A 72,089-nucleotide genomic window follows, 5' to 3' on the forward strand; every position below is an offset into this window, starting at 1 on the left:
GGACCCTGTAAGGGAGAATCCGTCCACCTGCTCCAGCTTCCGGAAGCTGTCCGCATCCCTCAGCTCATAATCCCACATCACTCTGGTCTCTGCTTCAGTCTCATCACCTTCTCGGACCCCAGACCTTCCTGCCTCACTCTGTTAAGGACCTCTGTGATTATACTGGGTCTATCGCATAATTTAGGAAAATCTCCCCATCTTGAGATCCTTCATTTAATCACACCTGCCAAGTCCTTTTAGCCCTGTAAGGTAACATATCCACAGTTCCAGGGATTCGGATATGGACATCATCGGGAAACTATTACTCATTCTGCCACAGTACTTTATTCTGAGGAATATTTCTCTCTATATATGGGGTTCCTGGTGACTTTTCTTCATATTCAGATTTTGTTATATTTACCCACCTGGAAATGCAGCTACAAAAGTGACATGTTCATATCCTCTTTTTGGAGAAATATCTGTTCATGTTTTCTGCCCATTTCTTGACTGGATTTTTTGTTTTTTGGGTGTTGAGTTGATAAGCTCTTTATAGATTTTGGATACTAGCCGACATGTTCATATTCTCTCTAACCCTGTCTCTATCTCTTTCCCCCACACCCTCCCCACTCCAAGCACAACTGAGAAAAAGCCATATATATGGCAGATTGCTGGACATTACTACCCCAAATATGCTGTATTACATGATTCTTTAGGCTATTTATATACAATTATACTAGCACATAATTTATAGCATCTAATGTAATCATAATGGCTAATTCTTGAAAATGCAGCATCAAGTTTATAAATCAGTCATGTGAAGAGATTTCTTATGCCCTATAGCATACTTTTGTTCCAGTGTATCATATCTGTGTCTTAAATTTTAAAAACAATTGATGACTTTATTGAGGTGGAGAAGTAGCCTCTTTGTTCTTTTAAACATAAAAGTATTACGAGGAAACTAGTATTTGGGAAACAATATAATTTTATGCTTTTTATGAAAAGCGTGACTAGGCATTGGATTCAGGCATGCCAAGTTTCAGTCAAAAGTAAATTTTATGGCTGTGTGTTCAGTCCCTTAAAATAGGGGTATGTAATGGAAATCGTGACAGGCACTTAATTATAATGATGCTACTCAGTGTGGATATAATAAATGTGCCGAGCCAGTTCATAAAACACCCTAACACAGCCTGGAAACCTTTGAGTAACAGGCACAGTCACCAAATGGCCATGTCTTTTGGATTCACTTTAAGAGCAAGTGGGAAGGGAGCCTGTCTCACACATTCCACTCCGTTCTGCTCCCTGACTCACAGCTCCCTGACACCGGCCTTACGTTCCAGCAGAAGGGCAGCAAGACATCACCTCTCAGCGGCACGAGTCCTAACTGTATCTTGCACTGTTTTGAAAGGAAAGCCAATCTCTTTAGAAGAGGATGAAGAGAGTGGGCGTTGGAGCAAGCGGTGCTATCTGACGGGCGGCAGCCATTTGAGCACAGTAAACCCCCCGATAGAAGTTTGCAGAGGGAACAGTTGGAAGGGAATCTCAGTAATTCTGTAAGCAGGCAATAAAGGTATGAGAAAGTGTCAAAATATCTGAAGGTAAGTGACAGAAGCCACCTCCATACATGTTGGTCAGGACCTCAAGGAATGGGATAGATAAGATAGCCTTTTGCCATTGGACACATGTGTGTCACATTATGGGTGAAAGATACAATATTTAGTCACGTTCAGAACGGGAGGGCTGCAAAAATCAATAGAGGTCACATTTATTTAATGGACATGACTTAACTTCCCCAGTTGATAATAGAGCATGAGATATTAGGTGGCAAATAAATAATCCTGGGTGAATCCTGCAGGATCAGCTGCTGGGCAGGTCAGCGTGCTGAGACAGGAGAGAAAACGGAGGGAATCAAGGAACACCAGAGCTGGAGGGGATTAGAGAGAGCATTAGATGCATGCTACTCAAATTTCAGCATGTATGTGAATCGCAGAGGATCTTGTAAAAATGCACAATTCTGAGTCAGTAGGTCTGCGGAGAGGCCTGAGCTCCTGATTTCTAAATCTCCCAGGGGATACCGATGCTGCCAGCGTGAAGGCCGCACACTGAGGAGCAAGGATTTAGAGAATTCCCAGTGTAGGATTCATGGCTCCTAGGTCTTTTTGAAGGTAAAAATGGAAGTAAGTCAAGTTGGTTTCAAAAACCTTAAGTGACGTTGGTATTTGGGTATGTATTTTGTTCAGAACAAGATGACGAGGAATGACAATGCAGGATGGCTTTGTATCTGGTTGACAACTGGAATCTGGCCTCAGACTGTTCATCTTTACTACATTCTGACTATATGCCTTCAGTATGTTTCAGAATTCTCTGCCTTAATCTCACCACCTGTAAAAAGGGACTGACGATATAGCCCACCTGGTGAGAAAGGAGAGCGAGAGGAGAAGCAGGCTCCCCACTGAGCTGATGCGGGACTCCATCCCAGGACCCTGGGATCATGACCTGAGCTGAAGGTAGCCGCTTAACTGACTGAGCCACCCAGGCACCCCACCTTCCAAAACTTAATCATAAAAGTAGGTGAACTATAATTTGCAGTCAAAATTTTCAAGGAAGTGATGCAATTTCCATTTTCTGACCATTAGCTCTCTTCCAAAATTCTTACAATCTGGCCCCACCATGGCCAGACCCAATGGTCTAATAACATCAGCCTTCCATCCTCTGGCCCAGTCAGCCACTAGACCCTGTAGCCTGCATCTCATTGACATGCTTATCTCATGACCTTAGGAAGCAATGCTACCTTGACCCTCTTCCCACATCTCTGATTGCCACATCTCTCTGCCTTCTTGTCTCTCTCTTCACTCTCTTTCCTAATTGTAGAGCTGCCTTACCTGTACCTTCTGATGATTATACTCTCTTCTTACCCTCTGTTGCTGGTTCTAGATCTTTCCTCAGACAGCCAGCACTAGAAATCATGTCTTCCAAGACAGGTGGCACAGGATAGTGCGGAAGGAGGACGGGCTCTGGAGTCCATCCATTGTGCCTGCTCTTTGGTCCTGCCGCTTATTATTTGCCCATGGAAGTGGGCAATCTAATGAATCTTCCCATGTCTCAGTTTCCATCTTTCTAAATGAGGTTATTACCATCTAATGCATAGGGTTGTGCTATGTTCTAGAAAGGTCCTTCCTAAGGACCTGGTGTGGTGGAGGGCATTCGATAATACTGTTTGCTCTCCTCTTCTCTCTCACGTATAGGCCATTTCCCACTCCTAGGAGATGACTCTTGGATATTTAGCTCAAGTCCTGATCTCTTGTTGAGCACTCACGGCCTGATGGGTATCTTCCTTTATGTAATTCACCATCTTCTCAAATTCAATGTCTTGAACTGAATTCATCAAACAAACGAACTGTTAATATTAACATTTATCATACTTTTAGTTTTTAGGTCTCTCAAGCACATTCTTTGAACTACCTCTAATTCCCACTTACTCTGTTCTACTCCCCCAGTCAGCTAGTATCAGCTCTTCACCAATCCCGTATAGCCTTTGCATGTCCTCTTCATCACCCTCCTTTAGGGCTTATAATGTCACTCTTCAAGTAATGAGATGTAGTCATATTGGGCTCCCACCTTCACCTTCAGGCTTCCCAAGCCAACCTACACAGCAATGCCAGTCCAAACTTCCAGAAGCCTAGTTTCGACAACATCTGTCCCCGGCTCCAAAAGCCTTTGGTGATTCTTCAACAAATCCTCAGTGTTCACTGAAGACTTTCTGTGACCCAGTCTGTGAACTTGTCTTTCTAAATTTGCCTTCAACCAATCTATTACATAACCTTACATTTCAGTCAAAATTATTATTCATCTTTCTCAAAATCACACTTTTCTAACACTGAACTTTAATTTAAAAAATTGTGCCAAAATACACACAACATAAAGCTTACCATCTTCACCATTTTTAAGTGTACAGTTCAGTGGCGTTAAGCATATTCACACTGTTGTGCAACCAACACCACCACTCATTTCCAGAACTCCTTCCGTCTTGCAAAACTGAAACTCTGTAGCGATTAAATAATAACCGCATCATTCCCTCCCGTCCTCAGCCCCTGGCAACCACCATTCTCCTTTCTGTCTCTATAAATTTGTCTCTAGGTACTTCATACAAGTGGAATCGTACAGTATTTTGTCCTTTTAGACTGGCTCATTAGCATGATGACATCAAGATTCATCCATATTGTAGCATGTGCCAGAATGGCCTTTCTTTTTAAGGCTGAATGATATTCCATTGTATGTATATGACATCTTTTGTTTATCAAGTCATCTGTCAATGGACACTTGGGTTATTTCCACATTTTGGCTGTTGCAGATAATGCTGCTATGGACATGGGAAGGACACATCCTACTTCTGAAGCTTTGCTCATGCCATCTCCTCCCCCGTGGAAATAGCCTTTCTCTTCCTCACCACTGATTAGAATTCTCTTAAAACCAAGGTCTGGGGCACCTGGTGGCTCAGTCAATTAGGCACCTGATTCTTGATTTCAGCTTTGGTCATGATCTCAGGGTGCTGTGATCAAGCCCTGCATCAGGCTCTGGGCTCAGTGGGGAGGTTGATTCTCTTCTTCTTCTTCTGTCCCTCCTTCCATTCTCTCTCACACTCTCTCTCAAATAAATAAATAAATCTTTAACAACAAAAACAAAAACAAAGTTCAAGGTGTAGGTTGAAGTAACATTGCCTGAAGCTGTCCCAGTCACTGTCACAGGAGTTATTTAGAGAATGCTCACTGGCACTTGTCGTGTACACCCTCATATTTCATTTTCTTATGTGAATGTTTTATAAGCTTTTTGAGGAAAAATATAATGGGAAGTCAGTTAATAAGTTACTACAGAACCTGATTTAGAGACGTAGAGTAGGTATATAATTAATAAATTTTATGAAGATAGTTATGGGGAGGAGGATATGAAGAAAGTGGCAAATCAGCAGAGACTATTTTCCCATTCAGAACCTGAGGAGTAGGGGCGCCTGGGCAACTCAGTGGGTTAAGACTCTGTCTTTGGGGGGCACCTGCATGGCTCAGTGGGTTAAAGCCTCTGCCTTTGGCTCAGGTCATGATCCCAGGGTCCTAGGATCGAGCCCCGCATCGGGGGGGGGGGTCTCTGCTCAGCGGGGAGCCTGCTTCTCCCTCTTTCTCTGCCTGCCTCTCTGCCTACTTGTGATCTCTGTCTGTCAAATAAATAAATAAAATCTTAAAAAAAAAAAAGAACCTGAGGAGTATCGATCAGTTTGGTGCTTAGACCTTCTGTTAATATATATATTGTTCTTGTCTTACCCTGTCATGGGCAGAGGTAATCTTCAAATCTAACCTGAAAATTTAAAATGTTTTGATAAGCTTGTAATATGGCTTAGAATAAGCAGAATGAAAGTTCAATGTGGGTGATCACAGCTGAGCAAATTGCAGAAATAAGCTCTAGACATGGTCGAATATTCTGTGCCACAGGAAGATCTTTCGAAGCTAGTTGACCGTAGGCTACACATGGGTCAGCAATGTAGGAACATGATGCCATGGTTAAAAGATGGATTTTTATAGGATATGATACAAAGAAATATAACATGAATTACCTATACAGTATTTTTTTCCCCCCAAGGGGGAAAAAAAGTGGGCCATTATCAAAGAATTGTTTTTCTATAATTGTGGTTTATGATTTGTGGATGTATCTTGAGAAAAATAAACAGAAGTATATATAACCATTTACTGAAATATTTATTAAATACCTATTATGTACCAGGCATTACGGCAGGGTTACAGGGTAAAGTACAGTCCCCATAGAAAAGATATAAATTGCAGGGGAGCCTGTGTGGCTCAGTCAGTTAAGCATCTGCCGTTGACTCAGGTCATGATCCTGGGGTCCTGGGATCAAGCCCCACGTCTGGCTCCCTGCTGGGGAGTCTGCTTCTCCTTCTCCCTCTGCCCTCCATTCATGCTCTCTCTCTTTCAAAATAAGTAGATAAAATTTAAAAAAAAAAAAGATATATGGGTGCCTGGGTGGCTCAGTGGGTTAAGCCTCTGTCTTCAGCTCAGGTCATGATCTCAGGGTCCTGGGATGGAGCCCTGCATTGGGCTCTCTGCTCAGCGGGGAACCTGCTTCCCACCCCTGCCCCACCTGTGTCTCTGCCTACTTGTGATCTCTCTCTCTGTCAAATAAATTTAAAAAAAAAAAGTTTTCTGCTTTAAAAAAAAAGATGTAAATTGCAGCTTTAGAGATAGGCAGATTAAAGACTATTAAAATTCAACAGAGAGATACATCACAAGATCCTCAAGTAATAGGGAGCGGAAATGTGTAAACGTGACTAGGTTGCAGGACTTGGCCAGGGAAGTCTTCCTGTCTTAGAAGTGAAGCAGGAAGAGATGATGGTGGGGTGATCATTTCCCACACCTAAAGTCACTTGAGCCATGACCCACAAGCGAGAGAAAATGTGGCTGGCTCTAGCTAGTCAGGACGGAGATATAACCAGCATCACAGATGTGAGCCTGGACGGTGGTGGGAAGCAGCTGGTGAGGAAAGTATGTCTCAGGCCATAAATGAAGGGTTTTAATTTTAATCTGTAATTTAGTACTTTATCCCTTGAACAGTACTTGACCCGTTGCAAACATTGTGTATTTACTGTTTGGACAAATAAAAAAAAAAAAAGCCCCTGGGGAAAATGGTAGAAAACAAGGTATTTAAACCTGAAGACAGCCAGCCTCTAAATGTTATTTTATGAGGAATGCTATGGCATGTTCTCGATCTTGTCTTGAGGATAGCACCAAACAGAAGAACAGAAACCAACAGAAGCGCATTAAGTTCTCTATAGGAAAGACCCCGCCGACTGTGGACAAGTCACTCAGCAACAGCTTCGGTGTTCGAACTCAGGGAGGCTGGGGACTCTTCCTCGGAGAGCACCCAAACACGGTCACGGCCCCCTCTGGGGATAGGTGTAGGTGTGCTGCCTAACTGAGCTGCTGAGAGCCTTTGCTGTGACCTGGGGAGCAACCTCATGCTTGGAGTACATGAGCAACAGCTCTGCATCCAAGCTCAGTGTTCACATAACTTCTTTCTCCCTGCTGCATCCTGACTGATGTGATTTTATTTTGACTGCTTTCAAGGTAACCTTTTCTGCCCTTTATGTGTATTCAGGAGAGTTGGCAGGTAGTGGTGCCCAAATTGCTTTATAGTCACCTGTGGGGGCGGAGGGAGGGGGACAGAGGACATTTAAAGAAAGAGCCGTTTGCTGTGGTCCCTCCAGAGACCCTCCTGCCGACACCCCTCATTACCTTTATCAACATTATCAACATTCTGCTTCTGCACTGTAGCTATAACCCGCAGCCTGGAAAACTGGCTGGTAGGCGCACTCAGGGTCCATGCCTGGAAGCCCCTCAGAGCACCCCACAGTGTTTCCTGCCCTTCAAGCCTCAGCCTGGCCGCCCAGCCCTCAGCTCTGGGCTGGGGTGGGGGGGCGGGGTCGGGGATGGGGGAGGATCAGGAAAAATCGGGAAATCACCCTTATTCCAAAAAGGCTTTGCCAGGTTAGAGCCAACACACAGGAACACACAGTCTGATTTTCATGATAAAAGACCATTTTGCATATGAGAAACATGCTTCCAATCCTTGCTCAGGCCCCTGGATCTCCAGTACCATTTTTGCTGGCCCCATCGGCAGCCTCCTGGACTGGGTGGCCGCGGCAGGAGTCGGGGAAAGGCTGCCTTAGGGCTCAGCAGCCAGGATTTGCTAATAGAGACAATACCTTGCCCTGAAGGCAGTTTCCAGCTGCAGCCCCGAAGCACACATGTTGAGAATGTATCACACAGAACTGTCAGTCAGTACTGGAGCCAGAAAATTGTTGTTTCAAATGTTACAGTACAGGAAAATCGCCTCTCTGCACTTGCTGCCAAAAAAATGACAGCTTAATTTATGCCACACTGAAGCTACATTACAGAGCCATTCAGCCTGGCAGCGAAGTACGCTCCCTGCTCACGTCTTCCCCCTGTGCAAGTGCGCTGGGGAGAAATACACAGGGGCTATAATGAGGACAATTGGCTGCAGGGCTTGCCATGTCAGTGGAACTAAATACAGGTGAAACAGTATCAGCCGTAAGATACATCACCCCTACCTCATTGGCAAAACCCACTTCTGCCTGTGGGACAGCAAATATTCAAGAAGGCTTGGTGGCAACATTGTTATGTTCGGGGTAGATGAAGGAGAGAGTGCTGGTGTCAGCCCCCTGGGTTTTATGTTGAGGGGAGGTGCTGCAGTATTACCCTGTGACTTTGAAAATTATGTCAGTATCCTTGATGCAGACCTTCAAAACGTGGCAGTGTTTACCTTTTCTGGAATTAAAAATCTGACAGTATTATACTGTAGCCAAGTATCTGTATTTTTTGTCTCCAGGTACATTAGAGTATTAGAGATATGCTTAATAGTCAAATTTAAAAACACACACACAATCCAAATAATTATCACCGAGGTTGACTTTGACGCCCATTTCTGTAATTTTCACACACAATAACCACCATGTACTTGAATGGCAAACAATATGACTTCTTTGGGCCGCAATGACAGAAAAGTTAGAGCTCAGCTAGAGGGTTTCCTTTTCTTCACATTCTCAGCCATGAAACTTCTGTAATGTCATCCCGATCCTAATAAATAAATGTCTATTTTCGACCGGCATTTCATATGAGGAATCAAAGTCCCCTCAATAGAATCACATCTGAGGACACCACGGCCACTTAATAAAGGAAGCCAGACTTCGGAGTCACTTTCCTGAATGCCCTCTCTCCCAGAATGGCCCTATGGAATTGGAATTTAATTGGGCTTCCGAATGTTTTGCCAAGAAATGCTTTGTAAATAATTTGCAAAACATTTATAAGGCAACTGTTGTAAACCATCCCAGCTCAGAGAAGGCAGGTTGTCTGCAATTGGCTTCTCCCTGCTCAGTAAGCCATTCATAATAAAATGAGCGGCCCTCAAAAGAGAGCAAATGCATTTGCAACGGCTGTTGATGTGCTATAAATCATTCTCAATAAAACGACTTGCAGAGATAAATGATACATATCTATTTAATAATCCATTATCCAAAATAAATATTCTACCTTAAAATAAAGCAAATGCACTTGCACTGGTTGTTGATGGGTTAGAGCTGCTCAGGCTAATGGTAACATGATGTGTAAAGCGGAACTCTGGTGTTGGCCGTTGTCTTGCGGGCTCGGGGGAGATTAATATCTCTTTATAACTCATCAATAAAGATGCCTTAAAGTAAAAGCATCAACCAAACATCCCCATATTTCTGTAACCATACTCTTTTTAGCTTCTTCATTGGGTGCCTTTGTTTTCAGAACACAGGCTTTTATAGAGAATGGTTTTGCCCAGGGACGAGGTGTTACCAGACTATGAGAAAGAACGCCAAAGAGACAAACCTCTCATCTCCAGGAGTTTATCATGGAAAATAGGCAGTAGCTACAGCAGAATGGACACTAAGCAGTAAGAAAAACACTCACGTTTTTAAACAAGCAGGAGGATAAGGGGTTATTCTAAAAAGTTGAATTTTCCCAGATTTAAAGTCCTACTGACCTCAACATGGGGTGTACAAGGTACACAAGCTGCTCTCCATCCAATTACTATACTCACGGCTCCTTCTTCCAGCATCCTTTAGTCTGGGTAGCCGTTGGCTCAGTTGTCAGCCCTGCAGGTCCCCAAGCAGGATGACTTAGGACAAGCCAGCCCTCTGTGTTTGCTTGCCGGTGGCTCTCCAACCAGGAGCCTCAACTGTACCTGATGGGCAGAATTTCCATAAGCTTTAAAAACCTTTAATTCTTAACATTATTTTCTTTTTAGGTTTGCATTAGTATTTTCATCCTTTTGCCTATCATTTTGGTTCCTCGGTCCTGAAAATTTGAACTCTAAAGCCTAACACCATTACCCACTTAGGTTAGAGCCTAAAAGGATGACTGCAATCATGGTACTACTGGGTACATGTCATATTCAATTTATTGAATTTACCATTCAAATATTCCCATGTATCTCCTTGTATAAAACATGACTCCTGCCTTCCCCTCACCATCTGGAGTCCAACAAAGGAGAACCTACTTGTTCGGTGGCTTGTAGCTGAGTGGGGTTCTCTGTTCTCATGCCTGTCTACTGCTCACACCCTCGTCTGTAATCTGGGCTACCTGTCACAGGACTCTTGCCCCAAGCTGAACGACAGGTGAAGTCTAGCTATGATTAATTGAGAGTTCCATAAGGCCTTTGCACACTCCCATGTCATGCTAGACATTACCCACTCATTTGCCTCGCTTTTTCATATTCCTTAAACTGGAATGTTTCTGTTGCTGCTGTATCTTATTGAGCCCGACTGAAAACATTCCAGGCAATCAGCGCCTGATAGATATACTTGCCACGAGTCATGGTCAATTCTTTCACAGTAATTTTTTCCCCTTAGGGTTGTAGTGGTCAACCAAAAGAAGACCAAGTTGGAACAATAAACTGTATTATTCAACAGGAAATTATTGAATGCCTACTATGGGCCATGTTTTAAGCAGAGCATTAAAACTGACATTATCTTTTGCCTCAAGGAATACATCTATAGCTAACCTTTTATTTTTAATAAAAATCTCTCATCACAGTGCACTTTGATGCCCTTTTTTTGGGGGGGGGATACTATGTAAGTCTTTTCTTTATAACAACGGAGCACATATGTCTTCAGGATTGTGCCTTTATGTGCCTGTGGCTCTCCGGAGAAAGAGCTCCAGAAAGCAGCAAAATACGGCTATCACTAGGCCTAAGTTTCAAATGCAGGTTTCACACTGAATTATACTAACATGAAGGCAGTCCCCACATCTTTTAGAGCAACTGTTCCCCAAACTATGGAAACAACAGGTATAATTCCTATCAATTCACCCGGCAAGTCATGCTGCTTACCTGCTGAGGGCCACCTGCCTGACTGCCGGATGTTGCCCTCCTGCCGGCTTCTGCGTGGCTTCTTAATTTTACTCTAGAAAAGCACCTTCTTTCTTCCCTGCCTAAACTGTTTTTCTTTTTTAACTCAGGAAGTTAACTTTTCTTTATAACCCCTAAAGAAAAAAGTAACCCTGTGAGGTGTTCCTTTCTAAGGCCTGTGGTGCCTCCCGTGATGAATCAAGGGACTGAATGCAAGATGCTGAGACCCCAAAGAAAAATGGCTTTGGACAAATCTAAATGAAGATCGAGCCAAACCAGCTGGCTTGTTAGAGTATATTTGAGGGTCAACAGAAGCCCCTGTCTCAGAACTGGAACTTGATTCATTCACAGCTCCATTGGTAGGGAGCTTACAGCATTCCCCATAGATGCTTTAAGCCATACTGCTGTGTTATGGGCTCCACTATGTGAATATGATGATGTTTTGAAAATTTCTATAAGCCCTTTGTAAGAAACCTCCCCAGTAGCCAGCACAATGTGCAGGCATACTGAACGAAATCTATGCCTATCCCAGCAAGACAACGTGACACTCTGAGGCAGCCATTTTGATACAAGGTCAAGACTTTAGTGATCAAGAGTTCTGTCCCCAGTTATTAATTGTGACTAATCACCAATAATTCTGAATACTAATTAAAAGTAAATATAGGGTTTTTTGTCTTTGAGGTCCAGAGGAAGTGTGAACCTATCTTGCCTTAGCTTCTCTCAAGCCCATTTCCATCCCATCAAAGGTTACACTGACAGGGGAGTCAGCCCCATGGTTCTGTCTGGTGTCTGACCCTCTAACCTAGACCAAAACTCTAACATCAGGAAAGCATACCCTGCCCTGACCCTTTTTAATCAAACAAAGCTAAGGGAGGGATGTTTACCGGATCTTAGGGTCCGAGCTGAGTGATTTCCAGGTGGGACTTACAAGTGGGGGCCTGATTGGGACTGGGAATTGGTCATGATCCCATACTTTTGGACTGATGGGCAGAGCTAGGAGACTTGAAGCAAGTTTTGATCAGCAAGTTGCTTTGGTTAGGTCACAATCTTACGTTCTAATAGCAAGTATTTCCTGGAGCAAGTGGCTAAGGTTTTTTTTTAAGTCTGGCCCCAGCATTTCTTAATTCAGGGATAGGGAGTTACATTGGTCTCAATTCTCAAGATCTACACTTGCCTAAACTATCAAAGAGAGAAGCACCCCAGAAGTTCTCAAATATACATGCTCAGATGAGGAAACTGAGGCAGGGGCAGGTAAAGTCCATTGCACATGGTTATATCATGAATTGATAGGAAGCTAGCATTTGAACCCAGGCAGTCTGGCTCCAGAGTTTCTATTTGCCACCATACACAGCTGCCTCAACAAAGAAACATAAACCATTTTATGTGGTTTAGGTTGTAACACATTTCGACATGACTAAGAATTCAGGATAAGGTGAGAATTACTTGAACAGCAGTTAGGGAGTGGGGAGTTCCCAGAGGACCTCACCAAAGGTCTGTCTCTCAGGCCACCTTCTCTCTTTCTGGGTCCCAGCCAAGCACAGGGCCTGGAACAGTAGAGGGGATGATTAATGTCCTAGGGTATGGGGCTGAGGCTGAGAGAACGGGGATTGGCCCTGCCATCTCTGACACGCCAAGCCTTTTGGCACAGCTCAGTGGTTAAGAGCATGGGGTCCAGACTTTCTTGGACTTAAATTCTGACCGAGGGTTATTACGGTGCCAATGGATACCTTGGGCAGGGGTGATGGTTATGGCCCTCCAAACTCCATCAACCACTGCCACCCAAAATAAACCTCTGCTCTTCAGCAGAAACAGAACATCTGCCTATAAATGCAGCTTTAGGATGACTCTCCTGGCTCCCACGTGATCCTCAACACTCCTCCCAACCAAATGGCCTTGCCAAACCCTTCCCATGTCAAAGTTCCGCAGCCCCGTTCACACTGAGGGTGGGCAAGGTGTCTGGCCTACTATACCCTCAGCTTCTACACCTGAAAAGTGGGAATTTCAGGAAGGATGAAATACAATCTTTATGTAAGTAACTTAGTACAGTAGTTGACACGTAGAATGTACTTTGTAAGCATTAGTACAACCTGGGTTCCTTTTATAAGTGAAAAATTGGGATTCACAAACTCTTATCAATATTTCAAAGGAGCACTGGAAATTATAGATCCATCCTTGGGAAGACTGTATAGACTAAAACAGGAAGTCCCTTTGTTTTTGATGGTATTATAATATTGTGACATTTGTTACATGCCCCTAATTAAAGAGTGGAAAAACAATTGCTTTAAAATGCAGTTGGAAGGCACCTGCATGGCTCAGTTGTTGGGCGTCTGCCTTCGGCTCGAGTTGTGATCCCGGGGTCTTGGGATCAAGCCCCGCATTGGGCTCCCTGCTTAGCAGGAAGCCCCCTTCTCCCTCTCCTACTCCCGCTGCTTGTGTTCCCTCTCTTGCTGTCTCTATCTCTGTCAAATCAATAAATAAAATCTTTTAAAAAATGCAGTTGGTATATACAAAAATTAACTAAGCTTTGTAATTTACACAGGCTACATATTAAGGATTATTAATGAAAGTAATGAAATTACAGTTCTATAGATTTTTAGTTTATTAAATTTCCATTATTAGCCTTAAAGAGCATTTATTAGATACTTATGAACTTAATTCAGAATTTAATAAGTACCTGGCACCATATGGAAAGAAACATGTTAATGCAACCCATACAAACATAAAATCTTCTTTTTAAAATTTAAATTCAATTAATTAACATACAGCATATTATTAGTTTTAGAGATAGATTTTAATTGCAGAATCTTCTTTTTATTATTATTATTTTTTCATCCTTACCAGACTTCAGAATATCTGTATTTAAAAGCCTACTTCACTGATTCCTTAAGGGTTAAAGTCACATCTTCTAAGAGAACAGACTAATTTATTAGATACTGATTTGTGTTGGTTCTGACTCTATTATTTATCCTCCTCTTCCTTCCAGCAGGTTTTGTGTTCCCTTTTCTGGGGGTTGTAAAAGGGACCTGTTTTGTAGGAGAGGTGATCATTGTGCGTGGAGAAAATGGTAGCTAGTTGGAGTAAACAGCACCTCTGTTCTGTTCAAGCCTAAACTCAGTGACAATACTAGATGTCCTGCCATGCAAGAAGGGAGAGGAAGGTATTTCTCCAGTTGCAAACAAAAGAAAGAAAGAAGAGATTTCCTCAGGATGGGAAGAGGGAAGAGGTCCATAGATTGGACCTATGCAATAAATTTATTGGATTGCAATAAATCCAGTTTTTTGGATTTGGATAAATCTATGCAATAGATTTATTGGATTGGAATAGTTCTAGACACCCATGAGGCTTGGTGTCAGCACCCCAGGGAGGTGGCAAGTTCTCAAGGAAACAGCTGTGTGTACACTTCAGGCACTGAACACAGGCTTCCATCCTCTGCAGAGATTCCCGTGTCCCACAAAAACATGGCAATAAAGAGCACCAGTTACAATGTGGGTGGCAGCTTGATGGCCCAGAGGTTCCTGATGTTCCAGGTACCATGTAAGTCTTCAGCATTTTTGGATGATCTAAAGAGAGATGGCTTGGAAGCCCTAATGCTGCTTTTTTAGGAAGGCAGTTCAGAATCAGACTGAAGTTTCTTTAGATAATAAACTTACAGATTTTACCATTTGTAAGCTAACAGTCCTACTACCATGCATGCTTTCAGCACACTGCTTTGTACATATTAGGTCCCTAGTGAGTTTTTTTCTGAATCGGTGTGAAATTGTAGGCGGAAATGTATGGTAGCAATGTTAACTGAGGTTTACACAGTAATGTAGACACTCGCCTCAACAGAGATTCGAAACTATCTAGAAAGCCATTACTTCGGTGATTAACAGAGATGTTGCCACAAGGCAAGTGTATATTATAGAATATGTAGAAAAGGGTAAACAGAATAGTGCCAGTTCAGTGTGGCAATCTTTGTGTCACTTGCTAGCTGAAAGGATGAGTTATGCCCTTGTTTAATTTGTCAGCATTTCAATTAAAACATCATTGGTGACCCTTCCTCCTGACACAGGCTATTTTGTTCTTGCAACAAACTTGGCCATTGGCCACATTTTCTGTTATTGATGATGCGAATTTATGTATTGCAGATATAAATGATTTAATTGCATATATAAATGATTTAATTGCAGATTAGATAAATATGATGTAGCCATTCCCAATCACATAATTATTCAAAAGATGATAATAATTTTGTCCCATTTGTCAAATAATGTTACTGCATTTTAATTTACATTTTCAGAAGATTTAATTAACCAAGTTCTAGGAATTTAGACAGGAATAAGCCGTCTTAAATCCTTCCTGGAACAAGGCAGGATATAAATAAATAAACAGACAAGAGCAGATTGTCCCTTTTACTGATATGATTTCTTTCCTCTAAAGATTCCTTTTTTTTCCTCTCAGAGAAGAATGTGGTGTATTTGAAGTGACCCATCAACATTAAAATTAATAATTATAAAAAACATACAGCAAGTGTATCCCGATTCGGGACTAACATTTTAAGATGTACTTCTTTTGAAGTTCTACTTAGGCATTAACTTAGATCAGGGATACCTAACTAAACCTGGGGTCGTGAGAGTCCTTAAACATGGGTGGGCAAACAATTACATCTTTATTTTTCCTGTAATGAAATGTAGCCTCTTCTTCAATTATAAGCATAGGCAACAAATCGTAGACATATTTGTAGTACCTGTGATGTCACCCTACAACTTGTTAGATCTGACTGAGCCACCCAGGTGCCCCATATATTATTTTCTTAATCAAAAAATTATTAAGGGCATGTGGATATATTCTCATCTTTTTGAGGCATAGTTTGTATTTAATACTTTTTTTGCCAGGTAAGGAATTCTTCAAATACCGCTTTTTGGTTTTTTTTTTAAGATTTTATTTATTTGTCAGAGAGAGAGAGAAAGAGAGCGCACAGGCAGGCAGAGTGGCAGCAGAGGCAGAGGGAGAAGCAGGCTCCCTGCTGAGCAAGGAGGGACTCGATCCCAGAACGTTGGGATCATGACCTGAAGGCAGTCGCTTAACCAACTGAGCCACCCAGGCATCTCTCAAATACCATTTTTAATAATATGAATGTATACACTGTATGTTTTCATATTTCCCACGAATCATTTGACTTATATGACAGAAGAAAGTAAATGATTTAAGAGTTTTGATGTGGGACGCCTGGTGGCTCAGTCAGTTGAGCATCTGACTTCGGCTCAGGTCATGATCCCAGGGTCCTGGCAGCGAGCCCTCCTATACTGGGCCCCCTGCTCAGCGGGGAGCCCGCTTCTCCCTTTCTCTCTAGTGTGGGGGAAGTGGCCTTTCCCCCTACTTGTGCTCTCTCTCTTCCTCAAATAAATAAAATGTTTTTTAAAAAGGCAAAGAATAACACTTTTCTGCCATGGGGTGTGGGGCATTAAAGGGAAGAAAGGGACAGGGAGAGAGAAATACCAGGAGAAAGATGACAATAGCTGAAGACCCACCACCACAAGCTCACTGAGAGATAACAGAGAAGTCTTGAACAACAGAATTTGGGATTTAGTGAGTCTGAGAACCCAGCCCAGCTCTCATACTTCAAGAGGCATTATTATCATAGAAGGAATCACTTATCCCTGTGATACAAGTATGGATTCCAAACAAAGAACTATGCAAAAGAGACCAGAGACTTTGACCACAGTCCATTTTGGTTTCAGGGGGGAGAAGCAATTTCAGAAGGCTTGCAGGAGGTGTCAGGTAGGTGTTATTCCATATATGTGAACGTAGTCAATTGCTCTGTGAGGGCATTCACTTAACTAACCTAAGCCCTGAATTCAAGATGTCCGTCCTTAGCTATGAGGACTCTGGGCAAGTTCAGCCAAAAACCTGGTCACAGTTTGTGGGGCCTGCTTGGTGGTTTTTTTTTTTTTTTTTTTTTTACCAACACCAGTTTCATTCCAGATGCCTAGATATTTCCAGGTGATCCATTCTTAAGCCTTCACTTCATAAAACAAATAGCTTTGGACCAAGGCATTATTTCAACACAGGCTCATTAAGTATAATCTCATGACATTCGGTTTGAATAGATCGTCAAATGACTGCTAAAGATTTTGTCTATTTTGAGTGAATTCTACGTCTTCATAATCTTGTTTTCACTAGCACCTGAGGAATGTTTCCTTTAATAAAAAGTATTTCAAAATGGATCTAATAAACTATTGGAAACTTGGCACACTCTAATCTGGCCTCTTGAGATCCAGATATGTACAAGTTTGCTTAAAATAATTTGACAGAACATTCTTGATTCCTTGAGAAATTTCTAAGAAGGAAGATCAAATATTGATCATTATGTTAAAATGATATCACAAACAGCTCTGCTTGGTTTGTATGTCACTGCTGGCAAAAGATCAGTGTTTACAGTAGAGAGATGATGAGACAGTCTCTGTCAGGATCTTGAATATTCTATTTGGAAAAGGATACAGGGGCAGATGCCTTGGCAGGACTGAATGTACACCAAATACAAGCAATAGCCAGCAAAATGCTACTTAGGATAGATTTAATTTGTAGGAGCAATTGATCCTTTTAAAGTGGTAAGTATATTTCTGGTCATAACAGTCTAACTTCTGAAAACAACTGAATGCATTTCAGCAGCACAATTTTAAAAACAATGACTTGCTGTGATCATTTTTAACTTCACAGTGGCACCCCCTTGAAAGGAGACCCAAGAAAATTTAACAATTCTCTCCCAAACTAAGAGTTTTGCAAGAAACAGAAGGACGTCTAGTTGCTAAGAAACCTATCTTTAACATGACCACCCCTAATACACAAAAGCCTCACAAATGCTTTCTAATTTTTAAAAAGAGTTTGTTTATTTGACAGACAGAGATCACAAGTAGGCAGAGAGGAAGGCAGAGAGAGAGAGGGGGAAGCAGGCTCTCTGCTGAGCAGAGAGCCTGATGCGGGGCTGGATCCCAGGACCCGGGGATCACGACCTGAGCCAAAGGCAGAGGCTTTAACTCACTGAGCCACCCAGGTGCCCCTTATTTTTGGATATAATTATGATAGAGTTTCACTTCTATTTTAACAATATATCTTACCATATATATTACTTAAATTCCTAATGAATTTGTTACTTAAGCATTTAATTGAATAAGCACATAAATTTGAATCTGGGCAGCCTTTTCTGAGTCTCAAGAGAGAAAAAAAGGCAGATAAATTGAAATGCTATCATTACAGTACAATAGAATTGTTTTTAACTGTTTCTAATCCATGGCCCTTGGAAAACTAAAAAATGAAACAGTAAGTTCCAAGCAACAGGTTTAAATAGAACACACTTTGTATTGACCCACTTGTATTGTCCGGATTTTGACCACTGTTTAAGAGAACATGGCTTCAGGCCAGCTATAGAACACCCAAAAACAAAACTTTAAAGACTCAAAGGATGTTTTTACCAAGGAAATCAAACACCTAGCCAAAGGGCATCATAAATAAATTTGATCTCTTTAAAAGAGGTGTCCCCCCTGCCCCCAACAGTCCATTAGAAAGCCTCTTTTCAATCCAACCCATCCAGAGAGGAAACGAATTAAATTCACTCCCAGATAACGTTGATGAGGCTGGAAGAAGAGCCTGGAGGCCAGAGGAAAGGACAGAAACACTGAGCTATCCCAGCTATCCAGTAGAGAGAAATCTGTGGGGAAGTTCGGAGGAATGGATGTAAAACTGATTCAATAGTGAAACTAAGCCAAGCCATTGAGAGCCCATGTCCTTCTGTGTATCAGGTTAGAAGGAAAGGGCTACTAGTGGTGGCGTGCCTTCTTGTACTGCATCCATTTCATTTGGAGAGCTGAAAGTTTAGGGACAATTCCGTGCAGGGCGATACTTGTATATAATTATCTATAGAGTGGATTAGCTTTTGTCTTGGCTTTTGTATTGCAATCTTCAAAGGATGGATAAGTTTATAAAATACAAGTATATTACTAAAATAGGAAAGAACAAAGCAAAGACAATTTCTAAGCCTCAATCTCTTATTATTACACTCAACAGGCATATCATTACTCTTCAGTTACTCTGAAATGTCTGTAAACACTGATTATTCTCAATTTTTGGACTTAGCTCTTCTCAGCCCAGCAAGGGCCTACAGACCACGAGGTGTGGACCTAGGGTGACACAAAGACTTTTGCATCAGACAGACTTATGATTAGATCCCGTTTGTCATTACTTATCTGAGTCACTTGGAACATTGTTTAACTAACTGTGTATAAGAGCGTCACACACAGAATCAGCATATGCTCCCGAAACTTACGAGGATCATGTGCAAGATCCATTTTGTATGTGTGAAAATACTGAGATATCCCTGAATTCCCGAATTTTTTGCTGCCGCCTGAAATTGTTATCAGAAGACAGATCCTTTCCAGTTTTCCTCATTTCTGTTGAGAAGTAATTTTAGATCATCACAGACATTAAGGAGGCCAAGGCTTGCTAATGAAGCATCTCAGGAAAGGTCAAAAGTGAGGGAGAATTGTTTCTGGTTGGGGAGATTAGAGAAACAGTCTAACCACAACCACAACAGCAGCTCCCATGAGTGACTCAAGTTGATGAGTCACCCAAGTGACGTCTTAGGTGACCTCAGGCTGACCTGAGGGGACAGTAACAGGTAGTGAAGAACTCAGTAAATATTTACAGGGTGGTTGCTGGAAGAGTAACTTTCTGAGTTGACAACAGATGTGTCCAAGAGTGGAAACAGGTACTACGTTATTTCTTATTTGATACCATTATTATCTTACCATCTCAGGCATGCCATCTTCAAGTGTCCTATCATATACACCAGCCTACGTGCTGGGCCAGCAGTTTTCCAAATATTTTTAGCCATGAAACCTACCTTGAAATGCCATCTTGAATTGGAAGCCCACTGTATAAAACAGATGAAATCACGGTTGTGTGGGTTGAAGTGGAAGGAGGAGAAGAAGTAGAGTTTTGCCTATTTTGCCATCCAGATTCAAAATGCCTAAGACAAAACAAAGCGCAGCTGGAAAATTTTGCCCTAAAATTCTACTGCCTTCCATGGAAAGTCCATACCAATGAGGCAAATGAATGGTCAAACTGTTAAAAAAAAATCAGTTACCAGGTGTTCTTCTCATCTGTAATAGCAGCTGTTGCCTTAGCTTTCTGTTCTCCATTGAGACATCTCTGAGATGCTGACACTCATTGATCCTGCCTGCCTGCAGTCCACCATACTTAGTCTTGCACGAAACCATCTTCTCCCTATCTCTTCATCTCCTTCCTTGTCTCAGTGAGTTCTACCTCAATGTCTACTCCACCACACACTAGCACACTTTCTTATTCAAAAACCCCAAACAAACTCAATCCAAGGGCTTTGCTGTATTACTGGAGCCTGAAGGGTATCGTGGACAAAGAAAGGTTAGACAAGTTGTACACCTTGTTTCTTCCCTGTCTTAGTCTTTAACCTTTTCTAGTTAGAGTGTCTAGGGTACCATTCCTCTTGCCAACAACTGCATCTGCATCAAGGGAATAAACATAACATTACCATAACTGGACTTGTATCTGTTTCTTTGGGGGATAAATTCTCTGTAAAATTCTATGTCTACAGGTCCTCAGAGTATACACTACCACTTCAGGTTCAGTTATGGGTAAAGGCAAGGTTTACAGAAATCTCATACATTTAGGGATTTGGTTGAATTTTTCTTTTTCTTTTGGAGCTCTTGGTTTTTAGTATATAACCATAATAGTTCTCATAACACAATTACCTCACTAATAAATGTTAGTGAAATCAAAATGCTATAGTTACATGAATATTCTAGAAATACATAGATGACAGCTTCATTGTGTGCATTCAGGATAAATTAGCTCTTCAGACGAATAACATAATATAGTCCTTCCATAAGTCATGCCAGCCGTGTTCTACAACTTTACAAGACAGTAGGATCTGAGTCAATCTCATACTCATGTTTTTAATCCAAAATGTTTAACCTTGCCCATTTACAATGACATCCTTTAGAAGCACATAGCAAACAAGATTCATTTCCTTACTTAGACATTATCTTTAATAATTTCTGAACTTGCTGACACATAAACAGTATTACTGTCAGTCTTACAAATAATTTTCTTACAGAGAATTTGTTTATGTTCGGCTGGAGATACAGAAATCAAATAATAAAATATTAGGCAAATCAACTGATGTCTTGAAAAGATACTTCTTTTCCTTCTATTCAGAATTTGGGAAGACAATTAAAGAAAAATTCTATTCATCCTCTGAGAAATTTTTTTATATTGCTCCATATCAAAACCCATAATGTTTTCCATGGAATATCAATAAGCTGTATCAATTCTACAAATCTTATCTTGATAGCTAACTAATTAACTCAAAAAAAATGGTTGGTGGCCCACAAATTTAAAATAGAAACCAAAACCCAACTGTGAAAGACTGGGATTTTTAGAACTGTTCTTCAAATAAACTTGCTAATAAATATGCATTTCTTATAGGCAACGAGAAAAGCAATGTGACACTGAACCACAAAAGACACAACCATACTGTTGAGCAAGGCCAAAGACTGTTGTGCAGCCCGTAGGTGCTGCATGGAGGAAGCTAATGAGAAAAAGAGTGATTGTGACAAGCAATTATGTCACCTATGTGAACGGCTTAATTTTCTAAATTAGCCACTTTGATAATTATGACATCTCATTTGTCTTTTAATTCCATAAGCCCTGAAGTTTACCTTTGATTTTTTCCAATCAGATGAGAGTCTCTGATAAGCCAAGGGTCTATTATGTGTCTGAAAAATTCAGATTTCAGGCTGATTGGCCTTGCTGCCTGCTTCAGCCGGAGCAAATGGCTCTCTCCACAAGGGCCCTCAAGCCTCGCTTTCCTCACTTCTGTTTGCAGTAGTGATAGAAAAATGGGGAGGGGGGAGAAATTGCAAAGCAAATTAAGTGTCAACAGGACTGAAGAGAAAACTATTCAGCCTACTTCAGAGGAAAGACAAACTGTTTTTCGAGCACATTAAAAATCACTTTAGCAGAGTCCACTTCGCATGCATGCCCCCAAATTACCAAGTTAATTACAAATTATTCTGACGTACTCATTCAGGCACTTACGAGATCTTCCGAAGACTACATATTCTTGTTTATATTGCACCGACTTAGGAGCTTTACAACCAAGCTGGGGCTCATGTAGAGAGCTAGGTATATTAGAAAGACAGATTACTTCAAAGAAGTATCTCAATGACCACTGCCAAATGGATTTCTGGATCAGAGTTACATAGAAAATGAAGGCGAAGACTGATTTAATCGATTTCAGGAACTTTGGTAATCAATTGGCCCCCGCAACCTCTCTTACTTGAATGTGTGTCTACTTGGCAGGAGGAGGCCAAGAAATGCAGAGGTAACTGGTTTATGCCTTTGACAAGGATATGCTCGCACATCCCTTCAGAGGTAAGGGCATAAGATGAGGTTCAGATCATTCAGATGGTACCAGGGAGTGGATACTCTTGGAGAACTCAGGAGAATTGTTTTAGCCTCTCACATTAAGGCAGTGCCATGCATAGTTTGTGTCACAGGTAGGGCAGTGGCTTAAGAAGGTGGTCCTCAGGAATAAGAGATGGCCTGACAGTTCACGCACACTCACATACACACACTCACACACACAATCTTTGACAAGATTTGACATCTGTGTGTGAGTGTGTGAGTGTGAATGTGTGTGTATAGGATATAGATAGATCCCTATCTATGTGTGTATGTATCTATCTATAGGTAATAGATAGGTGTGTGTGTGTGTGTGTGTGTGTCTATCTGTAGGTAGATAGAGAGATAGATAGATCCCTATATCCAACCATGGCCTGACCAGACACCATCAATGAGTGGATGACATTTGTATTTTCCATGTATCCTGAAGGCTGTATGTTATACTTTCCTACTCAGGACTACTCTTCTAGTTTATCTTAACCTGATCTCCCCAAGAAAAAGAAAGTTTCTGTGCATATCCCTGCTATATATTAGGAAAAGTATTAAATTAATGGATAAGAACAAGTGGTTCCCAAACCTGAGTAATCAGATTCATCACCCACTTCCTCCACCAAAAAGACACCAGGCATAGTCAGCCTTAAATGGGGAATCTTGGGCATCTCCACAGTGGTCTGCAAGCCTTCTGAGGGTTGGAACTGCACCTCGGTGTTCTTGGGCTGATGCAGAACCAGTGACTACACAGAATATAGGAAAGGTCTTGGTGTTCAATCCCCAGCAGTATGGGGCAGGAGTCATTACCATGGCTGAGGTCAGAATGAGATTCTCTTCTAGAAAAACAGGCAGGAACTATGAGTCTGAATGAGGAATTCTTTAAAAAAGCAATCCATTCTCTCCCTTTTTAATATATTGAAAATATCTATAGAGCCTCTGCATAAGATATGTGTCAAGCTTATCATTAGCTTATTTATCATCACTTGTTTGTAATGGAGTGGGTTCTTAGCCTTCTTTATGAAGATATAATTTACATAGAGTAAAATCTGCTTTTTAAGGTGTATAGTTCTACAGGATTTGACAAATGCATACAATCATATAACTACCACCACAATCAAGATCTAGAATAGCTCCATCAACCCCTCTAAAATTACCCTATGTCCCTTTTTAGTCAGTCTCTTCCCATACCCCTAGTCCCTAATAACCATAGATCTGTTTTCTGCCCCTGGAGTTTTGCTTTTCCCAGAATGACATGCAAGGGGAATCATGTAATACATAGCCTTTTTGACTCATTATCATGAAATTGATATTCATCCATACTGTTATGTGTAGCAATAATTCATTCCTTTCTATAGCTGACTATTATTTTGGTGTATTGCTGAACTATGGCCTAAAGGACAGTCATGCTCTGAAGGACATTTGGGTTGTTTGCAGTTTTTGGAGATGTCATAGAAAGCCACCACAAGTGTTCACATATTTGAATCAGGATTCATCAGGGATTCAGCTTCTAGATTCTAGGATCAGTGCTAACAATTTCATAGGTGCTCTTCCCGCAGAATGGTTCATCTCAGCCCCCGACCTCAGCTTTCCTTGGATACCAGATCCTCCAGGTCTCCAGGAGAAATTTCTCTCACTTCTTGCACAAAACTTAAAATCTATATTAGAGAAAGGCTCTATATCTTTTGTTTTTCCAGTCCTGGAGTCTCTGCATGCTAATTAGTAAAGGATATGAGCAAGTCCTCAATATTTACTCATTGCTACACATTGCTACGTTTTCAAAAGAAAGTTCTTCCTTACTTGTTGAGGATCCCCACATCTGCAGCTCGCCTTTCCTCCTTTTCCCATGCGGTGTAGCATGGAGCAGGCTCTTGACACCTCAACAGGTGGATCCGGAGAAAGGCATGAGTTCCTACTTCCAGTTTTGTGTGTTTTCAAGTTCCAGGAAGTATGAACATTTTACTGTTTCTGAAAATCACATAAATGACAGCTAGGAGGGAGAAAACGTCTACAGAGCATGCTCATGGATACACGGGGAGATTGTGAGGTCAAAGAATTTATCTAGCTTTAAGGAAAGGCAGTCGGAGAAAATTCCAATTAAGCAACCATGTATTTCAGGTTCTGGAGACTCACTCCATAATCATCACGTCTCTCAGAAAGCATTTACCACAGCTTTCCATTTGGAAAGCAAACTCTCTGGTTCTTCCAGTGCATTTAAAATGTCCCCCTTCAGCCGAATATCTATTGCATCAAACGCGACAAGGCACGGCTTCGTTTTTGATGCCAGCTTTATTTTATTGGACGGTAATGACTACCCGTCCTGTATGTATTTGGGAGTGGAGGCTATGGGGGGCAGTGGAAAATAGTGAGGCCTGTTAATTTTTTCAGGAGATCATTTTTTTCCCTTGACATGCAATTTGACGCTTAACAATTTTTCTGAAAGTCAAAAGGAATACTACGTTCCCTAATTTTCACAGCGCTATAAATAGCCCCTCACAAAGCATAATTGTATAAAAGAGATGACACTTCTTTATGAAAGAATTTCCACTGGAAAGATAAAAGGAGGTCAGAACTCTTATGTGAGACATGTATTTTCAAGTATTCATAAAAATAGAAATCATCAGCAGTGGGAAAATTCTTCATGATAGACAGTCACACATAAGATACCGGAGCCAAAGCCATTTTCACAGGCGCCAACTGTAGTTTGAATGGAACCCAGCCAAGAAGCGGCTGCTGGGCATTTAGCTCAAGTGCCAATAAAAGGGAAGAGTACACACACACACACAAACACACACACACACACACACACACACACACACACACTCCAGCTTGTAGAGGTATTTGCCAGAAACGTTTTCGGGCCTCTGCCATCTGGGTCCTGCAGCCATCAATCAGGTCCCGTGGTGACTCCAGCTGCTGAGTCCTGCTCCTAGAGGTGGAATAATGTGGGAAAAATGAAAGAGAAAAAATGAAGAGAGCACCGACAGCAGCTGGAAGGATCAGTGAGCCCACATTTAGATAACATCAAGACTCCAATTCATTCATAATGACTTTGATGCTATGAAAATTTTAAGATGTCTGCTCGTCTTGAAAGTGATCACACATGCATTTTTATTGTTTTTATTATTTATAAATCACCAGAGATGCATAGGATGATTTATAAAACATTGAAAAGGACCAGGACCCTGTCCCACTAGGTTTTGGGGCTTGCAAAAAAGATATATATGTGTGCATATGTACATACATACATACATACGTATATATACGACATACCATTATAATTGTTTCAGAAATCATTGGTGGTGATGATATTGACCCGCCACGTACGTATCAAGTCCTTACCATGTGCCAGGCACTAAGTGAGGTCTTCCATAAACTCTTTATTTTAACCCCATAAGAAAGTTATTCTCAGCAGCTTTGTCTTAGAAATGACTGAACTGTCCTCCGTGGAAGGAATGGCTTGCACGATACCCCATCATTGGTCTGAGACAGAGGTGAGACTTGAATCCACGTTGTGCCCTATCTGAAAGCCTGCGTTCTTAAGCTCTGCTACACAGCCTTCCGTGCAATTGTGCTGAGTCAGTCCTGCACACCCCACAAAAGTTTCTGTAACCTGCCAATATTCTGAATTTACAGCACGGGGCTGATGAAACAGTGGAGCGCTGATGGGTCTTTCTTCTGATGCTTCGCATGTAAATAAGTCTCTTCCCCTCAATTCCATAGGAGATGGCTCTATTCTACAGCCCCCTGGAGGGCCCCTAGCTTCCCACATCCAGCGGGATGCGGACAATGCATCCAGCCCTCCGTTTCTCCCGGTGAGTGAAACAGGGCTGCTGGCTTCTTTTTTCATCCCCATGAGGATGCGTGGGAGGATACGTGAAGACTCGAAGTTCAGATCACATACTTGGCAGTGCGTGCTGTTCTCTCTGCTTCAGGTATCTGTGCCCTCTCTGTTGATTACTTCGGGCCACACTGTCAGTTATCACATGTGACAAAACTGGGGATGGGGAGGAAGAAGAAAAACCTATGTAGGGTCAGATTCCCATTCATCTCACCACCTGGTTCATTTCTTCCAAGCTCAGAACTCCCTCTGTCATCAGGCAGAAAGGGAACCCCAGGGAAGAAGGCCAAGAGGACCGGGCATGCAGTCATTTATAACCATGGGCAGCTAGGTCATTTTGCATCAAAATGGAACTTCCTCAAAATCTCATCATTCATACCAGAAGTATTTTTTCTCCGTTTTATTGAGGAATAACTGACATACAGCACTGTATGACTTTAAGGCGTGTGGCATGATGATCTGATCTACATAGACTGTGAAATGATCACCACAACACATTTAGCTAACATCTATCTTCTCATCTAGATACAATTTTTAAAAGAAGAAGAAGAAGAAAAGAAAGGGAAAAAAATTTCTCCTCGTGATGAGGACTCTCAGGATCTACTCTTTCAACGACTTTCCTGTATATTACACAGCTGTGTTAGCTAGAGTCAACGTGTTGTACATCACCTCCGAGTACTTGTTTATCTTATAACTGGAAGTTTATACATTTTGACCACCTCAGAAGTATTTCTTACGGAGTAATATTCCTGTGGCTTACAAAAACATCGTGTGCAGTTGAACTTGCTTAATCTGTGATCATTTTGCCTCTCGGAAGACTTGAGGCAAGGGTATTATGCCATTATAATGTTAAAACGCATCAGTGACTTGATCATTTGAAATGCTTTAATAAAAATGAATTCTGTTAGCTGATTCTGATTATCCACGACCAGAATTTATATATAGGCTTTTAAGACATTTTCCAGTTGTCAGATTTTTTTCTGTGCGACATTTAAATATTTAGATTCCACTCTTTCTGGGTATTCCAAATATAGGAAACAGATATCTTAATAGCAGAAATATTGACAGAGTACTCTGTGGACTGTCTTCCGCATCTTGACTTGATTATGTATCAGACCTTTTTGCTTGAAGTGAAGTAGCAGGTAGAGACCCAGAATTCAGTTCTGTTGAGGCTAGGTGTCTGTTAAAGAAATATATTATTATGGCCAATTAGACCACGATGTGGCTCACTGGATTCCTTCAAAAACTTCTCCAAGACTAATAACTATCAGTAAAGAATACCCTGTGTGACATTAAAGTCTGCAACTAAATATGGTGTTTATCATGCATTCCTTGATCTGTTTAGCAAAATTCATTTATATAATATACATATATGCCAGGTACACACACACACACACACATTTTCATAGTAAAGTATTGGGAATCCTGCAGGTGGAAAAAATAATTTTAATATATTAAGCTATTTATGTTTTATCTTATAAATATTTTCTTTTTACCCTGGGACTTTTCTCCCATTTTGGCTAGACTATGAGGAATCACTTCCTCAGGGGAGGAGGTCTTACCATAATAAAGAAGATAAAAGACATCTGATAGTCCAAAAAGAAGATTCAGAGCATGAGTTAGAGGAAGGCTCCCTGTCCCCACTATCCCTACCCTTAAGGGCATATAAAAATTCATGGGATAGAGGGAATGCAGAGAAGGGACGTGAAGGGAATTAGACCCAGCAGGTCTGTATAAAGAGTAGCACAATCAATACAGAGAATGTCCTCTCGCATCTCCCCCTTACCCATCGTGACAGGGCTAGAGGGAATTGTAGAAGGGGAGAAAAATTATATATTAATATCTTTAACAGTACTGTTCCCCCATTTTTTGAACATAGGCGGCGCTTCCATTTCCCACTGGGCCCCACAAGTTATATGGAAAGAAAAGCTCTCCTTACACCCTAACCCATTCTTTGGTGTGACAGAAACTAGCCAAACCTCATGCAACATGACCAGAACACATGTAGATGTCTGTTCAAGCCCTAACAGCAGCAGAAGGCTCTCCTACCACACCTGCATTTCAATATGTCTCTTGATGTTTATTTCTGGAGCATTAAGTACTATTGAAGAGTATTTTATTTCTTGTTAACTTTTTTTTTCCCTCTAAGTATAAGACATGACTTGTCCCCTACTTACCTAAAACAAATGTGTAGAAAATTAGTGAGATCTCAAAGCCTCCAAATCCAACACATTGAAGGATAAAGTCTGAGGATGATTGATGGATCAATCAAGATAATGTTTAATTATTGAGCATCTATGATGTACCCAGCTTCCTGGGAGATGTCTGAAGGGGGAGGGATGAGATTACATGCAGTCTATTAGTTTTCTTTTGCTGCATAGTGAGTTACCATGAATCTATATATCAGCTCAGTTTTTGTGGGTCAGGAGTCTGGGCATAGCTTAAGTGGGTTCTCTGCTCAGGGTCTCACAAGGCTGCAATCAAGGTGATGACTAAGCTACGTGCTCTTCTGAAGGTCTGATTAGGGAAAAATCTGTTTCCAGGATCCCTTCCGTGGTGAGCAGAATTCATCTTCTTGCGATTGTGAATTTGAGGTCCCTATATTTTTGCCGGCTGGCTGCTGGCTGGGGGCTGCTCTCAGGACTGGCCGCAGCTGCAGTTCCCTGCCAATGGCCCTCTCCCTAGGCAGCTCACAACATGGCTATTGGCTTGTTCAAGAACTGAATTAGAAACTCCCTCCTTCATCCCATCAGCTCTACCGCATCTGTTGGCTGAAAGCAAGTCCCTGGCCCCACTCACACGCACGGGGAGAGGATTAGGATGATATTGGCCTGACATGAAGAAGCAGCAATCTCTGGCAGCCTTAGAATTCTGCCTACCCCATCCAGGAAAAGGTGGCCATGCTTGCGTATCAGCTAGGGAGACAAGACTAACACTTCCCAGTTACTGAGACATGAAACTAAATGCTTCTGTGGCTTCCAGGAAGAAATCCCATGCCCCACCCCACCCCACTCCACCTGTCTTTTAATGATTCTGATAAAGATTAACCAAAGAATGACTGTAAAGCAGGGGCCAATTTAGAGGTCAACAGTAAGTAAATAACTTAGTCATTTGAGCTACCAGATAGCTGTGGATAAATGACCTACTCTGGTGCAATAGATTACTTGATTTTTATTACTTAAAAGAGGAAAAGCTTCCCTCTTCCTCTTCCCTATGCCCAGGCCCAGGGACCCCTCCAAAGGAAGCCAAGTGATGCTAGTATCGCCTGTTTCTGCTCCATAGTTGCCCCCTACAATCATTATGGAGAGTATGAAAGAAGGAGCCCACCTGCTCACTGATGCTCAGTGGGGTCTTAGAGCCAGCTATCACTAGAGAGACTTCACCCAGCACTTGGCGGAGGCAGGTTTGGGACGGATGGGATTAGAACTCCATCGTCCTCCAGAAAAGATTGCAGCATTCCAGAAATGCCATGACAAGTGCTCAGAAAATGGAGGAAATTCCTGAGTGGTAAAAGTGAAAATGAGCTGTAATGTGGAAGAAAGGAAGTGGGGGATATGCAAGGATGGAGAAGTTCACATTAAAGATCTCATTTTCCATCACAACTGAATCTGGAGATCTGTGGAGGCTAGAATGATTCCCAGGAATGGCAATGTGTTTCTGAGGTGTGGTAGCTTGACCACACTGAATAAATCTCATTGAACAGAGAGAACTCTTATAAAGACAAATCCTTCCATATATATGCCACTCAACTCAATTACTGCAGTATAATTTTCTTTAAAAAAGTATTTTCAATCAGAGAATGTATGCTGATTAAGTCAACAGAGAGTTTTCAAAGTCCATCAAGTCAGAAAATTATTTAAGCAAAAATTGGAACATCATTTAGTTTTTTAGAGTACCTTCTATTTCTACTGATTAATCAAGGGACTTGTCCAAGATTCAGTCCATCCTGGTACCTTGTAGACAACATCTTGGAATATTATATAGGAAATGTATTTAGCAACATATGGTATAACTATAATTTATCTCCTGCCATGGGGAAGAATGCTAGGCAGACTCTGGAATAATACCCAATGGAAAAGGATGCTATTCCTTAGGTAGGCCATGTTGTAGCACAAAATGTGTTCAGGCAGATTTCTCCATCTTGTTTTACCTACAGAAAACCTGGCACAATGATACTATACTTATACCAGCACCCTCTGGAATTTTTAACCTTACTCCAGAGGTATCTTGGGTCAAATTTTCATTCAGAAACCCTCTGGTAAACTTTGCTTCTACTGCAGATTAGACTTTGTTCCTTATTTTCACTCATTCAGTAATTGTTGAGTATTCTTTATGGTCAAAGCACAGTGCTATTCAACAGAAAAAAATAACAAAATGTAAGTATGAATGGGCCCCCCCTCTTACAACTTATATTTTAGACAAGAGCAACATTTTGCTTGGTAGTTATCTTTCTCTCAAGTCTTGTGCGATGGAACGTTTAAATGAAGAAGTCTGCTCATATTTCAGGCATAAACACACACCTTTTCATTCAGGAGTTGTCATAATGATCCTTCCTCAGGTCAATTGCTAAATCTGAAAACTTACTGGTCTTGTTTTATATTTTTGTGATTTTTCCTTATCAGCCCTCCACTCTCTTTTTCAGGGCTGAATCAAGCATGATATTCTTTTTATTTGTATTTTCATTTCATTGTCATCCTCTTAATATAAACCTCTTTGATTGCTATCAACTACAAAAAATGTTCCTGGCTAAATATAATAGATAGATCGCTGAAGCATTTCATGCAAATTGAATTTTTGTAAATTGAATCACATTTATACTTAGACTATAATTTTAGAAGTATAGTACAAAAGAATGTACATTGCTTCAAGAAACGGTCGAATAAGTTCTGATGCCTACTAAGAACTATTAAATGAATATGCCTGCATCACATTTTATGGAACATACAAGGTAGGATCAATAAACGGGACACAGAAAAAAATCCACTGTCTAACATTTTGCCTGAATATCAAACACATTCCCAACCCCCCCGCCCCCAGAAAACCTTACCTGCATTTTAAACCTCGGATGCTCTATTTAAGTTGTTGCTCTCTCTCACTGTGGTTGATTCAATTATTTTGCTCAAAGGGAAGAGGCCTGGAGCCCAATTCTCTGCAAATTAAATTTTGCCATTAGGTTAATTTGGCAAATTGGGATTATCATGTGAAATGTTTAATCTACTTCTGACCTTGTCTGACACCTTGGGAGAATTTCCGGTTTTCTCTTTTCAACACGAGTCAATATAGTTCAGGATATAAATCCTACTGAAAAATTCAAAGGAAGATGGGTATAGGCGCAAAATGGAACCGACTTTTGTTGAGTATCTTCTATCTCAAGTCCCAAGCCAAGTACCTTAGATATATTATTTCTCATTTTATCCTACATCAATGCTAAGAAGAATTTTAGTGTATCCATTTGACAGTCGAAGAAACAGGTTTTGAGATATTAAGTAACTTGCCTGAAGACACTCAATAAGAAATGCAGTGCGGTACATGAGAAGAACAGGGATTTCAGAATCAACCGGACACTGGGTTTGAATGCCTGCAATGCCACAGGGAAAGGTGTTTAACCTCCCTAAGTCTCAGCTTCTCTATCTCCAAAATAGGCCCAATGATACCTCTTTCTAGACTCACTGTAGTTCAAAATAATAGACATATAATTCCTAGCATGCAATAGGTGTTTGACACATGACAGTGATGGTTACATACCGAACTCAAGCCTAGATCCAGATTCCCAACCAGTGTTCTTCCCAGACTCCATCACTTAAAGTGGTTCCCTGGTTAAGGACATCTAGAAACCTCATAATAATCCCGTACAGAATAGTATTCTTGGAAAAAGTCCATGAAAAACTGGGGTATCATGGGTTTTTTCTTTTCTGATTTCTCTAACACCAATCAGCAAAAAAAGTGAGCAAGGTAAGGGCCCTGATTCCAGCATAAGCAGCCAGACCTTGGGCAAGTCACATAATCCTCTGAGCATCAGCTCCCTGACATTAAAATGGCAAAGCTGGATGAAGGAGATGACCTCTAAGATACCTCTGGCTCTAAAAGTCTGTGATTCTCATTTGAGCAGGACCTGGGAGACCAATCCCAGCTCTTCTTTGTGTAACTCTTCTCTTTAATAAGTCTGTCAGGCAGAAACTAAACCCACAGAAGTGAACGATCAGTTGACCATTTAAAAGCCCATTTCCTCATTCTCTGTTCCAGTTTATCAAGAATCTTGTCATTGAACCATGCATGTAAGCTGGAGCCACAAAAAGTACCTACAAAAGAGCTGCTTTCAGCCAAGATGGGTTGAAACCAGCTGAACAAGATGATGGTGAGAGATAACCGCTGGTCTGCATGTATCGTAGACCATGTTACACTTCATGTCAAATTAAAAATTGAAAAGCCTCTTTGAACAAGAGCAGCTTTTCTGTAGCTTCAGCATCTGCCATCAGCAAACAAAATTAACCATCTGAGGGCCATTCAATAAGGGACTCACCCACTATTGCATTTTTTCAGGTCCACAGATCTGTGTTGTAATGGATAATGTAAAGGATAAATCAACATCAGCTCCTGTTTAAAGCACATGGCCCAGTGCTTTCTTCCAATGGACCTTCCAGCAACTGAAGAGTAAAATTCATTAAAATTATCTTGATTACTTATTAATGCTCTTGGTTTCTATATTTTCAAGCTGTATCTTAAGAAAGTATGATTCAAAAATTCAAGTCAATAAATATTAATTGAGTATCTGCTATTTGCCAGGGTCTAAGATAGGCATTGTGGAGACAGAGCAAAGACAAAGGATTTTTAAATGAACAACACATAATATCTGCCTTAAAGAAGCTAACAGTTTAATAATTTCCAAACCACAAGCTATTTTTTAGCCCTAAGACTTCAACACGGAAACTGAGCTAAACAAATTTTTTTAAGGGTTTGAAATGAATTTTCCCTGAAAGAAAAAAGCTGGGCTGAAGAAAGCCCAGCCCAATGGGCGTGATGTTGAGGGGTAGGAAGGAGGGAGGAAGGATAGTCCCTCCTTGTTCTCTCTCCCCACCCATCAAGTTTGATGATTCTTCCCATATTTCTCTGGGGTTTGTGATCCCAATCAGGGCATAGAGGAGAGCATGGAGCCAGTGGGTTGGACAAAGTTGGCAGTTAGTGTTGTTGTCTTTTAAAATGCCTTTCACCTCATTCTAATTTATATGTTTGAGAATAAATACACAGTGTGGAAAGTCTCGTGCAGCCATGTAACTCACAATATGGCTTTTGCCATAAACAAGGAGTCAGAGAAGGGAGAAGCAAGGATGAGAGGTGGGAAATCATTTCTCTCTCTGTGTTGCTCTCTCACTCATAAGGCGAGAAATAGGCTATGGCATTTTGTGATCTGATTTGATGATGAAAATTTAATTTAAAGTAGATATCTGTACATTGAGATCTGTGATGTTAAAGATTCTACTCCAAGTACATTATTTTACTGATTCATACAGTTTATAATCAGAAACTTTGATTAAATTTTAGATATGTTTTCTTTATACATTATTATTGATACACTTATACACAAATCATACACAGGATACATATTTCACTTATTCATATTACATGCAATGAAGAGAATGGATGCTGGTTTATATGGTTTAAACTGAATGTATCTCATAAGCTTTTAATATTACTCTTCAAAAGACTTAAAAATATCAGAACCTTATCATGTTCTACATTTTGAGTTTGCCGAAGACAATATAGCATTTTTTTTCCTATAAAATGTAGTAAGAAATAGGAAACCTTCAGGAAAATACTTGTCAGCATCTTGCAACCCCTTTCTCATTCCCCCTCCTACTACCATCCCTATGGCCTCTGCAATTGTTTCCTGTTTCCCCCTTCGAAGCCCTCCCCACTATACCTACCAGATTCGTCATGAAATTCCACATTCTTTGTAACAGTCACTTGCATAGTCTTCAATGTCTCCCTAGTACTTGTGAGACACAAATTAAAACATATGAATTTCACACTCACAATTTCACACACTGGCGCCAGCATACCAGTTCAGCCTTCCTTTGGCTCAGTAAAGCTGGGAATTCAACATGGAACTTTCATCAACACTGTTCCTTCCTGCCTAGAATGCCCTTTCTCTCATTTGTCATTCTTTATACCCTACCCATTCTTTATAGGTCTTTTCAAAACTCCCTCCTTGATCAGTCCAGCCAGCAGGAGTCTCAAGGATGCATGGAGTTGTGAGTTGAGATAATCCCCCCGATTCACTATATTGGAGTTTAACTCATATCCCATAGTCATGTAAAAAGCCATCCTCTCCTGCCTCTTCATGTCCATCACACTTCTATTTAACTTTATCTGGCTTATGTCTTTTTTTTTTTTTTTTTCTTTCCTGGCTTATGTCTTAATTCTGATGGAGACAGGAACCATGATTATACTTTCTAATGATATATTTATGATATATATTTATATCATATATATATGTGTATATACATACATATATATTTATGTAATTCTAATTATACTCCTTTCTAATCCCCACACATCTAGGAATGTAGGAGCTTTGTTCAGTTTGTGTTTTGAAATTTTTTTTACCTTGACTTTTTTTTTTTAATTTTTTTTTAAAAGATTTTATTTATTTATTTGGCAGACAGAGATCACAAGTAGGCAGAGAAGCAGGCAGAGAGAGAGGAGGAAGCAGACTCCCTGCTGAGCAGAGAGACCGATGCGGGGCTCGATCCCAGGACTCTGGGATCGTGACCTGAGCTGAAGGCAGAGGCTTTAACCCACTGAGCCACCCAGGCGCCCCTACCTTGACAACTTTTTAAAGTAACCAAATGATCTATTGTTAGGAAATGACTCTAAGCATGCTTAATCAAGCAGAAGAGCAATAGTATCAGTTCCCAGAAAGTCAAAGTCAACTGTTTTTCACCATGCTGATAATTGGTTTAGATATACTTGGTCAGTTACTAAACACACTGATCAGGCATTGGCAAGATTTACATATCATGTGCCCTTACTGGAGACACAGCAGAAGTGGTGGCAGCTCCTTACGTTACCACTTGTCCTGATGATACCAATTTCTATGGGTCTCCAAAGGAGAGCTGTCCTGTTGGAAGGAAATGAGAACAGTTCTGTGAGGTCATCTGTATGGGTTAAGTACAAACAGGACCTGCAGAGCGCTAAACAAAATAATAGCAAGAATTCCACGGTCGGCAATGGAGAGGGAAAAAATGGCCAAGCAGGGAGGGGTGAATAAACTCTGCAGTCCTAAAACTCAGAGACTTCTGTTCACTTGGGAAGTGTCTTTAATGATTATTGCTTCCTCCAACAGAATGGCCTCAGGGGTACTATTCCCATTTTAAAGCTCCAGCTCAAGCAAGGATAAACCACCCTTTCCTCCATTGATCTTGCTCTTTTCTGTAGAGCTGAAGGATGAACCTCCATGTGGGCATAGGAATTCTTGCCTTAGAGGTTCTTCTTCCCTTTGATGGTCATTCTTGCTTCACCGCATGTAAAGGAATGCATCAACTTCCTTACACTTGCTGTTCAGGATTGCTAAGAAGTATCTAGAGACAGAAACATCCTGAAGGACAGAAGGTATGCCTCCTTCTAGCATATAGGGAAATTGGTTGCTCACATCCGGGATATGAGTTAAACTCCAATATAGCGAATCAGAAGGATTATCTCAACTAGTATTTTCACAAAGAAGGAAATAGACTTTCCCTCATTCTTCCCACATTGAGTTCTTGATATTCATTTTAAAATTCAGGATATCATTTCCCTAACAAAGTAGACCATGAAGTTTAGACCAGAAGGAGACAACAATGTAATTTTTCTTAAAAAAAAAAAAAAAAGTCCTGGCTTCCATACTCTTAGAGATAAACTACATTTGAGTAAGTTATAATAAGGCTGGGAAAGGAGGAGTGCTCATCTTAAAAGAAAGATTTTGAAAAGAGGTATGTATATACTTGCTCACAACACATCCATGAGTATTTTTCTTATAAAAGACACAGATGTGCAGTATAGGTGTTATTAAGCCCTGGTGCCTATAACCATACCTGGCAACATGGTAGATGGCCAGTAATTATTTGTGGAATACATACCAGACAACAGTGACATAGAACTAAGATCATAATGACTACCATTTGGGGACTTAGCACATGTTATAAACTCTCTATATGACCTGTAATCCTTAAAAGGTTAGAGATAAAAGGATTGTTACTCCTAATTTTAAAGATGAAGAAACAGATATATTGTGGTTAAATAAGTAATGTTCACATAGTTAGTGGTCACACAGCTAATGAATGATGATGGCAGTATTTGATTTTAGTGTTCTTACTGGGAAAAAACCCTTTTTTCCCCTACCACACCAATGATGTGGGGGTGAAAAATAACGCCTCTAGTATTCTTACTATGCAGATGCACATTTTTCTCTGTAACAAATTTCTGTTCCCAATTTTACTCTGTCATGCCAACTTCCTGCCCCCACTCCCTGCCATGATATCACTATGGCCAGACCCTCAAGAGTTTGACTGACTCAAGACTTCAGAATCTAAGAGGCTTCTGGATTCAAAGAGGCTCACAGCTAAAAATCTAGAGGCAAAAGTATTTGGAGCTCAGTGCTGAAGCTGCTAAGAAGGAGTTTTCAAGAAACTTAGAAATGGTGGTCTTAGGGTTTGCCTTGGTTAGGATGCTTTTGACTTCAAGTAACAGGGAAATAATGAGGAAATTCATCTCAAAAGATAGGAAATTTGATGGTAGAGAAAACTGCAGGCACATTATAATCAATTATTCAATATTGTCATCAAGAACCTACTTCTTTTTACCTTGCATCTGTCGTTCTCAAGCTTTAGATTCAGCTCTTTTCTTGTAAATGATGCAAGATGGCTGCCAGGGTCAACTGAGACTGGACGTTTCCTTACCTTCAAGAGAGACAAAAAGAGAAAGGGAGAGAAGAAAGGGGAAGGAACCAAAAAGTACAATTTCTTTCCTTCGGTCTAATTAGGGTGCCTTATGTCACATGCCTATTCCTGGATTAATAATAGCTGCCAGGGGAAAGCCATGTACTCGTCTGAAGGTAAATATCTGAGAAAATGGAGAGTTCTGTTAGGAAGATAGAGGAGAATGGACTCTGAATGTACAACATTAAGGTGCCATTGTCAGAGGTGGCTCGAATGATTAAAAAAAAAAAAAAATCAGGTTGTGGCCCATGGTCCCATGCGTGGCCACACGGACTATAGCTTTGAGGCAGGTCGTTCCCAAACAACTCCAGTTTGGGGAAAGTATATAACACAGGTATGTATATATTTTCAGCTTTTCACAAGAATCATAATGTTTTAGGCATTTCATTGGCATGACTCTGATAGAGAGGATGTTGTCAGAGGTTTACAAAGAAAAGAGTAACTGTGTAAACGACCACATGTCCCGGCAGATAATGCTAGTCACTCTGAACAGTTTAGGTAACTTGGATCATTCTGTAGTGGTTCTGTGTAAACCTCTGACAATATCCCACTTAAAACACACGCACCCTGAGAGACAGCTCAGGGGGCTGGGTTAGAGCCCACGCTTGAAAACCAAGTGACCCGAGTCCTCCACCCTGTCCCCTCACGCTAGATAGTCTCGGGCAAGTCACTGGACTTTCTGTGCCTCAGTTTCCTCTCCTACATATAAAATGGCAATGACAAGCAGAGCCACCATAAGGTCGCTCTGAGAATTGAGTGAGGTAATAAATACGAGTGCTTAGAACAATGAATGGCCTGGTAAGTGCTGTCTACACGCTAGGTAAAATAAACACCTAGCGTTTACAAAGACATGGTCCACCCCGACCACCACAAATATGTGGGGCTCACACACATCCCTACACGTTCCAGTCCCTTGCACGTTTATTCCTTTTGGTGTTCATAGAAGTCCTCTTGAGGCCATGGTGTTTTCTCTTTACGACCCCTGCTTAAGCCAAGGACCCCAAATCTGCTTGCATCTGACTTCACAGGTCAGCCTTTCTTATTTCACAGAAAACAAAATGGAAGATGGGAATTGCCATCTGTCTGGTGTTTAATGGAGAGTGCTCCCCCCTCTCTCCTCACCATTTTTTTTATAGTTCACCTATCGTACTCGCGTGCAATTGAATGCCTCTCCCGTACACTACACTTGCCAACTCTATCTCCAGTAATTATTCTGTTTTAGTCCACTGCAATGTACCTGCCAACAAGCTGAAATGTGCAGGTGCCGGCTGCTCAGCACTGCCTGCCTCGCTCGCTCTCCCATTTGCATGCACCCTGTGGTGGCAACCTAATGTGACGGCTCTGACATCGCTGACAAAGGAGACAATGACAGGAGGCCAGGGCTGCACAAGTGCCTCTTCTATTTACCATCCAGATGATTTTTTTTTTTTTTTGCATTCCCTTTCCCTTCTTTTTCCCAAAGACAGACAAGGTAAGCATCCATACATACCATGCTTTAGGCTAGCATGAGACCCTTGGAAAATACAGCAAAACAAATATCCTCAGTGCCTCAAGGTGGACTCTGGCCCCTTCTCCCTCACCTCTCCTCATCTGCCTAGAAAGTACTCAGAAAAATGAACCATAGTGCAATTCACTGAGCACTTCTTTTGACTCATGGGAGTACAGAATTTTTTTTTCCCCCTAAACTTTGGTCAACAGAAATGCCTTTTAAAATGTATTCTATCTTCCTTTAGGGAATGTGACAGATAACAGCTAAAAACGATAGTTTTTGCTCTAACACACCATTTTTGCTCATCGATTCTTTTCTTTATTCTCTCAAAAAAAAATCCTTTGGGGCTGGAATTTTCTAAGATTGGACTGAACTTAACCATTATCTAAAAAAAAAAAATTCATTATTTCAAAATTGTTGAGCTATATTCTTTCAATTATTTTTGAATTATGGAAAAAGTACAGTTTTCCCACTCGGACAATGGACTCCAACCATTTACTGGTATGACTCAAAAATAGCGCTTGGCTCCAATCTGACGAGACTCGTTTTTTGTGAAGAGTGAAAAGGAATCCAAATCTTGAAGTCGCATGCTTGGAGCCTTTAACATCATGAATTTCTGAAATTGCAAGGCTGAGTGTGCAATTATTACATTTTTGTCTCAATCTTTTTTAAAGTGCTTCTGTTAAAACCCTCATTTTGAAGCAGCTCCAATAAAATATTAGTGACAAAAAGCCAAGAAGCTTCAGACATTTTCTGAATTTACTCTCTGAGTCAAAGTGTAGATCAAATACCTCTTACAGCCTCCCGCCATTTTCAGAGCTGTGTCCTTGACCACAATTCTCTTCTCTCAGACATGCCTTAGACTCACCCTTCTCTCAGTTGCTTCTGATCCTTTTTCCTCCACCTTGTCCCATTTTCCTTCCCCAAAGTTAGCCTCCGGGTACTTCTCTCTATCATGAATATGTTTTTCAAGTGTATAATGTAATACAGTGGCACACAGGAAGCACTGATTTTCCCTGGGAGTGTAAAGGGCTGTGTCCACTTTTTCTCCCCTTTCCCAGGTGCTCAGTCTCAGATGATTTAACAGGTAGTTAAATCATTGCCTGTTAGCTGTCTCAGCACTCACAGGGGAGATGGAAAAGTCGCATGGTTTCTGAACGTCAAGAAAATATTGTAAGGACTGATTGTTTTATGACCTAAAATGGCTTCAGGTGCCTCGCATGTGAGACTCAAAGAAGGTAATTTGGGATCAGCTGAAATACTCCTTTATTTTTGGAAAAGAAATTGAGGCCAAGAAAGATAAAGGGACCAGTGGCTTCCTTTATACGTTTTCTCTACCCGTTTTTTTTTTTTGAAGACCGGCAATGTGCAGCTACTGGCCCCGGGGGGCACCGAGTTGAGTGAAAACAGGCACACTCACAAGAAGCCGACTTGCAGGGAGGAGACACGTGAGCCAACTGTTGTAACCCGCACGGGAAATGCAGCGAAAGAGATGCTGATGGCAGAGAGCTCGAGGAGAGGAATGGAAACCAGCCTTCACCTTCGCAGGATGGGCTGTGGGAAGGGAAGGAATTAGCACTCTGAACGTGTGCCTTGTTGAGGGGCACTCGGCCACCTAATGGCTGGAATCTAGGTCCTCTAACCCTCTTTCCTGAAGGAAGGAGCACTTCCCTGCTCCTCTTTTGAAGCCAGTTGTAAAAGTCAATAGCATGATTTTCCCACCCTTTGTTTTTGAACACACCTGCCCCCTGGCGACCACCTAAACGTGGGAGTCAAATTCCAAACTGTCCCAGACCAAACTGGATTGGCACGATGCATGCTCACCAGCTAAAAACGTCCTATAGTAATCCTAACAATACGATGTTACCTGTTTTGGTTCTCAGATGATTGTTTTTTAACAGCAGTGAATCTGAATGAAAGAAAGTAAACAAGAATGTGATTCTCTTAATACCTTTTGTTTCTAAACAGCATAATAAAGGTATGTCCAAAATTATTTCTATTTTATTTATTGATTTGTATGCGGACTCCTTTCTAAAAGGATTTGAGGTGACACAGAAGCCCACACAGGGTAATAAGATTAATTAGAGCAATCGTAACATGTGGGAAGATGGGGGATGATAAGATCCAAAGGTGTACCTTTAAATGATGGATCCACTGCAAATATATTGTATGTACAACTGCTTGGGCAAACACAAAGGAATTTCATATGGAAATCGGTCTTTTTCAGGCATAGTTCAGCAGGTGCGGTCAGAATAGCAATCACATCTTAGAGGCCAACAGCTGCAGCCTTGCCAGAGTATGTGGCCCTAGAATGTCCTCCTGCTTCCGAAAGAGCACGTGGAGCCCCTTGGACTGGTTTGCTTTCAGTTTTCAAAAAGAAGGTTTTTTTCAGGTTAAAATGTCCACTTTTAAAAATCATCACAAAGCTGCTATTTTTACTTTTAATTTCTTTCCAGCTTTACTGAAATATACTTGACATATAACATCATATAAGATGAAGGTGTACAACCTTGTGATTTGACCCACTTCTTTATTGTGAAATGATTACCTTAGCGGGATTAGTTAACACCTCCACCACCTCACATGATTACCCTTTCTTCTTCGTGGTGAGATCCACACTCTTGGCAGCTTTCATGTGTGTAATACGTGTTAACTATGCTTAACATGCCGGACTTTAGGTCAACAGCAGCTGTTCATCTTATAATTGAAAGTCTGTAGACTTTGACCAACATATCCCCCTTTCCCCCACCCTCTAGCCCCTGTTAGCCTCTAGACCCTTCTGCTGTTTCTATGAGTTTGGCATTTTTAGATTCCACACATAAGTGATATCATAGAGTGTTTGTCTTTCTCTGTCTGAATTATTTCACTTAGCATAATGCCTTAAGTTGCATCCATGTTATCACAAGTGGCAGGATTTCCTTCTTTCTCATGGCTGAAGAATATTCAGTGTGTGTGTGTGTGTGTGTGTGTGTGTGTGTGTGTGTGTGTGTATGTGTATGTGTGTGTGTGATATCTTCTTTCATTCATCCACAGATGGACGGTTAGATTGTTTCCATGTTTTGGCTATTGTGAATAATGCTACAATGAATAGGAGTGCAAGTATCTCTTTGAGATCTTGATTTCAATTCCTGTGGATATATACCCACAAGTTATATTGCTAGATTAATGGTTGTTCTATTTTGAATTTTTTTGAGGAAGCTCCATACTGACCAATATACATTTCCACCAATAATACACAAGGGTTCTTTCTCCTGATATCTTCACCAACACTTGTTATCTCTTGCCTTTCTGGAAATAGTCAAAATGACTATATAACAGGTGTGAGGTGATAGCTCATTGTGCATATCCCAGATGATAAATGATGTTGAGCTTCTTTTTATGTTTCTGTTGTCCATCTGTATGTTCTCTTTGGAAAATTGTCTATTCCGGTCCCCCGTTTATTTTTTAATTGGAATTTTTGGCTTTTGTTACTGAGTTGTATGTGTTCCTGACATGTTTTAGATATCAACCCCTTATTAGATAGCTTGCCAACGGGTGCCTGAGTGGCTCAGTCATTAAGTGTCTGCCTTCGGCTCAGGTCATCATCCTAGGGTCCTGGGATCAAGCCCTGTACTGGGCTCCCTGCTCAGCGGGAAGCCTGCTTCTCCCTCTCCTACTCCCCCTGCTTGTGTTCCCTTTCTTGCTGTGTCTCTTTCTGTCAAATAAATAAAATCTTAAAAAAAAAAAAAAAAGATAGCTTGCCAATATTTTCTCCCATTCTGCAGGCTGTCCTTTCATTTTGTTGATGGTTTCCTTTGCTGTGCAGAAGATTTTTTTTTTTTTAAGATTTTGTTTATTTATTTTACAGAGAGAGATAGCAAGCAAGTGAGAGACAGAGCAAGCGAGCACAAGCAGGGGGAGCAGCAGAGGCAGAGGGAGAAGCAGGCTCTCTGCTGAGCAGGGAGCCTGATGTGGGGCTCAATCCCAGGACTGTAGGATCATGACTTGAGCCAAAGGCAGACATTTAATGACTGAGCTGGGCACCCCAGTGCAAAAGATTTTTAGTTTGATGTAGTCTCACTTGTTTATTTTGGCTTTTAGTGCTTTCGGTGTCATATCCAAAATGTGGCCAGGACCAATGTCAAGGAGCACTTTCCCTATGTCTTTTTCAGGAGTTCTATAGTTTCAGGTCTTATTTTTAAATCTTTACTGCATTTCAAGTTAATTTTTGTGAGTGGTTTAAGATAAGGGTCCAATTTCATTCTTCTGCATGTGATCACCCAGTTCCCCAAGACCATTTATTGAAGGGATTATCCTTTCCCTGTTGAGTATTCTTGGCTCCTTTGTGAAATATTAATTGACCATGTATGCGTGGGTTTATTTCTGGACTCTCAATTCTGTTCTGTCTAGGTGTCTGTTTTTATGCCAGCAGCATGTTGTTTTGATGACTATAACTTTGTAATATAGTTTGAAATCAGAAAGTATGATGCCTTTGGCTTTCTTCTTTCTCAGGACTGCTTCCACTATTCAGGTTCTCTTGTGATTCCATATGAATTTTAGGACTGTTTTCTCTATGTCTGTGAAAAATGCCATTAGAATTTCAAAAAAACATATTAGTAATATTAATTCTTCTGATTCATGGAAATGGAATATCTTCCATTTATTTGTGTCTTCAGTTTCTTTCATCAATGTTTAATAGTTTTCAGTGTACAGGTCTTTCACTTCCTTGGTTAAATTTATTGCTAAATATTTTATTGTTTTTGATGCTATTATAAATAGGATTATTCTCTTGCTTTTCAAGATAGTTTGCTGTTAGTGCTTAGGAATGTAACAGACTTCTGTATATTGATTTTATACACCACAATTTTACTGGATTTATTAACAATAATAGTTCTAACAGTCTTTTGATGGAGTCTTAAAATTTTCTCTATACATGGTCATATACATGATCACATCATCTGCAAACAGAGACAATTTTACTTCTTCTATTTCAATTTGCTAGCTTTTGTTTCTTTTTCTTGCCTAATCACTTTGGCTAGGACATCCAGTACTTGTTGAATAGGAGTGGCAAGAGTAGGTACCCTTGTTTTGTTCTCGATCTTAGAGGAAAAGCTATCAACCTTTCATTATTGAGTCTGATGTTAGCTGTGGGTTTGTCATATGTGGACTTTGCTATGGTGAGCTACATTCTTCCTGTACTTAATTTATTGAGATTTTCTATCATGAAAGGATATTATATTTTGTCCAATGCTTTCCTTTCATCTATTGACTTCTCAATAGATTTCTGTCTTTCAGTCTGCTCATGTGATATATCACATTTACTGATTTTCATATGCTGAACCATCCTAGCATCCAAGGATATATCCCAGTTGATAATCTTTTTAATGTGCTATTGAGTTTGGCTTGCTAATTTTTTTTTGAGAATTCTCACATCTATTTTCATCAGGGATATTGGCTTATAGTTTTCTCTTTGTAGTATCCTTATTAGGCTCTGTTAGGGGGATAATGTTGACCCCAGAAAATGAATTTGGGGATATTCTCTGCTCTTCAATTTTTTGGAAGAGTTTGAGAAATATTGGTTTAATTCTTTAAATATGTGGTAGAATTTATCAGGGAAACCATCTGGACCTGGATTTTTCTTCATTAGGAGGTTACTGATTACTGAGTAAATCCCTTTGCTCATTATTGGTCTGTTGTGATTTTCTGTTTCTCCAAGATTCAGTCTTGGTAAGTCATATGTTTCTAGGAAATTACTGTTTCTAGGTTATCCAACTTGTATAATTGTTCATGGTAGTCTCTAGTGATCGTTTGTACTTCTGTAGTATTAATTATAATGTCTCTTTCATTTCTGATTTTATTTTTCTGAGTCTTCTCTTTGTTCTTAGCATAGCTAAGAGTTCATCAGTTTTATCTTTAAAAAAAAAAGCTTAGTTTCTTTGATTTTTTTCTATTATTTTTCTGATCTCTATTTCACTTATTTCTGCTCTGATCTTTGTTATTTCCTTCCTTCTGTTAACTGTGGGGTTGTTTGTCTCTTTTTTGGTTCCTAGAGGTATAAAATAAGGTTGCTTATTTGCAGTCTTTCTTTTTTCCTAATGTAGGCATTAAACTCTTTAAAATTCCTTCTTAGGCCTACTTTTTCTGCATACCATAAATTTTGGTATATTGTGTTTCCATTTTCATTTGTTTCAAGATTTTTTGTTTTATTTCTTCTTTGACCTATTGGTTATTCAAAAGTGTGTTGTTTAGTTTTTCCAAGATTTGTTAATTTTCTATTTTTCCCCATGTTACTATTTCTATTTTTGGAGAACTGTGGTCAGAAAAGATGCTTGGTATCTTTAATTCTCAGTAAATTTTATTATTTTTAAAATTGCTGTGACTTATTTTTTGCCTATCAGATGATCTATTCTGGAGAATGTTCTGTGTACATTTGAGAGAATGTGTTTTCTGGTGCTAGTGGATAGGATGTTCTGTGTATATGTTATGTCCATCTGGTCTAAAGTATACTTCAAGTCCAAAGTTTGCTTATTGATATTCTGTATGGATGATGTATCCATTGTTGAAAATGGAGTATTGAAGTCCCCCTCTATTAGCATATTGTTGTCTAGTTCTCCCTTCAGATCTGTTAGTATTTGCTTAATATGTTTATGTGCTCTGATGTTGGGTGTATATATATTTATGGTTATTATATCTTATGGATGGGTTGACCTCTTTATCATTATATAACGACCCTGCTTTTCTCTTCTAAACTTTTGAGTTAAAGTCTATTTTGTCTGATGTAATTATGCTATCTTGCCCACTTTTATTTTCTTCTTGCATGGAATATCTTTTCCCATACCTTCAATATGACCTTGTATGTGTCCTTAAAACTGAAGTGAATCTTCCTATTATGAAACATAAGATTAAAAACTATAGTCAAGGGAATGTTCAGTTTTTGAGCAAAATTTAAAAGAAATGTAAAGGCCCAGGATAGGCTGTGAAGACAAAAGAAGATTCTCCAAGTAAGAAATGGCCTTGGGGCAAGGATCGAATGTAGGATAGTAAAATGTTTCAGGGTACAGTTGAAGTCAAGGATAAACCTTTGTTAAGATCTCAGAAAGATGAGACTTATGAACGCTTTCAACTAGACAAAAGGTTTTCCAAAAATCTTAAGGATGTGTCTTCAAGGCTTTCCTGATTAAACAAAAGACTTTCAAGAATATTAGAGGCAGTGTCCTGTAGCAGCTCTCAGAGATCCTAAGGAAGAGAAGGACCTATCTTAAAGAGATTTGTGGAATAGAATATAATTTGATGTACAGGAATTCCACAAAATTTTCAAAGGAATTGTGTCAGTTGGAACTGAAATGGTCAAAACAAAAAGCCCCAAATGAACCACAATGTAAGGAAGTCAAGACACACAACTGGAGAGTCCATGTGGAGATGTTCTCAAACATGGGGAGAGAAAGAGTGGCCCAGTTTAGTGCAGCCTTTCAGCCAGCCTGGCAAAGACATCAAACATGTTAGTGAAGCCTTTTGAGTTCCTCCAGACCAGACTAGCCACCGGCTGAATATTACTAAGTGAACCTGTTGATGCTACATAAGGTAGTAGAATCTCCCAAGTGAGCCCTGTTCAAATTCCTGACCAACAGACTGTGAGCATAATGAAAGCTGGTAACTTCAAACTACTAACTATGAGAGGCACCTGAGCAGCTCAATCAGTTAAGCATCTGACTTCAGCTCAGGTCATGATCTGAGGGCCCTGGGATCAAGTCCCACATGGGGCTCCCTACTCAGCGGGAAGCCTGCTTCTCCCTCTCCCACTCCCCCTACTTGTGTTCCCTCTCTCGCCGTTTCTCTCTCTGTCAATAAATAAATAAAATCTTTAAAACAAACAAACAAACAAACTACTAACTATGAGGTGGTTTCTTAGTTATAATAGATAATTGGCAAAAAAAAAAAAAGAAAAAAAGTCACTACCAGAATGATGGACAACAGTAATGATCCAGCCATCATATTTCTCTAGGCTTTAAACCTTTCAACATATTCTCTCTCAGTAGATATCATACAACTCCCAAATATGATATGTACAACCAGGGAGAATCTGGACCCCACCAAAATTTTTGTTATGTTTCTTTCACATTATTCTATCCTTAAGATCAAATGTCTTACATCTTTTCCCTAACTAGGTATCCAAATATCCTACAACCATTCATCGCCTGAGCAGCTATGAAATTGATCTTAATAGATGCAAATCTGATCTCACCATTCTCAAGTTCAAAATCTTTTAATAGTTGTCCTTGAGATAAAGTCCACATTCTGAACCATTTATCACTCCAGTCTTTTCTTTGCCATTCTCTCGGCGCTCTATAGCTTCAAATCAAATCTCCCAACAAACTATACTAAATCTAACCTCCAGGCTCCGGCAGAGGCTAGTCCCTTTGCCCCGGACATTTTGTCACTTAGTCCTCTTGGCTGACTCCAAATCAATCAGATCCTAGTTTAATTTTTATCTCTTTAATGAGACTTTTCTTGAGACTTTGCTCTTTGCTCCTACATCTTGTGCTTATAGGAGCTTAGTGCTTATCACTCTCACTTGAACTAAATCTTACTCCAAAATGTATGTACACTTTTGGATAGGCTACTTCTAATGACCTTATGTTTTTAAGCATTTAAAAAATTGATGAAATTATTTTTTTGCATCCAATACACATTTCATTATAAAATTAAAATGCAAAGAGGAAAAAGATAAACAGGCCACACATTGCTGAAATAGTGGCTCAGATCTCTCATAATATTAATATTGATGTCCTCCTGAAATTCCATGAAATTAGAAATAGAGATACCCAGAAGTATTGCTTAAGTGATTAAAAATCTCAAAAATAAAAATAAAAATAAAAGATTAAGAGTCTCATTTGTCTTTCCTATAACATAGTAAATCAAAAAGGGCTCTGTCTATTCTATATGTTATAATGCTTTCCAACTTAGTTTTTGCTGAAAGGCTACTTTTCCTTTTTTTAATAACAGCTTTTAAAGTGAAGGATTTTGTAATAATGGGTTAAAGATGAACCCTATATTTTCTTCAATTATAATTATGTGGTAAACTTAATGAAATAAGTTTGGAAGTACCAACTCCCAAAGAAGTCAACTTTTTACCTCGTGTTTCTCTACCCCAGAATCAGTAGAATAATTGGGCCAACTAGGATGCTGTAAGAGAATTTGAGTTACCATTTTCTTTCTTGTCCCAAGGATGGTACATGTCTAGTAAGTTCTAGGTGCTTAAAAGAGAAATGAATTTATTATATATACTAGATATCTGAGGAAACAGTGTTTAAGTAAAGTCCTATGGTATTGTGGTAGTTTACTTCTCACCTTGTGGTTGCTTTTTCATGATAATGATTTGAAATACTTCCAATTAAAAAAAATGCATCTCAGAACAAGCACTGGCCCTCAAGGGAGTTCACCAATATAGGTGCTACTTAAATGCTTTAAAACAAAGATTTGCTTCGCCAGAGAGTGGCTTCCCTTTAATTTAAACCCCATAAAGCAAAATCATGAGAAAACAATGGAGCTTTGTTGGAGTAAAGAAGGCCCTACATCGCCTTCTGCGTTAGGATCATGGTTTTCTATTTCAAGTGTGATTTCCCATGAACTCTTGACATTTTGTTTATTTTGCAAAGACTATCTTCCCTCTGTCTTGCAGAGCTTCAGACCTTCAGTTACCAGTGGCCAGCAGACCTGTTTCCTAGAAGACCGTTTCCCAGTGGGCCATGCCATCTTCCTCTAGGGAAGGTTGGGACACTTGCCATGCTTCAGGGGAGTCATGCTCTCTCCAAATGGAACTGGAGCAGTTAGGTTACCTGTAGTTTCACAACTACAGAAGGCAATTTTGGAGTACATGATTTGGCTTGTGCCACAGGTATGCCTTGCAGGGTTGCATTTAGACGATCACTGATGCCAGTCTTCTACTTTGTGCTTATGGCCAACGGCAGTGATGCCACAAAAGGTATTGCACTGCCACAGACATTATTTTTTCTTTCTATCTTCATTTGATATGGTTTTGATAAAGAGATACGACATTAATAAAAGGGTTTCCTCCTTACCCTGGTGCCTACCAGGAACATTACAGTTGAGAGTCACTCATCACAACATCTATAATAAACCTTTTTCCCAGCGTTGCATGTTTTAATTTGATCATAAAAATTTTTTTCTCTTAGCTGAACATGACACCTCCCAGCTTGGGAACACTTTTATTTTTTGAGTAAAAAGTGAATCTACTCGGCAATTTCTAATGAACATAAATAAGTGAAAATTATTTACCCTTGTGCCATTCCTCCCCATTTCATTGCTGTCGTTAGTGACAGAAGTACCAATTTTCAATGTCTTGGAGCCCAATAATTAAAAGTAATTTACTTTGTGTTCTCATACTACAAAGTGAACACATCAAATCACGGGGGCATACTTGGGTTTATATGGAGGAAAAGTTCTAGTAAGTTCCATACTCTGTAGCATCTAGAGGTAATTCCATGCCATGTCTCCAGTGACTCTTTCTTCACACTTTTATGACACCATACCTTTAATACACTATGCCTTTAGAACACAGGAGGTGTGTAACAACAGTTTATTGACTTGGTTATTTTGTTTTATAAGAAGAAGGTCTTCCTTCTCCCCAGAGAATATAAGAATGTCTCACTCATTAGGAGCAGCTACTTTTCTCTCTTTCTTCCTTCTTCACGGCCTTCTCCTCCTCCCCCTCCCCCTCCTCCTTCTCCTTTTTCTTTTTTTGGTAAGACTTTGAGTGAAATGCCAATGAAGAGCAGGTGCAGATACAAAGATGTATTTGCTGATCTAGAGAGCAAATTTGTGCTCCAGAAATTCCATTAATGCAAAACTATGAATGGAAAGAATATTCTGGTCCAGTTTGGCAGGGTACAAGGATCAACCCGCACACACTGGCAAAGGTCATTTTAAGCACTGGAATAGATAAGGGCTCTGGAAGTTTCCGTGTTCCCGGGCCATGATAATCTTCATCACAATAAGATTCCTAGTATATCTTGAAGCTATTTCAGATCTGCCCCTGGGTCTGTGCCTAGATCCGGAACGCTTCTTAGCACTCTGAATCAACCAGATGATGACTCACCTGGCTGTTTGAAATCTAACTTCAATTCCCCAATAATTCTAACTTTAAGCATAGCCACTGCCTCAAGCCTCCTCTACCTTTGTCCTACCTACCACTCAGACCCTCAAGACAAAGAGAGTGATCCAGAGCAAACTCTGTGATCATTGGGCACAGCCCTAAGTCCCGTGACCATCCATGGGAATTCTGAAAAAATATCAAAAAGTTTGAACAGGACTAAATAGGATCACAGATCAATATGAAACAATACTTAATTACCCATTTAACTAAAGTGACAATAAAAGATTTTGAAGGAAAATACAGGAGGTTACACAGGTGTTAGCAAAACTTAGCTGTTTTAATATTATGACTTAGTTTTCCCAAGTAATCCAAGACCTAGTGATAATAAACACAGGAAAGAGCTTTGATAAAACACAAAATCTTTGCTTTCTAGGGAGATTACTTAAAAGGTAAAGAAAAACCTTTCAGTCTCTTATTGGGGCAGACCAATAGTCTAAGAAAACTTTATCTGTTTAGCTAATCAAAGGAAATTAACTTTTAGTTTTACTGAAATACACCATTACTATTAAAGCTTATTTTTAAAAACCTCATAATAGCAATTCAATGTCAGCCAGCTTAATTACACAAAATAAAATTTGTTCTCCCTCTTCCAAATTTCTATTCAATTTGTCCTTTAGTTTCCCCTTGACCATTTTGTGATCACCACTTTTACTTTGAGATAAACTTACTTTCTTTTCCCTTAACAAAAATGCATTTTCATACTCTCATACCTTTTCCTAGCCAAAAACACATCCTACTTGCACTTATTTCCCTCATTATTTCAGGTACTTTTAACCACATGTATTAGAATTCTTAACCCTTGGATACTTGAATTTCCAGTGAAAACTAAGTAGTAAGCAATTATGAACTGTCTGTCACACCCATTTTCTTTTAGGCTGGCAAATTTATGAAGGGCATTTCATGAGTTCTAGAAGGATATGCTTCCCCATAGTGCATTTTTTCAATGTCAGTTGAAGTATGTTTACCAACAGACCCAAATATCTTTAATTTCTCTGTAAGAAGAAAGCCAAAAGTTGATAAACTTATGTTCTGTCATTCATGTTTCATTATTTTATCTTATTTGGAAATTATCCAGATACTCAAAGATTTTTACCATTTAATTTAACTGAGCAAAACACTGAAGTTTCAAGTTACCAAAAAGATTTTGGGAAGTTATTTTAAAATACACATATGATAAAATATAATTATTGCAAAGAAGTTCACCTAAGAACTCTTACCCTGCTTACATCGACCTAAATCATTGCCCCCAACAATGATGTTGAGACTACTCATGAACACTTCGTGAGATATGAGACACATTCAGCTAGCACACCAGCTCTTTTTCTTGCTGTCAAACTTGGCAAGAGACATCAGGAACTTATTTGATCTTTCCTAGTCTAAGTAGCTGAGTATTATATTTAATGCTGATAACTCTGATGACATGTCTATTTTAACTAAGTCAATAAACCTAAACAAGCTTTAATACCAAATAATTTTTCAGATAGCATGTACCAGAAAAGCATTTGGATTATTTTCTGTTACATTTCTGATAACTTCAGGAATAGTTAATTTATAAATGCTTAATTTTAAGCCAGCTAAGTAGAGCTCTTTACCAATTAATTTTGGCAGTACTATTTGGAGGTAGAAAAATACTCCATATCAGTAATATCTATATTTATTTATATATGCTTATATATTATATATACAATTTATATATATAATTTTTATATATATAATTTAATGAGATATAAAATATTCACATATATATAAACCTACAGACAGAAACAGATCTTACAGCTTCATTTTTAAATTTTAGCCATGAGATGGGCCTGAGAATACAAAATTCACTGGTTTATAAAAGAGTAGTTGGATCCAAACTTTATTTTTGGCAAATCGAATAAATTAACATTACCTGCTTAGATAAAGGCTAAAGCTTTCTCTGCTAGTATTTGTGGGGAACACATTTAAAATATTTTGTTAACCCAATTTCCAAATATCTCTGACTTCCTTTTTTTTCTTCTTATGAGAATCATTTCTCTAAAGTTCACATTTCGAAGAATGATTTTTGGTCCTAGAGAAGATAAGGGTAGAAAATCTACATCACAAAGGCACAGAAAAAGCATCCAAGTTTTTACCAAGGAGTCTTGGGGTATCTTTGCCTCTTACAAGAGGTGTAAAGTAATCACAACTAAAATTGTTCCTTTTCTTAAGTGCAAGCAATTCTGTTTCCAATGTCATGATCTTTTACAATATCTCCAAGCATTCTGAGGTGAACAGAGCAGGTTTGGGGATTGATAAGCTGAGGTGAGCTTTGGATCACTTCCAGAACTACATTTCTGGTTCTATACAGATTTGTAAGGCAAAGAAGTTGTTTCTGATTCCCCAAAGATCTGGATTGTTGCCTGTATATCAAAGGACTCCTTTGGACCTTTCCAATTAAACTTGCTTCTTTCTGTTAAGGAGATTTCCAACTAAAGGGCTTTATAATTTAGAAAATCTGCTGCTGTCCAGGGGACGCAAATTCTTTGTGGTGGAAGTTCAGGATACATCTACAGAAGTTATTTCATAGGAAGGCCTGAAGCTGGCAGAGCCTCATAACAGAGCCCTGGAGATCAGGAGGAACTGTAAGGAAGAGCAAAGTGAGCCATAATGTTCCTCTTGGGTGCTTCTGTTAAATTCACATCCTGGTTTTTATTTATTTATTTATTTTTAAAGATTTTATTTATTTATTTGAGAGAGAGAGAGAGAGAGAGCATGAGCAGGGAAGTGGGAGAGGGAGAAGCAGACTCCCTGCCGAGCTAGAGACTACCAATGTGGGTCTCAATCCTGGGACTCCGGGACTATGACCTGAGCCCAAGGCAGATGCTCAACCAGCTGAGCCACCCAGGTGCCCCACTTCATGGCTTTTAGTGTTACATGAATAACCTATCTACCCCGGGCCTGGCAAGCCAGAGTGCTCTCTGCAAATCTTTTGGGAAAAGGGAGGCTAACACAGGTAGATGGGGCCTGATTTTGAGAAGAGGGATTTACATTGGATGTGGACATTAACTTTTGCTTGAATTTCAGGCCCTTCATCTTGTTAAAGGAGTTCCCAAGGCTCGCCATTATATCCCTTTGTGTTCACTTTAACTTGTTCTTTCCAAAGGTACCAATAAATTAATTGTTTATGATGAGAGCTCTCTAAAAACAATGCCAGCAAATATAGAAGTTTTCCCATTCTAGCCGTTGATGAGTAGGGTCTATTAATCTCATTCACCTCTTCATGGATTAACCCAGGATGTGAGAGGATTCCCACAAGAGAGTATAAAAGATGCAGCCCACACAAGCTCTAGAAATTGTACTTGCAGAGTCAGCCTAAGAAAGCGAAGTCCTTCATTGTCGTAGATAATAAGAGCTGTGAAGTGAAAACAGTGTCTCTGATCTCTCACAGGAACATGAGACACCTCTATTCATAGATCCAACTACCTGTGACACCAGGCAGGCACTACAGCAATGGTTTTTTTCCAGCACTAACAAGACAACCAAGATTGAGATGACAAAGACCTCCTATGGACTGGGATCCTTTATGACCAAATCCCCTGAGAGCTGGCACAGACGGACAAAGAGAAGGCTGCATGTGACTTCATGTCTTGGAACCCCAGTCTGCTGGACTGGCCATCAAGATGCACAGTGGTCTGTGTACCTGCTGACTGGCAGACACCAAAGAGAATGTTCTCACTGGCCACAAAGCCAAGCTCTTAGGACAGAGAACAAGACAGTAGGAAAACCTCTTCAGACTATGGTTTTCTTCTTTATGACAATCAACACAAAAGACAGAGATCAAAGAAAACAATGACCACCTCTGAGGGGAAAGGGTCCAAAGGAAAACAAGACTATAAATCCTTACCAGAGTTGCTATACCCAAGGAACGAGTTCACACAAATATTTCCTCCTGCTAACCTAAATTTAGAAGAAGAAAGGACCCTCACAACTCTTGCTTCCAACAGACCTCACAGGCAGAGACTAACATAGCAAGAATCCTCACCTCCTGGCTCTCATAAGGGGTCCCATGATCTCTCAGCTGCAGCCGTGTCCGAGTGAGCAGTGTTCAGCCAGTGAAGGTCCCATCTGGGTCACTAAAACTGTAGGGCGCAAAGGTTTTCCCTTCTTCCCTTCTAGGTTCTTTGGCTGGTCATATAATTAAGTTGACTTTAAGATTAGCAGCAGGAAAAATATATATAAGTTTAATAACACATATACCTCCTGTATCCATGAAAGAGACCTAGGAAAACTGAGTATCTCCCAAAAATGTGTGAAGCCGTCACCCTAAATACATCATCAGTTGCAGACGAAAAGAAGATTGCGGGTGGGGAGTGAGTTATGGGACGTTACCAGGAAAAACACAGTAAACAAGGGTAAGGTTGTGATGCAGGTATAAATTGTTGAGTTCTTCACTGATAAGTGATTCTAGAAATTGAGTCCTCCCCTTCTTTCTGATACAGCAGGGGGACAAATGGAGATTTCCTTTATACATGTAAATGTCTCTTACAAAAGGCTAACTTCTCCGTTTTTAGAGGTTTTCCTGTGTCTGCTGTTTTTTTTTAAAATAATCAGCCCCAAATCAGCAATATGCCAAAGAAACATATTTTGGGGGTGGCAAAATCTGTTCACAGATGTCATCTATGGCCCAGCCCAAGTGTCCTGCCCTCTGTAAGCTTTCTCCAGACACTCTTACTAAAGATACCCATTGCCCTTGACTGCACAGGCCATAATCATATGGCCGCTAGAGTAATTTATAGCATGTCCCGTCCCTGAGGTGAGCCCCACAGGGGCAGCGGGCATTCCTACCTTGTTTACCATCATATCCCCCAAGCAAGGCACATAGTAGGAGCTGAATACATGTTGGATGAAAAAAAATGAATGAATGAAGCCGCTACTTAGGAACTGGATGAAATTAAACATGATGCCTAAATATATAAATTATTTCATCCCAGATTAGGCTTAAAAGTGTAAGAGTAGCAGTGTGTCACCTCACTGAAATACTGATTCATTCTGGAATACTGCAGATCGTTTAGGAGCAGAGTTGAAAATCAGGCAAACCAGACAAACTGTCTGACATTCAGCAAATTACCATCTCTGAATCCGTTTCCTCACCTGTAAAATTTTTAAAACTTAAAATTCTTGAGTGTACTGAGATGGCGGTTTTCCATGGTAACCTTCAACAACAAACCCACAGATGCATGCTTCCTCCAAATAACGAGATGAGAGAGCTGAGAGACTGAAGAAAAATGCAACCAGCACCAGAGTGCTGTTTCTACATTTTCCCCGTGAGCAGTTGGTCCCTTGCCCTCGCCACTCCATCGAGCCCATGAAGGATAGCTCAATGAATAACTAACAGATGATTACATTTATGAGGAAAGAGTACTCAGAGCAGACAGCTACTTCCTACAGGTGACAAGCAATCTTCCGCTGGGGCTTCACCTGACGAGTCATTTTGGGACGTGATCACAAGGGTTGGAGACTGATGAAATTATCCTGTCCAACATCAAACACAAAGTGGTTGTAAATCAGCACAGGCTGTGGCAGAAGGAGAGCAGCTCATTCTTTATGCTTTGCAGACAGTCTTCCACCTGGGGGCCGCATCAAGCATCCTAACAATCATTAAGTGACCTATAAAGAGATTTAATTAAAAAAAAAACATTAGCGTATCTATTGACTCGAATCCTTCAGCTGTCTTGAGGAAGTTGATTTGAAGGCAAGTTATATGATTTAAAAACTTGAATGTGCTGAGGCTAACTCAGCATAGCATGGCAACATGTATAAATAAATAGATACCTGTTCGTTATAACTCTCCATTTGACCTTGCCACACGATTGTATGCCGCACTCAGACTATCATCACGCTTCCCGAGGGTCACTGAGGGAAAAGCAAACCAAAATAAAAAAGCCCGCCAGCCAGAGTCTACCCTGGTCCGGGGAGCTCTGCAGAATCAGAAATTGATCTTGCAAATGACTTCTATGAAAAAAGAAGGAATAAAATATGGATGATTTATTTGTGGTATCTGCGGAACAGCACTTGATTTACACATGAGCTAAAGAAATGTGGAGAAAGTATTCTGAAGTTGCCCTATGGTCGGAATCGTATTTTAAGAGTAAAAAATTGGCAGGTTTCATTGAATAGGGAAGGAGCTTTCTAAGGATCCCATTTCCCCATCACGGCGAAAGGGATTTATATGCATTGTTCCCTTTAGTGGTGTTGGGAAGTTGCAGTGTAAATCCTTTAGGTTTCACTGTGGGTACTAGCTATTCAGAGGTTCCCAGTGCTTGACAATTCGCACAAAATTGTGGTTTAAAAAAAAAATGAATGGAAAACCCATTTTTTAAATGGTTCTGCCAGAAAGGTAGCTGAGCTTACCCGGGGTCGGGTTGCAGGCTTACACAACCCTAACGCCTTCCTGATTTACTTGCAGAACCTGCTAGGCAAGGGCATTTGAGTGGCTCTGCGTGAAAGGCCGGTGCACATTTAAAAAGGCCGTTTGAATAGGAATTGTGACTGATGGAAAAATACCCCCTGCATTTTATTTAGTTCTTAGTTCTGCATTTGTAATTGAAATGAAGCTTCTAAAACATCTTGTTTCCTTTACATTTTATGAAATCATACCTCTGATCTCCTCAGGGTGTTCTTCAGGTAATTTCTCATCGATGATTGAGGGACATATTAGTTTAATTTTTTTTTTTTTTTAATTTACAGCTTCTCACAAAATAACCAATAAGGCGGGGGCGGGGGTGCGGAATAAAAGAAGAAAATACCGCAGAATGTAAAAGAAGGAAAATGCCTCTATTATAAAAGAAAGGGAAAGTGAATGTACAAGGAGCTCCTGACGGGTCCCAAGGAGCATGCTTGATGGTCTGCGGTGTTCTCTCCGTAGTTGAGCTTTAATTACCCTGCACTTTGTTCAGGGGAAGGTATGTATTGGCTCCTGGCCAATGTGGGCTAAGACTCTTCTTGTCACTACAGTGTCTAACAGCATGTACAGAACAATATCCCAATTAGATCTTTAAGTGTTAGAAATATGATACAGCAGGGCATTTTTCTCGGAGGCTGATCAGTGGGGAGTTTCAAAAACACACAGAAGGTAAGCTTTATTCTAATCCTTTAAACATCAGCCCAAGAAGGCAGCAAAGCAATGAAAAATATAACTAGATGTGTGAATATCTCTTCAGTTTGTAATTTTGTTTATCTTAAAGCAATTCATAGGTCAGAATGGTCAAGCATCATTTTTAAAGAACATTCCTTTTGCTATTGCTACCTTCCAAGACACAACTTCATTTCTTTGGTAACAAAGGCAACTTTTTTGTGCTTCTTGATGCATAATGTTTTATTGCTAACTGGAGATTTTCTGAATAAATTAACCTGAGGGATGCTTTAAGCAGCCATGTAACTTACATTTCTTCTCAGGTTAATTCTCCAAACTAATAAAAAAGTGAAATGCATCTCTCTCCCTCCCTCCCTCTCAGGCTCTCTCCGTCCCCCTTCCTTTTCTCTCTCTCTCTCCCTTCCTCTCTGCTCCCCCTTTCCTCTCTCCACTCCCCCCATATAAAAGAGATGGTAAGAAAAAAAAATGTGATAAAGGGAGCAAGCTCCTTTTATTCTTCTGCTCTATTGAGACAATGATTATATAAAATGTCTGGACTAAGTTAAAATAGCCAAAGACAGCCTTTAATTTACACCCTGCAATGGGTTAAGAGTCCAGTCAGTCTTCTCTGTTTCTAGCAGTCACTCTCTTTACAACAATTGAACTAAGTTATTTTAGATGTTAAAGTATTTAAATTCTTCCCATTGGCCCTATAATCAAACACCACACGGATTACCAGCTCCATGGATGATTAACTGTTTTCAGACTGAGCGTGTAAAGGCTTCAGATATGCCTGGGCTGATGACAAGGCTGAGAAGAGAGAAGATAGGGACCAGGGCTCAAAACCAAAGGACAGCAGTTATGGGAACATAGGGGAGAAGGGAAAAGTAAGTTCTATTTTCGCACATAGGTGTGGCCTCTCTCATACATACACACACACACACACACACACACACATGCACACTCGTACTCACACAATGAGACTTTCTTCTATGAGATCAACACAACAGATGGCTTAAGTGTGATTATTTGGTATCATGTTTCAAGTTTTCTTAGTTCACTGTAATCTAAAAAAACAATGAAATACTGCTTTCTACTGTTGATCATTTCTAATTAGGTACACCTCTCAAAAAATACCCCATAGATGCCAAAAAACTGGGTACATTCTGTCTTTCGAAGTAGAGGCTAACATTTAAAGCAGAATGAGTGTCTAAGATTCTATAAATGAAGTACCTTAACATGCTGAAGGAAAAGATGGAATTATTGGGAAAGGGATTTAAATGAAATTCCTCATTTCTAATTTCTAATATCAGGGTAAAATGTGATTGACACGCCCAAGGAGAGAAGTCTGAGATTATGTGATGTAAAACTGCTGTCTTCATGAATCTGCCTTTTTTAAATGGGCTTCACTTCAAAGACTGACCGGTAATGACTGGTGTCTCTGACCACTCTCCCCAGTTTCAGTTCTACCTGGACTCCCCCCACTCTGCCCTCCCCCCTACCCCGAAGAGACTGTGGAGCTGGAAAAAAACAAGGCATCTGATATCACCGCATATTTTAAGAACCAAAACCACCCTAATGTTTATTAAGGCATAGAACTGATAAACTTGGGAAGTCTTTTATGGATCCTCAAGGTAGATATAATCTTGACAGGAGTGGAAGAGAATTTATTGCTGGCCCTCAGAGTCCATTTCAGGGCCTCTCTGGTGCTTAGATTCAAGGATTTTAAAAGCTGACCTAATGAGGGGCACCTGGGTGGGTCAGTTGGTTAAGCCGTTGGCTCAGGTCATGATCTCAGGGTCCTGGGATAGAGCCCCACTTCGGGCTCTGTGTGCAATGGGGAGTCTGCTTTTCCCTCTTCCTCTGCCCCTCTCCCTGCTTGGGCTCTCTCACTCTCTCTCTCAAATAAATAAATAAATAAAATGTTTTTTTTGTTAAAGCTGATCTAATTAAATGTTTTTATTAGGAGAATAAACAAAATAATAATTCAGATTACCCTTGAATAAACTCAATTCAGTAACCAAGTCACTTACTCTCAGGTAGATGTCTTTCATTGATATGGTAGCTTCCAGAAACAACACAAAACCTTTGTTTTTCTCCAACATCCTTTTATGGATCAGACTGGCACAAGAGAAATCAAGTGACTTGCCCAGGTTTGCATAGCCAGTGAGGTGAGTTGACTCCCTCCATAAGTTTCTTTGTGCTGCTCTCTAGCCTACCCTTCTTAGCATTGACAGCATGTGATTAAAAAAAAAAAAAAATCATGTTCCATAAGATATCCAGCTTGTCAAAGTGGAACCACTTCTTTAACTCGCCCTTCCACTTATGTCCGTGGACACTGTGCCATGCCATGCTGAGCCACACTGTAGCACAAGAAAAGCAATAATACAGATCCTGTCTTTATTTAAAATATTGGTATTATGGGGCACCAGGCTGGCTCAGTTGATAGAGCATGAGACTCTTGTTCTCTGGTTGTGAGATCGAGCCTCACCTCAAATACAGCAATTAGTTAAACATAAAATCTTTTAAAAACTTAAGTAAAATATTGATATTGTATTTCTGACACTTTTTTTTCAATAATTTTAATTCTTCAAAAGGTTATTCAAAGATCATTTTGATGACTGGGATTTGGGCATCCCTACACCTCTTAAATTTTGCATCCTACGCAAATACCTTACTTGCCTCATCTAGCCCCTGGTACTTTAACTGCGACTAGAAGTTTGTACCCAATTTCTCACAATCAAGTGTCTCAGAGAGGTAGACTGCATTGGAGAAAGTAGAGGGAAGAAGCCCGTCACTTCTGTTCTGTGTTGGCTTCTAGCTGTGAGTTCAGGGTTGGAGTGCAGCTTTACGTGCCCCGAGATGGGGGGCTTGTCCTCACCTGCCTGGGACGGAGGAAGTCAGATGGCAATCTCAACTGCTCTGGATTCCTTAACAGAAGGCCTGGGACCTGGTCTGGGTCACATTAGAAAAGCTATCATCAAACCATTATTCTCTTGCTCATTTACATTCTGCTTCAAGCTAGTGTCCTTTGGGGGGGCTCTGGAGGCTTGTAGAGGGAGGTAGAGAAAGAGTGACCCTGTAGGGTGTCATCAAGTTGACAGGCCCTTCATCCTGGATCGTGTAGGCTTCAGAGGCCCCCAGCTTCTCTTTTAATAAAACAGACCTGGTGTATGTATGTTTGTGGAAATAGAGCAGTCATTCAATGTATACTCACTAGTGTTTCATTTTAAGAAGGTGGAAACACATTTTGCAAGTGTTCTCTTAGCCTAGACAACTGGAGCAGGGAAAGGCAGTATAAAAGTAAATTTGTAAAAAAAAAAAAAAAAAAGCCTGAAATACTAGATTTTATTGAATTCTTTCAATCAAACCTAAATCCAATTGTAGTGATGGTGACAACCTCACAAAGATTATTCTTGTATTCAGCCTAGCATTTAGCATGTAGTTCTTCATGTACCTGGTCTTGTTCCAAATCAGAGTCCTGATGACAGATTCGGTAAGATAGGGCTTGTAAAATTAAAATAAGAAAAGGACAGAAAACTCAGTGGTGCTTGACAACTACTCAACAACTATTAGATACTGCTTTTCTACTAAGAACATTCTGGGGAAAAATTTTAGTCTGCAGCAGAATCTGATCTTGCATTAATTGTACGACCCACCTGAGTGGAGCAGACATTACCTACCTGAGTAGAGCAGTCACATTAAATATTAAAATATTTACATTTAAAAAAGATATCCCCCCCCATAAAAGTTGCAGGTACATGGGAGGAGAAAAAAAAAAATGATACTCTTTGTGTCTCGTGCTCTGTAAGTTATGTTTGTCTTCATGGATTTTGATAGCTTATGTTTTGCCAGGTTTTCATTTTATCTTAGCTAACACCCTGAACAGAAAACACAGCAAGTAGGTAAAAAAATAATCTGTGAGCCATAATAAATGGATTTCTGCCAATGACAGGTCATGATACAGAAAAAAATCTGTGATGACCCTCTTTCCTCTACACTCATTTATCTCTTCCTGGTGTCCACTGATAGATTCTTGCCATATGATTTATTGCAGAAAAACACCACCTAGAAATGGGCTTTTGATAAAATTGTTCAAGGATTCCTGGACAATAAATCCTAATCTTAACATGCAATGCTGCAGAATGTTTCACCTTTCTTATGCTATAAATAAAATATGCCAAATGTGATAATAAATCCATACATTTAAGCACTATCTATGTAGTTTAGGAAATAAAGTCATAGTATGTCTGCCTGATGTTAATAGCAGCCCCAAGCCTGAGGATATTGATGGCAGTGTTTGTGTATTTGCCATCCAAATTTTTAGCACTTTACAGTACTTATGAAACTTCATGGCTTTTATATACCTGGGAAGGCTTGATCTGCAGAGCATATGTGGGTAAGCATAATCAGTTTCTGGTGGCTTGAATCAAAAGAGATGTTTCCTGAGCATAGACAACTAGCTCTGGGAGACAGCTGAAATTTTGAGTTCATGTAGAGACCTTTCTCATAATTAATCATCTACTGAGGAAACGATGAGAGGCTCAGTCACTTGACCATGACCCCACTCATGGCCCAGGGTGTGAAGGGTACAGAGCCCTACCTTATAGGCTGCTTCTCATAAGCTCTAGGACAGGAACCCGACTTCCATACATGGTAGAAGGTTGAGGGAGCTAAGCCCTGCTGACCTTCTTTGAGCTGATTTGCTCATCACTGCATGGAAACCTGAAGACTGATTTTAATTACTGAGTGCTTCTAAAGCTTAGAAACAATTGCAAGCATCCATCTGTTCCAAAAGATGGAGGCAAGATCTTAATCGCTCTCAGGATTTCTCAGACTTGACACTACCGACCTTTGGGGCCAGATCATTCTTTTCTGTGGATGGCTGTTCTGTACGTTATAGAATGTTGAGCAGGATCTCTGGCCTCTGCTCACTAGATACTAATATCCTCTTCCCTATCCTCCCAGGTTGTGATAACCAAAAATGTCTCCAGACATTGCCAAATGTCTCCTGCAGGGCAAAGTCCTCCATAGTCAAAAACTACTGATCAAGCCTGTAAAATACATGTTAATAAAAACCATGATATTAGACAGAACAAAACTGAATTTCATTTGCAGAAAAAGGAAAAAGCAGTAAATTCAAAAGGAAAAGATAATGCGTTTGGGAATGAGAGTGAGTTGGCTTTTGTTTTAAAGAAGGCTGAAAATGTCTGTGGAATGATCTGCCACACACAGAGAAAAGGAAAAGTTCCATGAAATGCGGGTAGTTTGGCTAGTTACTAAGAAATATCATGCATTAAATACCACATTTGCATAATAATTTACGTTGAACCTGACAGAATTTAAATGTAGATATAAAAATAGTGTGTACTTGAAAAGGGTAACCACACTAGAAAGAAAGAAATGGAAATGAGAATCAAAGAACCTAAGGGAAGTTTTTTCCTCCAACAAATTGGAAGTGGAGAAATCCATTATATCATGTGTAGCTTTCTTTGTGTCCTCAGATATTTATTGAAGGTCAAAGACAGAGATGCCTAATGGGTTATGATTATGTGAAATGAAGTGAGAAACAATGTTTCATAACAGCAAACACTTTTTATAGTGACAGTGTATTATGTTCACTAAAACGTCTTACAGCTGCCTTGTCCCTGGTGTCCATGGCTCAAAGCAGGAAAATAATATGTTATTCAAGAAATACATAGAAATTGGGGGTGTGACTTGTTCAGAGCTAGGGCTCTTGTCTCAAGACCCAGGAAAATCTCCCACTAGGCTTCGTCCAACTTGAATAACTATTTACTCTAAAAAAATACTATACTGCTTCCTTCACATCATTTTTTTCCCCACCTCAGCTCTGAAAAAAAGTTGAATTTTAGTGATAAAGAATTTATGAAGATTTATATCAGGGTCCTATAATTCTGAGCTTGAGAACACCTTTATAATACCAAAAAAATTTTTAAAATATTCTCATTCATGCATTTATGCCTTAATTTATTCAACAAATATTTCTCGAGTGCATCTTAAATGTCAGGAGCACTTAAATGCCAGGACCCCTGAGATGAGAAAAGGGAAAGAGTCTCTGCCCCCATGAAGCACACAGTCTAAGGGGAGACACAACGTGTTCACTGCTACATCTGGGGACTTAACGCAGGGCTCAGCACAGCATACATGCTCTGTGAGGGCTTGTTGACATTGAACGCAGATACACATGTAGAATAAAACCCAGACATCTTATTCTGGCCTGTGAGATCCTGCAACATCTGGCCCCTTCCTTCCTGCTCTTCTCTCTGAGCATCCTTCCCCTCACTTTGCTCCAGCCACATGGGTTTCTCTCTGCTGTTCAGGTAACGCCATGCTCCCCCCACCCAACCCCGCCCCACACACCCCAGAGACTTTTCTCCTTGCCTGAAAAGACCTTCTTTCCAAGTCTTTACCCGGCTGTCTCTGGACAGTTTAGTGTTCAGCAAATGTCCCCTCTTCACTGAGAACTTCCCTCACCTGTCTCTCATTGTCCTGTTTTATTTTCTTGATGGCCCTAAGTACCATCTGATATTTTCTTATTTACTCCCCTCTCTGTTTACTGTCTGTCTCTCCATAAAGAATGCTTGCCCCATAAGGACAGGAGCTTTGTCAGCCACGCTGATCGATTTAACACCAGTGTCTGAAACATGTCTGGACCACAGTAGATGTCCAAGTTTTGGTAGGATGCTGAAGAAAAGACATTCATATATTAACTATAAGATACAAGGTTCTACTAAGGAAATAGGGAATTATCATGGAGAATAGCAAGAGGAGTTCTATAAGATATGATCAATGAAGAATTTGCTGAGAAAGTAACATCTAAGCCATGGCAAATTTTATCAGGAATAAGGTGTGCACAGGCCACAAAGGAAAATAAGTTTTTTGTCTTGGAGGGGCTAAGAGGAAGCTGTGTGACTGGAGTTTAGTAAGCAGGCTGGGGGTGGGGTAGGGAAATGGGAAAGCAAGGGGAAACAAGAGTTATAGATGGCAGGAGGCAGCAAACAATGGCCCATGGGGTAAATCTGGCTTGCCAACATGTTTCGATCAGTGCAATTTGGTTGGAATACAGACATGCCCATTTGTTTACATATCACCTAGGGGTTTCTCACCACCACAGCAGAGTTGAGTAGAGACTGTCCTTTTTACCAAATTTTTATGACCTGGCTTTCTTTGAAAATGTTTACCAACCTGTAAGACCTTGGAGCTGAGAAAAAGGGCTTGGGTTTCATTTTAATGCAATGCTATGGCAGTTTCCAGACAAGTCTGCAGGTTATTTGACATTCCTTCCTTCTAGACGTGGAGTCTATGTCCCTTTGTCTTGACTCAGGCTCTCATACTACTTCTCAACCAGTAGGATACAGAAGAAATGATGCTGTGTATGTTGGTAGGTTCGGGCTTTAGGAAACTGACAACTTTTGCTTTATGTTTCTTACTGCCCAGCCATCATAGTGTGAGGAAGACCAAGCAGCCCACAGGGAAGTCTGCAGGATGAGGCCCACACAGGTACCAAAGGCCAGCACAGACTGGCCAGCCATGTGAAGGAGGCTACTTGAAAGTAGATCCTCCAGCCCCCAGGAGAGCCACTAAAGCTAAGCCATGCATAGCAAAGAGGAGCTGTTCTCACCCCAGTCTCAGATTTGCTTGCGAGCAAATTAAATGATGAATTGTTGTTTTTAGCCACTATGTTTTAGGGTGTTTGATTATGCGGCAATGGCAACCAGAACAAATGGGAAGGCATTAACAGCATTTTCTCTACATAGTGTCAGATTTCTTAGAACGCAGAGGATGTAAAATCACTTCCTCAATGTTTAGCCTGTCTCTCTGTTTTCCTTTCCAACCATTTTCCATCTGATCACACAACTTCATTCGTTCAGTAAATAAATGAATGTCTGCTGCATGGGGGACTCGATGGCATAACTAGTCAGGGCGTGGTCGTTTGAGATTAAAACAGGATACTCAGTTTGAAAGTGAAGACTCATAATTCCAGTACTTCTGTCAATACAGAGGGATATGTTGTCTAAACAATCACTTATACAAAACGCTTTTTCCACTCTTGAACTTTAGCTGTGAAATTTAGTAAGGCCCCCTCTTCTGCCATTTTCTAAGATTTCAAAGAACAGTTCAGTGATCATTATAGAACTCTCATATTAATAGATAAAGCTGGCACTTCACAGATACTGAATTATCCTCCTATTTATGAGTTGGCCATTTTTCTCTAAATGCATACATTTAGTGCCAGGTCTTTTCTTAATATATAGACTCTCAATCATTACAAAGAGAATTGGCCGTTAAAATTAGGAAAATGAGTACCTGAAGATGAAAAGATTCAGAAAAACTACAAACATTAAAATGTTCCACACAGAGTCTCTTTTGGAAATCTGGCCTGGTACTTTGAAGACTGACGTAGAAAAAAGCTGATAGAAAAATTTCTTTAGTGCTATGTAAATTTTCAATTTATGAAAAGAAGCTATATTGTCTCCTACATATAGGGAATAAAAATCACTGGGCTTTTTTTTTTTTTTTAAATCTTTTCATTTTACAGGTCACAGTAATAGGGCAAGTTACAAAAAAATTTTTTTTTAGTTTTCTGCCAACTTTACGGTTCAAACTCTGAGTAAGACTGAGCTAATTTATGGTGGAGAAAATGATCTGCATCTGGAATCTCTAGCTGAACCTGCCACATGACTGAGCTAGTTTTTATAAAGAAGCTAGAAATCTGGCGCCACAGCAAATGAAGAAAATGAGTTTAATCACTTAACAAGCTTGCTGCCTTGGATCCCGATGGCTGGAGTTGAAGGAAACATCTAAGAACAGCAGGTAGAAACACTGAATGTCTATGGACCACTGATGACTGGGCATGCCAAACAAGCCAAAACAAGCAAATTTCCAAGGACAGTGAGGATGGCAAAATCCAGGGTTATTAGTGCAAGAGGGGAATTCTGTTATCTATGAGGGAGTAGTTGACAAGGTAGCAACTGAGGGGATGTGACTCTAGCCTGTAGGGGAGCAGTTACTAGTATGTCCAAGTACCATCATGGAATTAATGCTTCAGCCCAGTGGAGTGTTTCTTTTCAAAATTCAGTCATTAAGTTACTGCCCAATGGCCGTCCTGAGTCAGAGATGGAGCACAGAGAGACAAAACATGCAAACTCAGAAACATGGAAACTCAGAGCAAGGGAGAGAGAAAGACAGAGCTACAGCCCCAAGCAGAACTCTGGAAATTGATTAAAAAGTTCTCTTAAAGAGAATACTGAACACGTTCATAAAAGAAGGCGTCCTAGAGAAAAGGTTTAAGAACACAAACTCTTTTAACAGCATCCTTAGTGTTCGGCAGCTAGGCTGAATGACTGTTTTACAATGTTCAACTTATTATTAGGCATATATATTATATTCATTATTTTGTATTTAAAACGTAAATACTTAATATATGCAAACACTGTCTATTTTAGACAGTTTTTAATGTAACATAGAACAATTTTTTTTTAAAGATTTATTTATTTATTTGACAGAGAGAGAGATCACAAGTAGTCAGAGAGGCAGGCAGAGAGAGAGAGGGGTAAGCAGGCTCCCCGCTGAGCAGAGAGCCCCATGCGGGGCTCGATCCCAGGACTCCGGGACCATGACCTGAGCCGAAGGCAGAGGCTTTAACCCACTGAGCCACCCAGGTGCCCCAGAACAATTTTTTTTTAATGTAACATAAAACTGGGTTGGAATTCTAGCTCAATTACTGTTACATTGAGTGAACTATTAGATATTCTATAACTCAGCACCTATAAGATGTATGAAAATATGAATGTATAAAACAACCTCATTTGGTTTATTTAACAATCAAAGAGACCATATATGGGAAATACTTGGGACAGAGTTGTGGTTTTTTTAAACTTGAGGATAATAGTTCAGATAACAGAAAATAACATCCCAGCATAGACTGTAATGGGACAAAAATGGCATGGGTCACACAGAAAAGGATCAGCATAGATTTGGAAAATGGGATAAAAGAATATTCTGGACTGACCTAGAGCCAAGGCTCTTCCCTTATTCATACTGTTGAGGAGTTTCTATTAAATTCTTAGCACTGATACAGGAAATTCCACCAAACAGCTTTTGTAGCTTCTTGAATAAAGTTGCAGTTTTATTAACAGTATAGAAAATGTATGTGTGTGTGTGTGTGTGTGTGTGTGTGTGTGTGTGTATCTTTATCCCATTTTGAGAGTTCAGTCATTCTCAACATTTCTGAGAAAATATCCCTTTATAAATTTATTCACTTTTTTAAAAAGTAAACTCTTCACCCATTGTGGGGCTCAAACTCACCACCCTGAGAACAAGAGTCACATGCTCTACTGACTGAGCCAGACAGAAGGTAAATTTATTCACTTTTATCAGAGGGATAAATGTAAGGATGTTAGAGGTCACTTCCTAGAGGCTGCTGCAGCTCAAAACACCCTAGACCTTTTAAGATACCAGTAGAGGAGCAAAAATGGGGAAAGAGGTGGGGGTTAGGATAGGCAGGTGGCAATCAAAGCAGACATTCTCTCTCCCTCCTCCAACCCAGCGGCAGACCACAGCAGCATCCCTTTAAAAATGCAGATACCCTGGATGGAGTCATGTACTTAACATTATTAGACACTGTCTTCAGTTGAGACCTTACTAAGATTTAGTTGGCAGGCATCTGAAAGCCCAAATGGGATAAATATCAGGCTTGTGGAGCAAAAAGAAAAAGAACAGGGAGCTCCCAAGAAAGATGTAGAAAGAACAGGTGATGAAATGTAAAATGTGAAATATAAAAACTATTTAAAAAATATAAGAGCCTCTGAGTCATTGTCCCATCTTCCAATAACAGGGATTCCAGGTCATCGCCTTTTCCCACTGCCTGCGAGGTCGTTATCCAAACCACCATGTTCCAAAACAAACAACCAGGAGCTCCAAATCCAGTCCTTTACAATAACCAACCACTATTTGAAAAGATTCAAACCATCCCCTGCTAGAGTAACCTGCAGAATTAGTGTAGACCCTTTAATTACAATATATTCTCTCACTGAAGATAGATACAAATTAGGACATAAAAACTCAACTGTTTAGTGCTCACAATGTAAACTAATGAATTACAAAGAGACACCCAGGAGTCCGCACCCTGCAGTAAGAGTAAGAAAAGAACCACAGAGAAGGATGGAAGCACGTAGGTTCCTAAGGAGTGGGAAGTGCGCTGGTGGAAATGAGGTGAGAAGTCACGGCTGAGACATAATAGACACCAGGGGAGGAAAATAGAATAAGACGGGACGGTTCACACAAACACCATCTCATGAGAACCATGAGTTTCTTCATGATGAAATCTAAGTCAAAAATCAATTCTTAGGCATGGGTTCAAAGACACCTCTTTATCTTCTATCTACAAGGACTTTAGTGTTTCCTCCTCTAGGAATCTCCAAACTTGGCTGCCTATCAGAACCCACTCAGGATACTTTTTCAATTACAGATTTGGTGGACTTCAGACCAGAACCTCTCAGGATGGGCTTTGAAACTTGCGGGTTTGGGAATCCAGCCTCTGGTCCAGTGTAGAGTATATACAAATAGAGTATGTAGAAAACCTTTTTCTTTTTAAATTAATGTTTTCAACAGTTGAAAAGTCAGCCTTCCTATTGGTCTCACACAACCTGTGATGAGATCTTGATTTTAGCCCTTTTGTCAACCAAGCAATTCATGACATGGTTTAAGCAATGAGATATGACAAAAAGCGAAGTGCTGGTGAGGCATTATACCTACCTTATACCTTCATCTCCCCCAGGTGGACTGGAGACAGAAAGGCATAATCATTGGTCTCAGTATTTTTTACTCTCTATATTGAAATAACTGTAGATGCGCAGGAATTTGCAAAAATAGTCCAGGGGCACCTGGGTGGCTCAGTTGGTTAAGCCTCTGCCTTCGGCTCAGGTCATGATCCCAGGGTCCTGGGATCGAGCCCCATGTCGGGCTCTCTGCTCAGCGGGCTCTCTCTCTGCCTCCTTGTGATCTCTCTGTCAAATAAATAAATAAAATATTAAAAAAAATAGTCCAGAGAGCTCCCCTGCACAGGTCCCCCAGGCTCCTCAAGTTTACATCTTATAGAGCCTCTTATAATTATGGTAAAATATCAACTTCAGAAAAAGGACATTGGTACAATCAACAGGCCTAATTCATATTTCGCCCGTTTTACACACACTCATTTGAGTGTATATGCCTGTGTGTGCAATTCCATGCAAGTTCAGCCTCTATAGATTCATGTCACCTCCACCACAAACAGAATATATACACAATTCTTCCATCACCACAAAGATCCTTCTTGCTACTCCTTTATAGTCACACCAACCCTCCCCTACATGTCTCCTCAAGTCCCCCCATCCCATCCCTAACCTCTGCCCATCACTAATCTGTTCTGTGTTTCCTCACTTTGCCATTTTTAGAATGCTATATAAATGAAACACAGTATGTAACCTTTTCAGATTTTTTTTCCCACTCAGTATAATTCCCTTGAGATTCATCCAAGTAGTTTCATATATCAATAGTTTGTTTCTTTTTATTGCTGAGTAGTGTTCTATCATGTGGATGTATCCCAGAGTGTTTAATCATTCACCCACTGAAGGACACTGGAATGATTTCCAGTTCTGGTAATTATAAATAAAGCTGCTATAAACATCCATGTACATATTTTTATGTGGACATAAGTTTAGATTCTCTGGGATAAATGCCCAGGAGTGTGATTGTTTGGTTGTATGGTAAGTATGTGTTTAGATTTTTAAGAAACTGCCATTATTTTCTAGAGTGTGCAGCAGTTTCCATTCCCACCAGCAATATGAGTGATTGAGTTTCTTTACATCCTCACCAGCATTTGGTATTGTCACTATTTTTAAATTTTAGCTGTTCTAGTAACTTTGTAGGGATATCACATCAGCTCTTAATTTGTGCTTCTCTAATAGCTAGTGATGTTAAATGTATTTTCATGTACTTATTAGCCACATGTATATCCTCTTTTGTGAAATATCTATTCACATCTTTGGCCCATTTTCTAACTGGACAGGGTTTTTTGTTTGTACCCCCCCTCAACTGAGCTTGAGAATTCTTTATAGATTCTAGATAGGAGTCCTTTGTCAATTATGTGGCTTGCAAATACTTTCCCCAGTTTGTAGCTTGTCTCTACAGAGCATTTTGTAAAACAAAAGGTTATATTAAAAAAGAGAAAGAACACTATTTTACAGACATGCCAATAAATTGGAGGGGTAACTGAAATTTGATTGTAATAAACAACAGGAAAATATTTATACTTCAGCTAAAAAGTTCTCTAAAATTCTACTGTGCTCATGAATTGGTGGAACTTATTTGAAAGCAAAGACTCCAATAGCTCTACTTTTTTAAAGGAAGTATTACATTCTTAATTTTAATTATTATATGGGGGATAAACTTGTATACATATGTTAATGAGCGATACATGAAATAAGAAATAATAAACATTCTTACTTTATAGAAGTTAGTTTTTGATGGAAGCAGAATACTTGCCTATCGAAATTCTTCCTTTTTAAACTCTCAATGCCCATATCTTTTGTTCTCTACCTTTAATGTGAAAATGTCAAGTTTAATTATTTGTTCCTTCTTCTGTATTTCCACATTTTCCAACAGTTCATTACTTATCTCTTTTTAACACTTATTGGGATTTTTTCCCCTTTGTATTTAACTGGCTCTTAACTATGTGTTCTTGCTCTCCCTTACCACTCAAATCAGTTCCTTGGATTGTCTTTATCTCCCTCCCCAGGTCCTACCTTACACTCTACCATTGCAAAGAACACAATAAACATTGACATTATCTTAAATGATGTCATACCAAGATCTCAAACTCTAATTAATTAAAAATTTATCCATGAAGTTCATTTTTGCCTCTAATTTGCCTCATCAGCTTCATTCTCTAGCTAATATGAAACTTAGCTGAAGTTCTTAGAGCAATATCAATTGAGGAAGCCAGAGACTCACCATCTGAATATGTTGCAGGTTAAGTGAAAAATGCTTATAATGGATTCAGCAAGGGAAGTTTGCTATCCTTAAGTTCTGTCTCAACTGTGCTTCTCTGTACCTTTCTTACTGATCCATGGCTCTGCTCAGTTAGATGATGAGAAGATTTCGGTGGGCTTTTGGCAAAAAGGAAAGACAACCATGTCTCCTGCTCCTACCATGCAGAGAGTGACTTTCTATTAGTGTGGTAAGAATATACCAATGTAGCCTCTTCTTCCTTGGCTTAATCTTCCAGCTCCTTTCCAACATTAAGTTTTAGCTGTGGCCTTTCTCTGTGATCTGGCATCATGCTGGTGGCCTGGCCAACTTCACAATGGTCTCATCCCTCCCCCATTGCTGCAGGCAAGACTGATGCCCATACTACAGTTTCTTCTCTCATGTTGGGCCTTGAAACCTCCTTGGCCTCATCAATTCAGTGCAGCCTACCCAGTCCTACTGACCATGGAATCATGCTAGAACCCTTTTCTGTCACCTGCCCACCCCATCTAATCTTCTAGTCCCTATTTCTGACCTAAACTAGCATTCACTTGTCCCTACTTACCTCTGTATCTCAGTCTTAGGAACCTTATCCTAACCGTTTCTGTGAACCTTGAAATTTAGGGTTTTGACTAGTTCTTTCCAGGATTCTAAACTGCAGTTTCTCAGGGCATACTTGGCTTTCTTTTTTGTCTCTTAACATCCTTGTATACTCAAATGGAATTTTTACTGTATCTCAAGCTATGGATCTGGCTGGTTCTGGCTAAGTCAATTTATCACTATTTTCCCCAGACCATCCAAGAGAATAAAGGTTGAGGTTGGTGGATTCAGTCACATTCTTTGACCTTTGACTCTCTACCATATAAACCCCACCTTTCACTCCATTTCAACAGCTCACTCATAAAACTATTATTCATTGAGCTCTTCTTAACCATTTGTTTGGTTATTTAATCCAAAATATTTAATCTTGAGTTTTGTGTCTTACAGAGGTTATTCAGATTGCCCAAGTCATAAGAAAGTGACACCGGCAGGAAAAATGGATTCAAGACCTCTAAAAATCCTCTTCTCCATAAAAGCAATGAGAATGTTGGTAAAATTGTCAAAATAAGCTTCTTTAG

The sequence above is a fragment of the Lontra canadensis genome, unplaced genomic scaffold (genome assembly GCF_010015895.1).
Source record: "Lontra canadensis isolate GAN:19392208 unplaced genomic scaffold, GSC_riverotter_1.0 scaffold2, whole genome shotgun sequence".
NCBI lineage: Eukaryota > Metazoa > Chordata > Mammalia > Carnivora > Mustelidae > Lontra > Lontra canadensis.